A 72089-nucleotide genomic window follows, 5' to 3' on the forward strand; every position below is an offset into this window, starting at 1 on the left:
TGGGCACTAAGTGAATCTGTATGGGACCAACAATCGACCCGGAAAAACAGACGTCTGATTCAAGTGCCTTGTCGCTATAATCACCCATTATTAAAGGTAACATATGTATATCCATCTTTTAAAATCAGAAATCTACTACCTCTTTGACATCACTGCAAAACTGTATTATTTTTATTGGAAGGCTATTTCAGGTATCTACTACCCTTTCTATGTCACTGTTAGCCTTTACTGCTTCCATTGGTAGGCTATTCTATGTATCTACTACCCTTTATATACCACTGTTATAACTCTCTCTGTCTCTTTCTCCATCTCTCTCTCCCTCCCCCTATCTCTTGTTCACTCTCTCCCTGTCACTCTACCCCTCATTTGTCACGGTCTCTCTCCATATTTTTATCTCATCTATGATTCTCTCACTACCATATGGTGGTGGAAAGAAGGAAAGTCAGTATGGTCACTGCTAAATACCATTTTTGCACAACTTTTCTTTGACACATTTTACCACGTCAAGCTCCATGAAATCAAACCCATTGTGTTGCCCTTTTTTGACAAAGTAACTAGCAGTAAATGTGACTTGGGATAATATGTACAGGTGCATCTCTATATCTCTAGTAATGTTTTGATACCAGGATTATTTAATATTAAATTTTTCAAATTTTTATTTAACTTCAATTACCCAACAGGATGGAGCTACGTGTGATGCCGATGTTTTCCATATACCTCTTCCTTCTCACGGCATGGTGCCGTGATGGAGTCTCTGGCTCGAAGCAGAAAGGGTGTAAATTACTCTATGAAGACAGCTTGGGGTATATTTCATCAGGAGACATCACTCTTGGTGGACTCTTTGCTGTGCACCTGGATGTGGAAAATCCAGAACTGTCATTCAGGAGAAAACCCGGGCTACTGAAATGTAGAAAGTAGGTCATTCAGACACATTGCTTATTTCACGAACACAATAAGAAGCAGTTTGAACTTTATTAGTCAGTTGACAATGGTATTTAGATACTGTATATCGAGTCGACTTTTAGGTAAATGGAATCTGTTATATTGCACGCATTATTTTCTGTTCCTCTGTCACTCCTCATTCCATCTATCCCTTGCCACACAGGTGTCTTAGAGGGACCTGGTACTCTATGCATACAGCAGGTTGTGACAATGCCAGCCTGCTGTATGCATAGAGTCCTTCCTCCTCCCATCTCTGGTCGTTAGACCTATTGATTCTCTGTCTAATAATGGATGAAGAGGGGATGATTTACTATATCTTACAGAGAGGAGCTCCCTTCTTCTTCCTGTATATTCTCTAACAGCCTCACCTGCCCTGGTCCTACAGATGGCAGCTCACTTGTTGATTGTTACTCACCTAACAGTGAAAGACTGCTGGCTGAAAGCCAATTCTAGAACAAAGGGTAAGATCGATGTGGAATACTGGGCTACTTCAGGCTTCATAGCACTTCACAATGAAAAAAACACACAAGTATGGTCTTAATATACCTAAGGTTGGTAGAAGAGCAATGATGGTATTTTTTTATTGCAAACAGATTTAGTGGAAATACATCTCATGTAATGGATTATATGCATCTCATGCCATTTTCATAATGTTTCCATATGTTTCTCCTGTTCGATATAGTGACATCATTCCTAAATATTTTCTCATTAAACATCGAAGTAAGCAGACACGAATAATTAATTTCAAAGTTTTGTTTGTATTTTTAGCTTTCATATCAGATATTACCGATTTCTCCTATCGATGATTTATTCCATAATGGAGATTAACAAGTCTCCCGTCCTCCTACCGAATATCACTCTGGGTTTCAAACTCTATGATTCCTGTTACAATGAAGTCAGAGGTTTGATAGGCACAAAATGGATATTGTCAGGATCCAAAGATGTTCCACCGACTTTTAATTATAATTGTTATAAGGATACCATGCCTCCTGCTATAATTGGAGACTTGACATCTAAAGCTTCAATCCCGATGGCTTGGATACTGGGCCTGTTCAGATACCCTCAGGTAATCAGCTATGGCATCAACATATCATATGATGGAGAAAGAGGTTTTATCAAACAAGAAACTGTTGTATAGGTGTTTTATCTTAATGTTGATTGGCAGATTTAGTAACTATTATTATTTCAAATAAACCTAGTAACTATATACCCCAACAGATACAATGTGCCTATTACGGTGAATCCTCCTGGCACTTATATTTTAACTTTTTTAAAAACAAAGAGTACTAAGTGTTCCCAATCTACAATGAAAAAGTAACAGTTTTTATAAAAAAAAAAAACACTCTGCTTCTTGACCTTTCATAACCAAAAAAACCTGTAAAATAAAATAATTTGATACATACATCAACCAGTCTCACATGGACAACTGACACAAGCTCATAAAGAGAGACATCGCTTGAAACAACAAAACAACTGCAAAACAAAAATAAACCGACACAAATAAAGCCATTGTGTACAGTTCCTTCCAACCCCAATATATATTGGGGAGGCCGAGAACTGGCCTCCATCTAACTTTTTTTAGGGGAAGCAAACCAGCAATTCCATGTTGAGAATTCTCTAAGACGCTTAGATGAGGCACACTTTGTCCAGTGTGTCAGGTACTTGCTTTAGATTCTCAGCACTTGGGAATGATTTTAATCATTTATTTTACTCCAGTATAGTATGTAATGATTCATACAAATCAACAGTCGTAATAATTAAGGAAAAACTTGTATTTAATGCTGTATACCTTGAGCAATTCTGTGATTTTCTGAGTCATAGTGGAAAGCCAGGATTTTATTAAAGACGTGGAGGCGATTAGTATTCATTTCTCTTTCTCTACTTCGAACAGCAGCAAATTAATAGAGTGAAATGAATTAAAAAGCAAACAAAGTACTGCTAGTGACACCATACACGTTAAGCCAATCACATCGATCAACTAAAAAGTCCCCGGTCAACTTGCAAGATGAAGTCCATAATCAACTGTGAAGAACTTAAATATGTCAGATAAACATTTTAACTTTCATGTATTTTGCAGTATAAAATCTAGTCCATAAAGCCTCAGTAACCCTAAGTCCATAAAGCCTCAGTAACCCTAAGTCCATAAAGCCTCAGTAACCCCAAGTCCATAAAGCCTCAGTAACCCCAAGTCCATAAAGCCTCAGTAACCCCAAGTCCATAAATCCTCAGTAACCCTCATGTATACTCTTGTTATGATTACCAGCTAGTAGAGGAAAACATATATCTGTTAGAAGCCACTAGTCACTGATATAATGAATGTTACACTGCTGAAAATGTCAGAACTACCTGTTTTCACATAGTACAAAACGTTCCAATCGGTCATACCATTCTTACAGTCAGGACGTTAAAATCCCACTTATCTTATATTAAGAAGGCACTATGGTCCCTAAAACAACTTTAGTTTATTGAAGCAGTTTTGGTGTAAAGATCATGAAAGATACATGAAAGTTGGTGGGACAATCCCTGGATTTCCCACTCACATCACCTGAGTACAAAGCTTAAGGTTAGCAATGTGTCAAGTATTGCATTTCACCAAACCTATAGGGCTTTCTCAAATGTATTACTAATCACTAGGTCAGGGGTAGGCAACCTTTTAGCAGCACTGTGCCGATATAGGATTGTGATGTCCCGTAGCGTGCCGATCCTCAGGCCCGTTGCTACCAGGCAAGCTAACCAAGCAATTGCTTGGGGCCCCGAGCTGGCCTGGGCCCCCAAGCAGGGCCGGCCATTTCTATAAGGCTGCAGCCGCCTGAGCACTCTATAGAGAGCCTCAGGCGGCTGCACCACTGCCTCTTTCGTCATCTCCCCTTCCCTGTAGCGTGGCCGAGCTCCTCTTCCTCCTGTCAGTCCGGCTGGGTACCACGCGGTACAGGAGATTTAGTTTCCTGTTCCCGGCCGGACTGACAGGAAGTGCACCCTGAGCTAGGCCACGCTACAGGGAAGGGGAGGTGAGAAGAACATAGGGAGGGAGGAAGGGGGGGGGAGTAAAAAGAACATAGGCGGGGGAGTAAGAAGGACACCTGGGAGGTGAGTAAAAAGGACACAGGGGGAGGGGAATTAGAAGGACACAGGGCGGGTGGGAGGGGAGTAAGAAGGACATAGGGAGGGGAGTAAGAAGAACATGGGGAAGGGGGGGAGTAGTAAGAAGAACATAGGGGGAGTAGTAAGAAGAACATAGGGAGGGGGAGGAGTAAGAAGAACATGGGGGCAGAAAGAAGAACAAAGGGAGGGGGGCAGAAAGAAGAACATAGGGAGGGGGGAAGGAGTAAGAAGAACACGGAGGGGGGAGGAGTAAGAAGAACACAGGGGGGTGAGGAGATGAGGAGAACACAGGGGGGTGAGGAGATGAGGAGAACACAGGGAGGGGGGAGGTGAGGAGAAAGGGAGATTAGGAGAACACAGGGAGGGGGAAGGTAAGGAGAAGGGGAGATTAGGAGAACACAGGGAGGGAGATGGTGAGGAGAAGGGGAGATTAAGAGAACACAGGGAGGGGGGTGAGGAGAATGGGAGATGAGGAGAACACAGGGAGGGGGGTGAGGAGAAGGGGAGATGAGGAGAATACAGGGAGGGGGGTGAGGAGAAGGGGAGATGAGGAGAATACAGGGAGGGGGTTAGGAGAAGGGGAGATGAGGAGAATACAGGGAGGGGGGTGAGGAGAAGGGGAGATGATGAAAACACAGGGGGGGTGAGGAGAAGGGGAGATGAGGAGAATACAGGGAGGGGGTGAGGAGAAGGGGAGATGATGAAAACACAGGGGGGGTGAGGAGAAGGGGAGATGAGGAGAATACAGGGAGGGGGTGAGGAGAAGGGGAGATGAGGAGAACACACAGGGAGGGAGGTGAGGAGAAGGGGAAATTAGGAGAATACAGGGAGGGGGTGGAGAAGGGGAGATGAGGAGAACATGGGGGTGAGGAGAAGGGGAGATGAGGAGAACACAGGGAATTTTCAATTGTTGAAAATGTTCAAGTTTTATGCACATTATATGCTACAGCAGTATTTGCACTGTAAACCTTTTTTATTTATATAAAGTGTGGGTGAACTTAAACTGTATGGCTAAGCTGTGGTTCTTGTAGGCTTTGTGTGTGTGTGTGGGGGGGGGGCACCATGTCCATTTTGCTTGGGGCCCCCAAATTCCTTCAAACGGCACTGCCAATCCTATTTTTTTAAATTGAGGTGTGTGTGCTGCCGTATTCTGCTTGTGTTATTTATACTGTAATTGCTTTGTATCGGTGTAATTGTGCGTATATGAGCTATTATATTGTATATGTTCATTAGTAGTTTATGGTATCGTGTATGATACATATGAATGTGGGCTGTGTATGAGGGCTGCTTGTGGAATTGTGTGTAGATGGATATGTCACATTGTGTGTTTGGTAGTGTATGTGGGCTGTTTGGGGTTTTGCACGTGAGAGGCTGCATGTGGGATTGTGTGCATGTATGTAGATTGTTAGTGGTGTTGTGTTTGTGGGGATTGTGTGTATGTTTGTGTGTGGGCTGTTCGTATTATTTGTATGAGGGGAGGCTTATTCTGCAGGTCTGTGTATATCTAGCAGTGTGGGTGGCTTCCCTGGGTTCCAGTGGGGACCAGCCTGGGCAGGTACAGGTCAAGGACAGGAGCTGCAACATCAGCTGTGGGTTGCTCTACTACAGTGTGGATTCCCATTCACAAGTGCTGGGAGGAAGTGATCTGAGATCACTTCCTCTAAGTGCTGCAATGCATGAATTGAGGATTGTCCTTCACTACCTCTTTGTATTAGCAGATATCTGAAGTTTCACTGAGACTCCTGATAGGCCAGACCCTGTTTGGCTCTAGCAGCCTTGAGTGCCGTGGAAAGACACCTCGAGTGCCGTGCATGGCACTAGTGCCGTAGGTTGCCTACCCCTGCACTAGGTCCTCCTCCTTGGCTTAAACACATTTACCAAGTAAATTGTCCTATTTGCTGCTATTACTAACATTAAATTTAATAAAAGTTTTATTATTTTTTTTTTTTATTTATTTAATTGTAGACTGGACATTTTTTAACACAACCCCACAATACATGATTTAATACACAAACTAATGAAATATAAAAAAATAGTCTAATTATACATTTAAAGGTTAAATAAATATTTAATGTTTAATATGGAATTTTTAGCTACCAATAGCAAGGAATAACCATATCATTATTTCCTTTTTCATTTATGTCTGTAGGTTAGCTATGGTGCATCTCATCTAAGTTTGAGCGACAAGGTGCAGTTTCCATCCTTCCTTAGGACAATGACTAGTGGTAACAAAGAAATTCTTGTTATTGCTCAGTTAGTAAAATATTTCAACTGGACATGGGTGGGCATGATAAATTCCGATAATGAGTATGGAAGATCGGGTGGCCCATTAATACAGAAAGAAATTGAAAAGAACGGTGGATGCATTGCCTTCACAGAAACGCTACCAATCTACAGCTCACAAAAGTTGGTTTTACAAGTAGTAGAAGTCATTAAAGAATCCAACGCTACAGTCATTATTGTATATTCCAGCATGGAGAATCTCATATCTTTAATGGAGGAAGCTTCTTCCCATGATATTACTGACAAAGTATGGATTGGCTGTTCTAGTTTCTCTATTACATCAGACTTTCCTAGAAAAGACATTTTAACAACCTTAAATGGAAGTCTGAGTGTGTCAGTTCCTCTTGGTAAAATCCCAGGGTTTACAGAATTCCTTTACAGCATTCATCCTTTTAAATTTCTAGGTGACATCTTCATCAAGACATTTTGGGAGAAGGCTTTTGGATGCATCTGGCCAGCAGAGGGCTTTCACAACACCACGGCACAAACACTATTTGGAGAAAGAATTTTGTGGTGCAGAGGAAATGAGAGACTGGATAGTATTGATGCAAATATTTATGATGTCTACAACTTCAGATACACCTATAAAGTGCACAATGCAGTTTACACAGTAGCTCACGCCTTGCATCAGATGAATACATGTGTAGCAGGCAATGGTCCTTTCAAGAATGGATCCTGTGCAAACATTTATAATTACCAACCATTTCAGGTATTATCTGTTCTCTCCATATATCCATCCATCCACTCATCTGCTCATCCAACCAACCATCCACCCAGCCATCCATCCATCCATCCATCCATCAATCAAATATTCCTAATACTTAAAGGGTTGCCATAGTGCCAGGAAAACAAAGCCGTTTTACTATGACTATGGAATCATGCAGTGACCTCCTCCCTCACGCCCCCTCCCTTTGCATTGAAGGGGTTAAAATACCTTCAGTCACTTACCTGAATCCAGCGCTAATGTCCCGTTCAAAACAGGAAGTCCCTCTAGTGGCTGCCTTGTACACAGCCATTAGAGGTGGAGTTAACCCTCAGAAATAATTATTGCAGTTTCTCTGAAACTGCAATAATTACCTTTGCACGGTTGAGAGACATGGGACATTGCACCCAGACCACTTCAATGAGGGGTGTGGGTGCCTACAGTGTCCATTTAAACACAGCCTGGATAGGACACAGGAATTTTTTTTTTTTTTTTTTAGAAAAACAAGAACTATATCAAGGTTTGAATCGATATTAAATGTATGAAACAATACCATTTACACATAAAAAAAGTGAAATCTTTCATTACAGCTACTTTATTATCTCAGAAATGTTAACTTTAGAAACCCAGGAGGAGAAACAATTTATTTTGATAAGAATGGAGATATCCCTCTGTACATGGACATCTTAAACTGGCAGCTTTACCCCAATGGCAGCAATCAATATGTACATGTTGGTAGTTACGACGCTCGTTCTCCAAAAGGCCAGGAACTGACAATTGATCAGAGCAAGATTGTATGGAATATAGGTCATGATAATGTAAGTGGAACATAGGCTTTGATAATGTAAGTGGAACGTAGACCATGATAATGTAAGTGGAACATAGGCTTTGATAATGTAAGTGGAACGTAGACCATGATAATGTAAGTGGAACGTAGGCTATGATAATGTAAGGTGGATGTAGTCCGTTATAATGTAAGTGGAACATAGGTTATCATAACGTAATGTGAATGTAGGCCATTATAATGTAAGTGGAATGCATATGTGGACATATGCCACGTTAATGTAGGTGGGATGTAGGCCATGATATTGTAAGTGCTGCTAAACTTAGCATGTTATAGATATTATGCTATTCTGACCTTTCTGTTATTATAATATATACAGATGTAGAACATGATAAGAGAAGGAAGTAGAGGACTTAAAAAGACACCCCAGGCACCAGTACAACATTAATGTACTTGATATGGGTTTTCCTCATTAACATGCTGTACTTTTTGCATGCACAATTCTTTATACATTTTACTTCAAAAATGAATGTTTTGCAGATTTCTCTTTTTTTAGCCACAGCCCCTCTTCCCAAAATAAAACACTTACTCATGAAATGTACGTACACAGCTCAGCCACCATTAGTTACTGAATAATCTGAACAACCTGCATTATTTATTTATATATAAAATATTTTACAAGGAAGGATACATTGAGATTTCTCTCGTTTTCAAGTATGTCGTGTTTGTCACGAACGTGGGCTATTGGCCCAGCTGAGACAGTGGGGAGAGTGTGGAAGTGAAAGGATTAATGACAACCAGGCCGCTGGTTACCTGTTGCTAGTCCCAGCAACCACTAAATTAACCTCTGTAATTCCTTCTACACTAACACCCTACTGCACACTTTACTGCCACCACCAATACTTTATATCCGGGCGTCTTAGCTTACCCCACGCACAGTAGAATTATAGTATCACAACCTTACTTTACTGATCAGACATATATAATTAACCCTTTTGGTAACGTGTTTACCTGAGCTTTCCTCAGGAGAGTGATCTCATAGAGAACAAAGACACAAGCTGATTAAGTAAACCTTTAATCTGACACAGAGGATTCACAGTGCTGGGTACAAAAATACAGAAATAAATGACAAACAGAAACACAGAAAACAAATTGCAAAAGAGTCCATAAAATAAAATAGGAGAAAACACAAGAAATCCTTACATATATTTACCCCTTATATATAAATTTTGTGGACGATTCAGATGTTACAGGTCTCCAAGTAGTTGTTGAAAATAGAAATTAGAAATTAGAAGGAGAGGACAATCAGGGAAACGTTATCACTACCTGTTTGCCGTTTATCTGACTGTCTGCAGCCAGGTTTTGAATTAAAAGCCACTCACTCAGTGCTGTTGGGACTGAGGCTGCGTAAATACATTGATAAGGAAGTCCATTAAGTATGTTGATTGCTTTATGTTGGTATTACTGTGCATGTTACATAGCTACATAGTTACATAGCTGAAAAGAGACTTGCGTCCATCAAGTTCAGCCTTCCTCACATATGCTTTTGCTGTTGTATGTTCAGTGTAAATAATCATTTTCTCTCATTATTAAAATCTTAGGTCCCCTCGTCTGTCTGTAGTAACCCATGCTCACAAGGACAAAGAAAGACCACACACCAAGGGCAGAAACTCTGCTGTTTTGATTGCCTTCCCTGCTCTAAGGGAGAGATCCTTAACTCCAACGGTGGGTATAATATTTGCTCATTTTGCTTAACATGTTAAGTAAACAATCTTAAACATTCACTTATTCCCAACTGTTGTGAAAGCATCTTCCCTCATTTCCTTCAATCTCACGTGAATGGTTCCCCGTTCGCTTCCTGACCCCTGTGCATTTCACCATCACCTTACGCTTCCCAAATAGCACAATTTATCTTCCATTCTTATTACAACATTGTTTTAGGCTCAGGGATCTTAAATTTAAAATGTTATTTTTAAGTATTATTTTCTATCTTTTTTTTTTTATTTGAGACCTTAATTACACAGATTTCTTATTAAAAATAAACAGCAGAAAATGTCTCACTAACACTTTGTGTAATGCAAAACAGTTAGTGTAATCATGAAAAGTCAAGTGAATTAGAAATGGGAAATATGTGAGAATTAGAGAATCAGTCTAATTATGGCTAAAAGTAAGATAATCAATAATAAAATCAAGTCATGATTAATGCTAAAATAATTCTTTCTTTAGAAATTATTTGTCAAGAATTTCCAGAGTTATCTAGAATGGTATACAAACAGAATATGTGAACACAACCCCAGTGAAAAAAGTATATAAACTTAAAACAAACCGGAACTTCCCTGTAATAGGTGAAGTATCCAGATAGGTCCCAAAGACTTCCTCCTGTCTTCAGCAAATGTATATAGATAAAATAGGGGATAATCTGCTAAATACAGATAAAATGGAAAAACATAGCGTTTAACTGTGTGAAGGTGAGTGACACTCAGTGAATTACAATTGGCCACTCACAAATTTTCAGATGTTTTCCATTCAAGGCTGTTTTCTATCTGAAAATTTGTGAGTGGCCAATTGTAATTCACTGAGTGTCACTCACCTTCACACAGTTAAACGCTATGTTTTTCCATTTTATCTGTATTTAGCAGATTATCCCCTATTTTATCTATTATCTAGAATGGAGCTGTTTGGGTAATCAGCTAATCAAAAGAATAAGATACCCAAGAGTTTACTTCTTGGGTCTATACACCAGTGTAGACACTCCAGTAGTGTCCAAAGGGCCTAACCCCAATAATAATAATAACACAGGAAAGATTCATCTAATCCACAATAAAGTGGACGAGGCAAAAACTGTAAAAATGCAATCAGTATCCTGAGGTAAATGGGATCACTGCCCACTCTGCATGCACCAATACACACTCAAACCACATATATCTCCAGCTGTGTAAGGCTACTCCTCTACCTAGTATAGATAAGGTATAACCATTGGAGGTTAGACATTTAGTCAACCTCTGTTACTTAACACTTAGACCATGTTTTAACCAGTTATCTACCTGGTTACACTGGTTTATTTTCCAGTGCACTACTTACCTACCAAGGGTTATCAAAAGTGCTACAAATAAGCCTAATTAATAAAGCTTGTATATTAATATGTTAAGCACCTGTCTGGATAATCCAATGGTTATCCATTATCTATACTAGGTAGAAGAGTATACATACATACAATAGGCAGAGTTTGTAGGTTCTTGGGTAAATGGTTTGAATAATACAGGTATACGTAGCAGTTTAAACTGAAAAGACAAAAAGGAATAACCAAATCCTACTGCAATATTAAAAAGTATAACAATATGAGTAAAGGAAATCTGTGATCTTGTACTCACAAGAATGGAGCCAGTATCATTTGGGCTCAATATATAGGCATGTGGGAATATTAGTGGGGAACCCACTCCCTTCTTGCGCACCCGTTAGTTTCAGGTCCTCTGGTCCACCTTACAGATCCACTGGAGTAAAGTGCAAAAAATACTTTATTTACAACAATTAAATCAAATGAAATAGAGGTAAAGTCAGTTTCTGCTACTGCAAAATGTGTTTTGCCTTTCTTACATAGTTACGTAGCTGAAAGGAAACTTGCGTCCATCAAGTTCAGCCTTCCTCACATATGTTTTTGCTGTTGATCCAAAAGAAGGCAAAAAAACCTAGTATGAAGCACTTCCAATTTTGCAAAAAACTAGGAATAAAAAACTTCTTGACCCCAAAATGGCAGTCAGATGTCTCATTGGATCAAACAGCTATTACCCCACTAATTAGAAATTATATCCCTGTATGTTGTGTTTTTGGAAGTATTTATAAAATTGCAGATTAAACATCTGTATGGACTCTGATAAAACCACCTTTTCAGGCAGAGAATCCATATCCTTATTGCTATTACTCTAAAAAAAATGTTTCTTTGCCTTAGATGAAATCTCCTTTCTTCCATCCTAAATGTGACCTCGTGTTCTGTGTATAGCCCTGTTTATGAATAGATTTCCAGATAAAGGTTTGTACTGGCCCCAAATATATTTGTATAATGTTATCATATTCCCTCTGAGGCGCTGTTTTTTCCAAACTAAAGAGATTTTTATTTTTTAACCTTTCTTCGTTACTGAAATGCTCCATTTCAATATAAATTTTGTAGCTCGTCTCTGCACTTTTTCTAGTGCCATGATATCCTTCTTTAGAACAGGTGCCCAAAATATTCAAGGTGTGGTCTTAACAGCAATTTATAAAGAGGCAAAAAAATATTTTCATCCGGAGAATTTATGCCCCTATTTATACTTGACAAAACCTTACTGGCCTTAGCAACTGCAGATTGACATTGCATATTGCTGCCTAATATGTTGTCTATAACAATTTCCAAATCCTTCTCAGGTGTGGTTATTTCTAATTCACTACCATTTAGGGTGTAAGTTGCTTGTGCATTCTTGATCCCGAAGTGCATAACTTTGCATTTCTGTACGTTAAATGTCATCTGCCATTTTAATACCCAGTCCCCCAATCTATCCAAATCCTTCTGCAGCAAGGCAATATCCTGCTCACATTTTATTACTTTACAAAGTTTTGTGTCATCTGCAAACACTGATACATGGCTTTCAATGCCTATTTCAAGATCATTTATAAATATGTTAAACTGAAGCGGACCCAAAACAGAACCTTGAAGGACACCACTTACCACTTTTGTCCAGTCTGAAAATGTACCATTAATGACAACTCGTTGTACTCTATCCTTAAGCCAATGTTCAATCCAAGAACAAGAATATTCACCTAGACCAATTTCTTTTAGTTTGAAGACTAACCTATTGTGAGGAACCGTATCAAATACCTTGGCAAAATCCAAGTAGATCACATCCATTGCAACACCATGATCTATACTTCTACTTACTTCTTCGTAGAATCCAATTGGGTTAGTTTGACATGACCTTTTGTTTCACAAAACCATGTTGATCATTAGAAAAAACTAAAGTTTATTGGCGCTCTCTATTTACAGCAAAACCTTGTGTAATAGTGAAACAGAGATAGAATATGTTGTATACTGCGCCCAAAATCATACATACATACAACTGCAGAAGGGGGTGCTGTTAAATACCTCAAAATAATAAAACAGAAAAACAATAATAGTGCAACACAATTTGATAAAGTGCGAGATATTAGCTAGATAACTGTAGGAAAACCACTCACATTAGATAGAGCTATATAAGAGCTCTGCTGTATGATCCACGTGGACGGTATGATCACCGTCTAAGGATATAGGATGATAGAGATGGTACTGATCCTCCAAATGCGAGTGCAGATATTGATGATAAATATAAAAGTAGAAGAGAGAAAACTCTGATAATATAATAAGTACTATAAACTGGGATTTTTTTTTTTTTAAAGTAATGTACTTACAATTTATAGAGCAAGACCTGCTCTAGTTTTCACAGCATGGGTGGTACTATCCCCACCTAAGGATTTGGTGGCACCAGGTAGCAAACAGGGTACAAAGTAGGATCCAAAATAGTTAAAAGTATAAAAATTAACTATTTATTGCAAAAAACATATATAACATAAAAATATATATAGGTACAAATAAATGTCCAAAAAAGTCCCACTTGACGCGTTTCGCCTCTCCAGAGGCTTTATCAAAAGTGTGGGGTGGTCCTCTAAGTGTCCTGTATATATATGGAAAGTTTGATTGCAGATCGCTACCTGATGAGTGTTCCTTCCGGTTTCATGACGCATACCGGAAGTGGTGCGGAAAGCTGATGAATTAATGCAATCGGCAAGTTCCGGCCGAGGCCTGTGTTCCACCGTGAGCAGCACGCGTCATACCCGGAAGTGACGCGGCATTGCCCAAGACTTAGCGGTCATGTGTGCTATGCTTGGAACGCACGCATCGTCAATAATGGCGTGCTTTGCTTTCCAGGCACTGACAGCCATTAGAAATCATAGAGAGAACGGTTGGATCTTCAGATATAATTAATTAAACTCTAAAATAACATTTTGTAAATACTAATATCCAATAAATAACATCACAATAAACATGTCTGAAACACCACTAGTGGGAACATTACAATTATAAATAAAAACATTAATAAAATGCTAACACAAAGCATAATAGCCAATATAGGTTTAAATAAAATATATATAATGTGCAAAAGTACACTGCTAATAAGCATAGAGTTTACTTGTATAAGATTAGCAATACCTGTCAAGACATTCAAATAGTGATGTACCGAACTATTCGCTGGCGTAGCACGGCATAGCATGTTCGCGTTCGCCGCCGCGGGCGAACACATGGGCGGTTCGATCCGCCCCCTATACGTCATCATTGAGCAAACTTTGACCCTGTGCCTCACGGTCAGCAGACACATTCCAGCAAATTAGCAGCAGACCCTCCCTTCCACACCCTCCCACCTCCCTCCCAGCATCCATTTTAGATTCATTCTGAAGCTGCATGCTTAGTGAGAGGAGGGAAAGTGTAGATGCTGCTGATTATATAGGGAAATTGATAGCTAGGCTAGGGTATTCAGTGTCTACTACAGTCCTGAAGGACTCATCTGATCTCTGCTGTAAGCCCTTTTTAGGGCTAGAACATCAGTCTGCTTTTTTTTTTCTGTGTAATGTAATTGCCGTTGCCTGCCTGCCAGCTTCTGTGTCAGGCTCACAGTGCATAACCATTTGCCCAGTGCCACCACTCACTCACTGGTGTCACAATAGCTTAACAAAAGAAAAGGATAAAACCAAACACAAGGAACTACCTTGAACGAAAAGCTGCCTCCCTACAGGCACACTCCAAAAGCCTGTGAAGACAAAATATACACACAAAAAAAGGTGGAAATAAATCACACCTAATGGGGGCGCTAATCGCAAGGAATAAAAAGTACCCTTGTAAAAAATAGTGAAGCAATAAAACTCTATATACAATAGAGTAATCTCTTAGAAAAAATTAGCTTTATTCTGCATCACAGTGCAGTAAAACCATATAAAAAACATAAAAACAAGATATAATAATCTCTAATGCACAAATAATACACAGTGAACAGTCCTATTATGAGACCTGGGAAAAACAAGCCCTGCATAGACCACTATATAACCAGAGTGAAGTGTAAGATAGACTAATCAGCTCCTGGTCGCGACCTCCAGGGCTGAAAATACTTGCAACTCGGTCAGTGGTAATGATGTTAAGGTCTCTGGACGTCGGCTGGATGATAGATGTGGCTCAACGCGTTTCGTCCCGCTGTATTCGGGACTTCCTCAGGAGCTGTGGATGGCCTCTGTTCTTTCCGGGGTCTCTTCTTATCTTCTGAAATTCGCGCGCAAATTAGCCCTATACGCATGCGCAAAACGGACATCAGCTTCCGTCTGAAATGTTGCCGGAACACAACATAGATGTGTCCGCCCCCAGTATCTGTCGGGAATGGCCGATGCGCATGCGTGGCTAAAATTGTGCGTCTGAAAACTTTATTAGCATCCGAAGTAGAGACACATTATAACATTAGGCTCCATTCAAAGCCGTTATATGTGTCAAAACTGTTCGTTACAATTGATGCTCACAATTACTATATGCAGCCTACAGTTTGCCACAAATAAAAGTTATATATGTAGAAAAATATTGGAAATGATTGTATTTAATAGATAGAAAAATGATCAATTAAATGTGGTGTGTACCAGTAAATTTGTGGCAAACCTTACAATCTAAAATCAGAGGTTCTAGGGGCAAAATCTTACAATCTAAGGTCAAAGAAAAAAACCTTCTCACTAGCAGGGTGTATATCATATGTTAAACTTCCATAACCATCTAGATATAATGATCAACATAGATACAAAATATATACATGCTTTCCAATAGACATATAGAGACACCAGATATGAGTGGCAACTGTCAAAGTAAACTGGCAGGGGTCTGCAGGGCACACGCTGAAGGAAGGCCTGACACACCCGCTTTAAGGACACTGACTGCTATTAGCTTACACTGGAAAACTTTTTTTCTTTGCAAAAGAAGCAGGGGGAGGTCGTCGCAAGGAGCTAGTGGCACAGTCAGACAGCATGCATCGGCACCCGGGGTCAGCCCGACAGCCTGCCAATCAACGCATGCTGTGTCCACCACCAGCTCAGCAGTGTGGATTTTTTTTTGTGTGTCTGCCTCTGACAACAGCGATGCCATTTGCAACCTGTGCCAAAAGAAACTGAGTCGTGGGAAGTCCAACACCCACCTAGGTACAACTGCTTTGCGTAGGCACATGATCTCACATCACAAACGCCTATGGGATCAACACAAGAGTACAAGCAGCACGCAATCTCTAAGCCGCCATCCTTCTCCTGTTCCAGCATCTTCAGCCACGTCAACCACTGCTGTCCTCCTTGCCCCCTCTCAACCATCCGCCACTCCGTCTCCCGCCTTGAGCAGTTACCGCTCATCTGCCCACAGTCATGTGTCTGTCAAGGACATGTTTGAGCTTAAGAAGCCAATGTCAGAAAGTCACCCCCTTGCCCAGCGTCTGACAGGTGGCTTGTCCGAACTATTAGCCCGCCAGCTTTTACCATACAAGCTGGTGGATTCTCAGGTGTTCAAAAAATTTGTAGCTATTGGGACACCGCAGTGGAAGGTACCCGGACGAAATTTCTTTTCACAAAAGGCAATCCCCAACCTGTACTCGATTGTGCAAAAGGAAGTAATGGCATGTCTGGCACACAGTGTTGGGGCAAGGGTCCATCTGACCACTGATACCTGGTCTTCAAAGCATGGTCAGGGCAGGTATATCACCTACACTGCGCATTGGGTAAACCTGCTGATGGCTGCCAAGCATGGAATGCGTGGCTCTGCAGAGGGGTTGGTGACACCGCCACGACTTGCAGACAGGCCTGCTGCCACCTCCTCTACTCCTCCTACTCCATCTTCTTCCATAAACTCCTCGGCTGAGTCCTCTTCTGCTGCTGTGTCTTGCTCCACATCAACGGCACACCACCAGCTCCCCAGGTACTATTCCACATCCCGGATACGGCAGTGTCACGCCCTCTTGGGTTTGACTTGCTTGAAAGCAGAGAGTCACACTGGACAAGCACTCCTGTCCGCCCTGAACGCACAGGTGGAAAAGTGGCTGACTCCGCAGCAACTGGATATCGGCAAAGAGGTTTGCGACAACGAAACAAATTTGTTGGCGGCATTGAAGTTGGGCAAGTTGACACAAGTGCCGTGCATGGCACATGTGTGTAATCTGATCGTACAACGCTTTGTGCATAAGTACACAGGCTTACAGGACGTCTTGAAGCAGGCCAGGAAGGTGTGTGGACATTTCAGGTGTTCCTACACGGCCATGGCGCACTTTGCAGATATCCAGCGGCGAAACAACATGCCAGTGAGGCGCTAGATTTGCGACAGCCCGACACGTTGGAATTCAACACTCCTAATGTTCGACCGCCTGCTCCAAAAAGAAAAAGCCGTTAATGAATATTTGTATGACCGGGGTGCTAGGACAGCCGGGGAGCTGGGAATTTTGCCACGTCACTGGACGCTCATGCGCAATGCCTGTGGGCTCATGCGTCCTTTTGAGGAGGTGACAAACCTAGTCAGTCGAACCGAAGGCACCATCAGCGACATCATACCATTTGTTTTCTTCCTGGAGCGTGCCCTGCGAAGAGTGCTGGATCAGGCCGTAGATCAGCGTGAAGAGGAAGAGGAAGAGTTGCGTTCACCATCACCACCAGAAACAGCCTTATCAGCATCGCTTGCTGGACCTGCGGCAACGCTGAAAGAGGATTGTGAGGAAGAGGAGTCAGAGGAGGAATATGGCTTTGAGGAGGAGGAGGAAGACCAACCACAACAGGCATCCCAGGGTGCTCGTTGTCACCTATCTGGTACCCGTGGTGTTGTACATGGCTGGGGGGAAGAACATACCTTCATTGTGATCACTGAGGAGGAGGAAAGGGAAATGAGTAGCTCGGCATCCAACCTTGTGCAAATGGGGTCTTTCATGCTGTTGTGCCTGTTGAGGGACCCTCGTATAAAAGGCTGAAGGAGAATGACCTGTACTGGGTATCCACGCTACTAGATCCCCGGTATAAGCAGAAAGTGGCGGAAATGTTACCAAATTACAACAAGTCGGAAAGTATGCAGCATTTGCAAAATAAATTAAAAAGTATGCTTTACACAGCGTATAAGGGTGATGTCACAGCACAACGGGAATCTAACAGGGGGAGAGGTGGAAGTCATCCTCCTCCTCCCACGACCACGCCGGCAAGGACAGGACGCTTTAAAGACGTGTTGTTGATGGAGGACATGCGGACCTTTTTAAGTCCTATGCATCGCCACAGCCCTTCGGGATCCACCCTCAGAGAACGACTTGACCGACAGGTAGCAGACTACCTCGCCTTAACTGCAGATATCGACACTCTGAGGAGTGATAAACCCCTTGACTACTGGGTGTGCAGGCTTGACCTGTGGCCTGAGCTATCCCAATTTGCGATAGAACTTCTGGCCTGCCCCGCTTCAAGTGTCCTGTCAGAAAGGACCTTCAGTGCAGCAGGAGGTATTGTCACTGAGAAGAGAAGTCGCCTAGGTCAAAAAAGTCTAGATTACCTCACCTTTATTAGGATGAATGAGGGATGGATCCCGAAGGGACTGACAGTGGGCGATACATTCGACTAAAAAAGGCCTGATGAGATGAGCTGCCTTGGGCTAAAAATGGTCCACACGTATCCGCCACCAACTAGGGTTCAAGCCGCAATGTTTTAGGGCACTTTCTGCCTGGGAAACAAACATCATTTTTTATGGCTGCAACAATACCTAATTTTTCAGGCACGTGTACATGCCTAATTTTTCGGCCCTCTGGTGCTGCACTGTGGCTTCAAAAACCAAACCAAAAAAAAGGCACATAACAGGGATTAAACTGATAGGAATAGTACTACTTAACACACCACTCCTATCTGGTGGCACATTAGATTGCATTCGCAGTGCCCCAAATTTGAAGTAGGAGGACCGACCAAGCATCTTTTTCTATCTCCCGGTTCCTAAAATCGATGCCATATACACGTCCCCTGATAGGGCGCCAGCTCGTTATTCTCTTGGACGCCAGCTCGTTATTCTCTTTTTCACTTCACTAGGGACACTTTACTGCACTATGGGCACTTAGACCCACTCTTTGTCTTGCACACTGTTATTCCTAGCCAGCATCTGTGATGGGAAATCAGGCAGTCATCTAAACGTTTAGATTGAGCTTTACCTTAGAACACCCTTGAAGGTGTTTAAGGAGATTAGGGCTAGTTTAGAGGATTCTTCTTAGACCTCTCTGAGTCTTTATAGCCCTTCTACCTATCCAGCATTTCTGGAAACTAGCTAAGAGAAAGGGTGTCTGTGTGTCTGTGATACATTTAACTTTATATCACCTTATTGACACTTTATCACTCCGGTCTCCATACTCTCTGCCTATACCGATCTATTTAGAGGGAATTTCCTTGACCCTGCCAATATTATATAATAGGTAATAGTATTACCATTATTACACAATTAGGTCTCTGAGGACAGGTGTCAATCCATATCTGCCAAGTGACCCTATGTAGGGGGAACAGTCTCTATGCTGCTCTATGTCAGTGTGTATCATGATCTCTGAGGACAGGCGTGTTAGTCTGTGATGATTTCCATGCTTTCTAACAGTTGTTTTATGTTTTGCAGATCACTCCGTTTCAAATTCAAGTAGAGTGTTATACACAATTATATGTACTTTTTTATATGTACTTTTGTATGTGCACTGTTTGTATATTTCTGCTATACAAAAGATTAGCAATTTTATGCTGCATAGCTTGATAGCATCTTGCATACCTCCTTACTAGTTTTTATAGCGAGATTTTAAAGAATGTTTTAATTGTAATAGTCTTCTTTTATGATTTTTTTCCTGCAAGTTCTTATAATAGGTTTTTAATTATTCATGTATGTTAGTATTCTATTATGTCAGATGATTTACATGCATTAGATTTGTAATTTTGTATTTCTATATGTATTCATTTATTCACATTTTTGTCAATCCACCAGCTATTTTGTGTCCACTTAACAGTGAGCTTATGTGATCCAAACACATCATAATTGATTCATGTTCCAAACAAAAGGCTGATGTGTTGGCAGATAAGGGGTTCATTTCTGAATAAGTCTAGCAGACTCAAGAGTATTTAATGGAATGAGGGATCACCGATGCCACCTCTGATGAACTGATCGTCGATCACGAAACGCGTTAGGCGGCATAGTGCAATCGATCCCTGAAGCAGCATACTGGAACGCACCTGGAGCCGCAGTGGAAGTGGAAGTGACCCTATGTAGGAGGAACAGTCTATATTCTGCTCTGTGTCAGTGTGTATCATGGTCTCTGAGGACAGGTGTCAATCCATATCTGCCAAGTGACCCTATGTAGGGGGAACAGTCCCTATTCTGCTCTGTGTCAGTGTGTATCAGGGATCCTTAGGATAGGTGTCAATCCATATCTGCCAAGTGACCCTATGTAGGGGGAACAGTCCCTATTCTGCTCTGTGTCAGTGTGTATCAGGGTCTCTGAGGACAGGTGTCAATCCATATGTCAAGGTGTCAATATGTCATATGTCAGGTGTCAATCCATATCCATTGTGATTTAGGAATGTTAGGTGATTTATGCCCTTTATGGATTAAAACCAGACTCTGCATCAACTGTGTAATTTTCCATGGGAGTTTTGCCATGGATCCCCCTCCGGCATGCCACAGTCCAGGTGTTAGTCCCCTTGAAACAACTTTCCCATCACTTTTGTGGCCAGAAAGAGTCCCTGTGGGTTTTAAAATTTGCCTGCCCATTGAAGTCAATGGCGGTTCGCCCGGTTCGCTGGTTCGCGAACGTTTGCGTAAGTTCGCGTCCGCCGTTTGCGAACCGAAAATTTTGTGTTCGCGACATCACTAATCACAAGCAACTGGGGAAGCCTATGAGAAAGGTGAAACGTGTCTTGCAGTATCAGAAACTGACTTTACCTCTATTTTATTTGTTTACTTGTTGTAAATAAAGTATATCATGCACTTTAATTGGCGTCCAGTGGATCTGTGAGGTGTAACCAACGGGTGCACAAGAAGGGAGTGGGATCCCCACTAATATTCCTACATGCCTCCATATTGAGCCTAACTGATACTGGCTCCATCCTTGTGAGTACAAGATCACAGATTTCCTTTACTCATATTTTAATACTTCACAATATTGCAGTAGGATTTGGTTATTCCTTCTTGTCTTTTCATTTTAAACTGCTACGTATACCTGTATTATTCAAACCATTTGCCTAAGAACCTACAAACTCTGCCTATTGTATGTATGTATAGTTTTTAAATTTGGTGTTAGTAGAGATTATACCACACAGGTGTTTTAGAGTGTGTTGGGATCCGTTCAGCTATACACAAGGACTCTGTGTATATTTAGTCACATTAGTTAGAGGAGTATCTTTACACGGCTAGTATATTTCACTTGCACTGGGGATATATGTGGTTTGTGTATGTACGGGTGCATACAGAGTGGACTGTGATCCCATTTACCTCAGGATACTGATTACATTTTTCCAGTTTTTACGTCGTGCACTTTATTGTGGATTTGGTGAATCTCTCCTGTGTTTGTGTAATCATAGTCGTCTTTTACCATTAATAGTCGTCAGAAATAAATATTAGTAGCTATGGATGTCAGTTGTAGTATCTCAGAGTTACAGATTAGTTTACTCAGCATCTCATCCTTCCAAGATTGATAAAATGAATAAATTAGGTAACAATGACATCAAGACTTCGAATTTTGCAATACACAAAATTACCGAAAATGAATGTTTTCTTAACAAATGAGCAGAACATTTTCAGATCCATGCGTTTTAATAGGGATAGAAATCTAGTTCTTAGCAAACGAAAGAGAAAATTTAAGAAAGAGAGCTTATCTTATCTTTCCTCTTTCAACTGTTTAGTAGACAGCTCCCCTAATTGCTACTTTGATGTGGGCTCTCCTACTCAGGATACCAAACTTGGGCAGTGCTTAGCAACTTCGTTTGGGGGGAAAGGGTTATACTGTTGTGCAGGATGTACATAGTGCTGCCTTCGGTGACTTTAAAAAATCGCTGTATTGGTTTGGCAGAACTTTTCAAATTCAGCACAAATGTTTGCTAAAAGTTTTATTGTTTGTTTGGAAAATAGTTTTTTTGATACTGCTGTGCAGGGTGTGAATAGTGCTGCCCTCGGTGACTTTTAAAAGCACTATAGAGTTGAGCACAACAGTTTTTTTTAAAGATTTTATTTTCTGATTTCTTTAAAAATTGGAAAACTCAGAAACATGGAAACACAAACATACATTTACCTCTATCTGGGCCGGTATGGGAAAAAAATATTTGGCATGGGCATTTTCTAACCAGAGAGGCCCACTGGTAGTCGGTGGAGCAAGAGAGTGGAGGTGTTGTGTCCTCACCAATGACAAGCACATCCTCCAAAGTAAGCATGCTAGTTCATTGCTCTTCCAGGGCAGCCCATGCACAGAGCTCTGCTAAAGAGGCCCTGTGTAAAGTGCAGTTATGTGTTTGCTTGTAACAAAGGGGAAAATCTGTACTGCACCAACAAGTGACAGTACAGATTAAAGGGGTAGCAGAGCAAATATCATAAAGATACGACCTGTGTATAGAATGACACAACAATTTCCAGGATATCTAGAATGTATAAAAAAATCACACAATGGTGAAGTATGTACAATAATGAGTGGTTCAGACCCGGAGGTAGAGAACTTACAAGATTATACTGGAGATCAGCGCCTGTCTCCCTTCCAAAGGGTATATATACAAAACGGCGTTTCCTTCAGGATGGGTATGCGATGTAGTATAGCAGCATATGCAGAGACCTCCAATCCTCAAAGGCAAAAAGATATATAGAGCAGTATTGTAGTAAAAAAGAGAATTTATTAGTACAAAATGCACTTACATCAATAAAAGGTAAAAGCAGCTTGTCTCCACTAAACAAGTGGTACCCAGGAGAAACGAAATCCCTCTGTGGTAAAATGAACAATAAAAAGAAAAGCCAAAAACATTGAAAGTCTCTAGCTGGTATCCAACGCGTTTCGTCTTCTAGACTTCTTCAGGGATATGTAGTAACGTTCACATAGTCCTTTCTTTATATAGGGCTCCAAGGTCTTTCGTTTTGCCGCGAACCGGAGAACATACTTCCGGGTTTCGTTTTTGCCGGTTGTTGATTGGCCGGACGTGATGACGTGTTCCGGCCGTCTGTGTAAGGAAGAGCTATTTCCGCGTTCCACTATGGAACGCTTGCCGTCCTATCACTTAAGACTGAAAACGCTTCCGCGTTTCACCGTGGAACGCACGGCAATTCCGGCAACCAAAAGGTTGCAGCGAAAAGACGAGCGCCCAGGGCGGAACAACGGAAGACTAATGGAACAGATAAAGACTGTATGGGCTCAAGCCCAACAAACAGGGGGGGAACAAAAAATGGGGGGGACAAAAAATAAATAAAATCAAAAGGAATAAAAATAATAATAAAAATAAGAAACAAGAACAAGAAAAAAACCATCAGTAAACCATACATAATAAATAAAAATACAAATACAAATATATAGGTGTCACAAATACACCCAAAACTGACATAATAAAATACAAAGAAAATACAAAATAATAATCATACTAGATGCATAAAACCAATATACCCTAAAAAACTAAAAATGTCTCAAAAGAATCACTGTATTATATAGACTACAAAAGCCCCCCTAAATCAATATCCTGGTTGAGGCCCATATTTAGGGTATTTAAAGTGTAGATCCAAAAGGCTTCTTTCCTAGCTAGGTCATTAGTTTTACTTCCTCCTCTCCAATTTGTTGTGACCTGATCTATTCCAATGGCGACGAAGGTCGACCATTGAAACATACTACAGGAGTTGCAGTGATTAGGGACACTATGCTCCACCTTATGTGTCCTAATATTGTTAAAGTGTTCTCGAAGGCGAGTATGCAAAGTTCTGATGGTCCTACCCACATACTGGGCACCACATCCACATTGTAAAAGATAAATTACATATGTGGATGTGCAGTGTACAAATTTCTTTATGTTATATGTTTGGTTAGTGTAAGATCCTGTAAAGGATATGGTCCTTCTTTTTTGGTGGGTGCATGTGGAACATGCCCCACATTTATGAAAGCCTGGCGTCTTTTGTGACTGGAGAAAATTCAATTTTGGACTTTTTAACAAATTTGGTAAAAGACTAGGTGCTAATTTTTTTTTTAAATTGTCTGCTTTTCTGTATATGACTACAGGTTTTTCTGGTATCTTGTCTCCTAAGATGTCGTCTTTTTTCAAGATGGCCCAATGCTTTTTGAGGACTGTTTTTTTTATCTGTTCCATTAGTCTTCCGTGGTTCCGCCCTGGGCGCTCGTCTTTTCGCTGCAACCTTTTGGTTGCCGGAATTGCCGTGCGTTCCACGGTGAAACGCGGAAGCGTTTTCAGTCTTAAGTGATAGGACGGCAAGCGTTCCATAGTGGAACGCGGAAATAGCTATGTGAACGTTACTACATATCCCTGAAGAAGTCTAGAAGACGAAACGCGTTGGATACCAGCTAGAGACTTTCAATGTTTTTGGCTTTTCTTTTTATTGTTCATTTTACCACAGAGGGATTTCGTTTCTCCTGGGTACCACTTGTTTAGTGGAGACAAGCTGCTTTTACCTTTTATTGATGTAAGTGCATTTTGTACTAATAAATTCTCTTTTTTACTACAATACTGCTCTATATATCTTTTTGCCTTTGAGGATTGGAGGTCTCTGCATATGCTGCTATACTACATCGCATACCCATCCTGAAGGAAACGCTGTTTTGTATATATACCCTTTGGAAGGGAGACAGGCGCTGATCTCCAGTATAATCTTGTAAGTTCTCTACCTCCGGGTCTGAACCACTCACTATTGTACATACTTCACCATTGTGTGATTTTTTTTATACATTCTAGATATCCTGGAAATTGTTGTGTCATTCTATACACAGGTCGTATCTTTATGATATTTGCTCTGCTACCCCTTTAATCTGTACTGTCACTTGTTGGTGCAGTACAGATTTTCTCCTTTGTTACTATAAATTGGGTGTATGTGAGGTACACTTTTGGGTGTTTAGCATTGCTCTTTGGTTCTTTTGGGATAAAATACAGTACATTTCCTTTTTTTTTTTTATATCATGTGTTTGCTTGTGACTTGTCTCTGGTGCCTCCATAAGTTGAATACCAGATGACAAAAAGGTCAGGAGAGAGTACTATGCATGTGTTTGGTGTCTAAATGTGATATTGCGTATTTGTAGAGTGAGCTATTTGTGGGTCAGGAAGATTGTGTGTTTTTGTGTGCATGCAGTGTGTGTCTTTAGGAGTTTTATATATATTTGTTTTAATTAATTATAATTTGATAAATACATTTTATACCCCCCCCCCCCTCCCCTTTTCTTACCTTTGGTGGTCCAGTGGTAAAATGTTACTGTAGATCCCTGTTCTCGCAAGTTCTACCCGATACAGTTCTGTGCGGAGCTTTGTCCTTGGTAACCCACGCTCAGAACTGCAGGGCTCACAAGAGTGATAGTTTACTACCTCCCTGGTCACTGTTCTCCACACCGGCCGCGCATATGCAAAGCATAGCTAGTGCCCGCTTCTCCTGACAGCGGAGATCCCTTGATCTGCTTTGCCGGCTTCAGTCCATTGCCATTGCGGCCCACCAGGCATTTGCCCGGTTTGCCCGATGGCATGACATCTATACAGAGGCGAAGGCAAGCCGAGTCCTTTATAAAGCAGTATGAAAAATGTGTTTTAAAGAAAAGGGTCATTACAAATTATGAGCATGGTGTGAAAGTGCTGCCATCTGGATGACTAAATTTGTCTTAACCAAAATGCCACATGGACAGATCATGAATCAATTCAGCTGAAACTAAATGTTCTCTGTATACAAGTTTGTGTGCACTTCTTGTTTTAGCATATTTTTAAATTTGCACTATTTTTTAATATACATTTTACTCTGTGTATTCCATAAAGTTCTATGGTCCAGTTTTAATTCCCATTTCCTTTCAAATAAAAATAACATATCAAATCAGTTTTTGAAAAATAAAACTCATATTAATTTAATTTTAGTAAATCACTAAAGTAGAACTAATGGATTTCATGCCTCAAGTCTCTCTAAAAGAATATAAAAAAAAATCTATCTCGCTTGGTGATTAATTTTCTCCTGTGTGGTCCATTAGTGTGAAATCAGCATTTCATGTTTACATCATATTTAGTGCTTTCTGTTTCTTTGCAGATCACAGTGAATGTCTCAAATGTCCAGACGATATGTGGCCGAATGCTGGTAAAGAGAAATGTGTCCAAAAACCAGTTCAATTTCTCTCGTATGAGGAGTCACTGGGATATTCATTGACTTGCATTTCTGTGACATGCTGTGTATTGACTTTCTCCGTCCTTTGCCTGCTCATTATAAAACGCAGGACACCCATAGTGAAGGCCAATAACCGAGAACTCAGCTATCTCCTCCTTGTCTCCCTTATGTTCTGCTTCCTCTGCTCCTTGGTATTCATTGGTCGACCTGAGAAAGTTACTTGCATGATACGCCAAGTGGTGTTTGGCATCATCTTCTCCGTTTGCCTTTCTGTAATCCTGGCCAAGACAATCACTGTGATCATGGTCTTCAGTGCTATCAACCCAAACAGCAAATTAAAGAGATTAGCGGGACTCCGAATACCAATTTATATAGTCCCTTCTTGTACAGTGGTTCAGATAGTGTTATGCATTATCTGGCTCACCAGTTCTGGACCCTTTGTTGAATTCAACATGGCAGCTGAGGTTGGGACAATAGTTGTTGAATGTAACGAGGGGTCTATAGTGTTATTTTCATGTGTTTTGGGTTATATGGGTCTTTTAGCTTCTACCAGCTTCCTTGTTGCATTTTTGGCTCGAAAGCTCCCTGATACCTTTAATGAGACTAAATTTATTACTTTTAGTATGTTAGTATTTGGCATCGTTTGGGTAACATTTATCCCAGCTTATCTCAGCACTAAAGGTAAGTACATGGTAGCTGTGGAGATCTTTGCCATATTGTCTTCAAGTGCCGGACTACTTACATGTATGTTTTTTCCAAAATGTTACATAATATTACTGCATCCTGAAATGAACACTAAAGAGTATATAACTGGAAGAAATCATAGAAAAATATTCTAAAGAGTCACTTAAAGCGGCACTGTCATGCCGAACTTACCTTTCCCCAATCGATTCCTCTTCTCTCCCTCTCTCAGAATCTGTTATTTATTTCTTTCTGTCTGCCCGAGTTTAAAAAAAAAATTAAGACAAAGTAGGGACTATTTCTCTTCTGGAGGTTTCCTACGCCATGTCCAGCGGAGGAGCAAAGTGTGCTTCGGTTCCGGTGGTCAGAGCAATTTTCCCATAATCCTTAGCTTTCCTCCCTGTTCCCGCGATGCTTCCTGTCAGTATTGCCGAACGTCCTGACACTTAGACAGAACGCCGGCAAAACTGCCGAATTGTGTCCTAACAGAATGAGAACAGTTTCTCCATTCGTGTTAGAACGCAATTTGGGACTTTGTTCGGATTGCAATTTCATTCGAATGAATGATACTCCGATCCTATTCGTGCTGTGGCTGCATCTTGCTTAGTAGATAACTTCCTAATTCCCACGGTATCACGGAGCTATCTACCAAAAGGCTGAAAGACCTAAATTTGTCTTTCAGTCACATTTACTAATACTAAGTAAAGATTACTTAGTATTAGTAAATTCAGCCCCTACTCGCTATACCGCGAGTAGGGGCATGTCTAGTAAACAGTGAGCAGCCAGTGGGTGGGGGCCCTGAATAACAATATGGGGGGGCCTACTGTCCTCCCCCTGGCCCCCACCCCTGAGCAGCAGATGGGGGCCCTAAATAACAATGAGGGGGGGACCTACTGTCCTTTACTCCGGCCCCCACTTCATTACTGGATGCTCCTAGCACTTCCAGAGGGCTCCAAATGCTCCACCAGACACCACAACCACCGCAAACCCTATGAACCGTCGTAGCTTAGTTGGGGTCTTGCTGTCTCCTACCCACCCTGGACCTGGTACAAGGCTCCAGGCTCCAGTGGGTGAACCTCTCATCCAAGAGAGGGAAACAGGAACAAGCTCTTAAAAGTGATTATCCAAGGGAGCACGCAGAGCATAGTAATCCCTTGTAGTGATATAGCAATGCCCCCAATAAGAGACAAGACTCTAGATTGAGGGTGAAGAAGAACTGAACTTTTATTCAAACACTCTGCTTTTATGCCCATTCTACAACCATAGTACCGCTCACAGGGTTTTGAAGTACAACCAATCAATACGTACAATACACTCAGACACTCCTACACAAAATCCTCCCCTCTGCCTGTGATACAATTACCTTACACAATGGGTTAATGTAATTATCACAGGCAGAGAAATACAGTTTTTACACATACATTGTAACTTTAAAAAATTACATTTAATCTTCATAAAAATGACATATTATTATTTAGCACACTTTAATTATAAACATAGTCAAAATTCAGCCAATTCCATCCAGGGGTTAAAAAGTTAGCTGGAAATCCTTTGACGACCGACCTCAAGCACATTTTCATGCCCAAAACAGTTCCAGAGAATCAGGCTGTGCGGCCGGTCTATTTCCCATGTTAGAGTCAGTTCAAACAGACGAACGACAACCATTCGAATTGTCGAACTGTCGAACGAACTGTCGAACGAACTGTCGAATGCATTAGTTCCAGGGAAGGTAAAACTTCAGCGGTGTTCGTGCTGTTCTGTAGCCGATTTTAGTTCCATGAGCTTGACGGCACACACCGCTGACTGCATTCGAATGAATCAAAATGGCCGCCACCACGTGTTCGGTTTTCTAATGGCGGTCACTTAGACTTTCCCAAAGTACTTAAAGGGCCAGAAACAGCACAATAAATATCCATTATGCCCAAATACAGTTCTTAAAGGGCCACACACACAGTCCAATACAAGTCCATAAGCCCCAAATCAGTTCCCAAGAAGGGCAATACATCCCAAGGCCATAGTCGCAGGGCAGGAGACTGGCAAACAGGCCCCTCCAAAAACCAGTGGCGAGGTCACTTTCGCCACAGGGGGGAATAAAATAACTAACCTGTAAATAAAAATAAAACTTACCATTTGATGTTTTCTTTCTTCTAAAATCTTCATTTTTCAGCCCCAAGAAAGGCCAAATAAAAAACCATCATACCCGTCGAACTTAAAATAAGATATAAAATCAGAGCGCAAAAGAAAACTAGATGAAAAAGAAAAAACCTGACGCTTAAAAAAAACAATCCATCTTCACCCATGGAGGGCGCCGCACAGAATGAGCTCTGAAGGGCGGGGGAAGGCTTATAAAGCCTTGCCCTGCCCTGCAATTAGGCTAAGAACACTCTGATTGGTTGGTTTAAGCCAATCAGAGTGCTCTTTGTCATTTTACACAGCGTGGAAAAGTTCTTTGGAATTTCCCCACACTGTGTAAAATGACACAGAGCACTCTGATTGGATGGATTTCAAGCCCACCAATCAGAGTGTTATGAGTTAAATTACACAGTGTGGGAAAATTCCAAAGGACTTTCCCAAGCTGTGTAAAATGACACAGAGCACTCTGATTGGATGGATTTCAAGCCCACTAATCAGAGTGTTATGAGTCAAATTACACAGCGTGGGAAAATTCCAAAGAACTTTCCCACACTGTGTAAAATTACAAAAAGCACTCTGATTTGCTTAAACCATCCAATCAGAGTGTTCTTAGCCTAATTGCAGAGCGGGGCAAGGCTTTATAAGTCTTCCCCCGCCCTGCAGAGCTCAGTCTGCGCGGAGCCCTCCATGGGTGAAGATGGATTGTTTTTTTTAGCGTCGAGTTTTTTTCTTTTTCGTCTGTTTTTTTTTGCGCTCTGATTTTTTATCTTATTTTAAGTTCGACGGGTATGATGTATTTTTATTTGACCTTTTTGGGGGCTGAAAATTGAAGATTTTGGAAGAGAGAAGACATCAAATGGTAAGTTTTATTTTTATTTACAGGTTAGTTATTTTATTCCCCCCTCACTGTTTTTAGGGTGAGGGGGGTAGGTAGGGGATAGCTTTTATTTGGGTGGGAGTGGTGACTAGGGGCTTGAGGACCCCTAGTCACCTTGGAAGGGGGAGATTTTAATTTAGGGCCCCCACCTGCCGTTCAGGGGTGTAAGCCAGGGGGGAGGACAGTAGGTCCCCCCCTTATTGTTATTTAGGGCCCCCACCCACTGCTCAGGGGTGGGGCCCGGGGGGAGGACAGTAGGCCTCCTCATTGTTATTTAGGGCCCCCACCCACCATGCAGGGGTGGGGGCCGGGGTGAGGACAGTAGGTCCCCCCCTTCATTGGCCCCCACCCACTGCTCAGGGGTGGAGGCCGGGGATAGGACAATAGGTCCCCCCCTTATTGTTATTTAGGGCCCCCATCCACCGTTCAGGGGTGGGGCTGTGCGGGGGGGGATAGTTTTTTTTTTTGTTTGTCTTTTTTACATTTAGCAGCCACTGTCTGCTCACTGTTTAGAATACATGCCCCTACTCGCGGTATAGCGAGTAGGGGCTGAATTTATTAATACTAAGTAATATTTACTTAGTATTATTAAATGTGGCTGGAAGACCAAAATAGGTCTTTCAGCCTTTTGGTAGAAAACTCCCTAATACCGTGGGAATTAGGGAGTTATCTACTAAGCGGCTGCAAGATGCAACCACAGCACGAATAGGATCGGAGTTTCATTCATTCAAATGAAATTGCGATCCGAACAAAGTCTCGAATTGCATTCTAACTCGAATGGAGAAACTGTTCTCATTCTGTTAGGACGCAATTCGGCAGTTTTGCCGGCGTTCTGTCTAAGTGACAGGACGTTCGGCAATACTGACAGGAAGCATTGTGGGAACAGGGAGGAAAGCTAAGGTTTGTGGGAAAATTTCTCTGACCACCAGAAACGAAGCACACTTTGCTCCTCCGCTGGTCATAGCTGGTTATGGCGTAGGAAACCTCCAAAAGATAAATAGTCCCTACTTTGTCTTAATTTTTAAAGAAAACTAGAGCAGACAGGAAGAAATGAAGAACAGATCCTGAGAGAGGGAGAGAAGAGGAATCGATTGGGGAAAGGTAAGTTCGGCATGACAGTGCCGCTTTAAAGCTACAGTAACTCTTCTCATCAAACTATCTCCATATTGTATTCCTTAAAGCTACAGGAACTCTCTCATCAAACTACCTGCATATTGTTTCCTTAAAGCTATAGGAACTATTCTGATCAAACTATCTGCATGTCGTGTTCCTTAAAGCTACAGGAACACTTCTCATCAAACTATCTACATATTGGGGGGCGGGGCTTTACCACCGAGCTGGATGGACGTGGGGCACCTCGGCTCCTCTATGAATCCATAATATCCAGCTCAAAACTACTTTATTCCCCTGAAAAACCACACAGCAGCTACAAGAAGGCGAGGGGGGACCCGAGCACAGCTCTTGGTGTGAGTACCGACCCCCATCCTACCGGCGATGCTGATTGCTGGGCAGCTGGGATTGCGGCCTGTCTTGAGGCTCTGGCAGGAGATGCGGCCGGTCTCCCGTGCTTAGTCCGGCGGGACCTCTCACACGCCTACTGAGGGCCCGGTTCACCCCCCCTGTGGGCCGGGGGGGGGGTTATCCCAGAACCCACCGTGGAAGCAGTCACCACCCATGAAGCCTGAGCGATAAACCGATCAACTAGGGACCGCATGGCAAAACCCAAAATGGCTGCCGCGTCCATCACTAGCTGTAAAATAGAGGCGGCAGCAATGGAGCAACCTCTGGGCACTGTCTGGAAACCGATGCGGACCAGAACACCACGCACTGACAGCGTCCCGCAGACAATGGCACATTCTTGCCGCCCACCAGACAACTCTAAGGAGGGCACGGCTCATACCTGCAATACCTGAGGCAACGTCTCACATGGTTACCGGCAGATCTGTGGGAACTCATTTTGGGACTCTAACCCTGAATAAGCACAGAAGTGCAATGGACATGAGACACAAGCTTCCACTAGCAGACACATGAGACAAAACACATCCCTGGCAAATAAGTACCTGAGCACTTAAGCATCCAGCGGGAAACGCAAGGGACTTGATTGCAGCCAGGACGCAAGTCGAAACAGCACAGCTGCAGGAGTAACTAAGCAATTGCTAACCATGTCTAATTATAATCCTAGCAGAGCGCTTTATCTTCACTATTTTAGTATTTTATTCATACTGTTATGTCTAGATATATTACAACTGATCCTATTCTGCAGACCCGCACGTAAATCATTTAAAAATAACTAAGCCTACGTGTCTGTGTTCTTCGGCAAACCCAGAGACTCGCTGCCCCCTGGTGGTTAAATTTTAATCTAAGCAGTGTAGAGCAACCTATACCTGTCGTTAACTTGCATAGCCTGTATCTTAAGAACCATATCATCACTGCTCCAGTAAGCAGGCATAGATTAGCTCTAAAAGTTTTATTCACCTGTACCAAACCTGTTATATCTTGAAAATATAAATGTGCTGATTACTCTGCCATGACACTGTATGACGTTGAATAGCTTGTACACGCCCTCGTGGCGATGCAAGCATGTTGTAACCACACGCACAAGAAAAATAAAGAATTAAAAAAAAAAAACTTGTAACGGACCGTTTCTGCACACAAGGGGTTCAAATCCGTTTAGGCGATATCCCCCCTTCAGATATAAAGGCAGCTACTGTAGAACACCAAACTCCCGAATTGGATACAAGGGAATGCACCAAACTCCCGAACTGCATACAAGGGAATAAGGTAGCACTCCAAACTCCCGAACTGGAACCTCACGAATAGCTGCTAGCAGACGAACAGGAAGCGCTCCCAAGCAGCTTACACTCCTGGCAATCAGTCTCTAACAGCATACAGTAAATCCCCCCAAAGACGAGACAGAACTCTGTGTTGAGGGTCAAGCACAGACAGACATGCATCACATTTCAGACACACAGAAGTAAAACATCCCCACAATGCATCCTAATTTCCCTCCCTCTATCCTGGAGATAATTGAGAAGTAATTCAATTATCTCCCAGGACAGAGGCAAACTCCATTATACATGTGGGGACCCAAATACAGTAAAATACATTAAAACATATAATATTAAATGTTATACATCAAACACAGACATGTCACATATCCCCAGATAGCTGGGATCTGAGCGCACAAAACTACCGAATAGCGCTCAGATCCTATACACACAGTTCAATTGCCATAGAGCCAAAGTCTTTAATTACACGAATAGGCTCCATTGCTGTGCTATCTGGGTTAAAACATTCACATATACAAACTACCGAATAAACCGGTGTTCGGCTAAATCGTCACGAATAGGAACCAGGGGGCTGGAGGCTCAGCGGTGCCTGCACGTAAAAGTGTCCGCTTTTAGTGCACTGATTCCGGGCTGAGCACCGCTGGCCGTCCGGGGAGCTCCATAACACCACCACCTAGCGGCCGCTAAGTGAAACCGCGGTCACCCAGTAACAGTCAATTAAGCTGCGGTTAACCGCAGCTACTGGGTGGTCAACTTTGCCTCTTCCTTCCATATAGTTTGAATTATATCCCCTTTTTCCATAGTCTATTTTTCTATATTACTCTATTCCTTTTTTCCCCATCTTTCATTTGTCAATAATCACAGAACATATAAAGCGCTGGCTTGATAGGAAATTTACTCCTTCTTTGTTTATCTTATTTCTTAAGCTTCCCACTCCTAAACGCGGCTTTTCACCTCTCCATTTTCAAAAGTTGGCCCGGATCATATCTAGCCATCTACCTGGAGTGTTTAATGGGAGTATTCTAAAGAGAAATGTCCATAGAGGGAGGATATTCACAATGGTAATTTTTCCCATCCAACTAAGAATATTTTTATTCCATTTTTTAAGGGTTAAGTTCCATTATTTTATTATCGTCTTTTTGTTTAATGTTATGCCTAAATAATTCAATTCGCTTTCTACTTCTGTAAAATAAAATTTTATTATTATTGACTCTGGAAAAGAGGGTGACAGTGTTTTCTATATTGATTTTATAGTTTAAAACCAAGATATATTGTTCTATTTCCTTCATGAGGTGGTGAGCAGAGACCATTGGTCATTGTTATGAGAATGTCATCTGCGTATAAACACATTTTTAGTTCTCCATTGCATATTGTAAAACATTTAATCTCCAAATTAGATCTTATTTTAATTACCAACATTTCCAATGTTATTATGCATTAGATGGGGGAGAGTGGACACCCATGTCGGGTCCTGTTACTCAGATTGAACCATTCAGAGCACCTGTCTACTCCCACTACTCAGGCGGATGGATTGTTATGTATTAATTTAATTGTCCTTAGGATCCAATCTCTCAATCCAATAATTTCCAGCGTTTTGAACATATAGCCCCACCCGAATCTGTTAATCGCTTTTTCTGCGTCAATCGACAGGGTCAGAAGGGGTATATTATTTTTCTCACTAGATGCCATCATATTAATCAAATGTCTTGAATTAAAGTAAGCTTGCCTCCCTGGGATGAAGCCTATTTGATCCGTGTGTATTATGTTGGGCAATATCGATTTCAACCTTTCTGCAATTATCCCAGAAAAAAAGTTTTGAATCCACATTAATTAAGGAAATGGGACAATAGCTCCTTATGTCCTGTGGGTTTTTATCCTTTTTGAGCAATGGTAAAATATTATCTTGTCTTTTGGGCCACTTTTTCTGCTCACCACCTCATTGTATGCATTTGGTAAAAATTCTACTTTTTCTTTTTTATATAGCGTGATAAAACTAAAAAATAAAACATTTCCTTTGAATTACTGTATTACTGTGTTTCCCCTAGCATTTTGTCTGTTATGCCTGTTTTTTTCATTCAGGAGCGTTCATACGAACGGACTGTTATGGGCAGATGCAAATATTACAAGTTTTAGAATGAAATGTATTTCTTAAACTGTGAACTTTTTCTTTAAAATATATTGCAAACTGACAAAATGTTAGAAAGGGAACATATTGTTTTTCATAACTGTTTCTTTAAGCAATAACCTCTTACCTACCTTCAGTGCATAATATGTTTACGCCATTTTGTCCCAGAAGAATTACAATAACAATAATACATAAACAAACTTCAAGGCTATGCTACGACTCTTTCAGTACACAATATACTGTGGTAACCCTAAGTAGATAAAGATGTTTAGACTGTAAGATGCCATCTTGAACTAAGTCAGGAAAATTTCCATGACGTATACACCCTTTAGTTAAGGGAGGTCCTAAAGTGAATAAAGTTAAAAAAAAAAGTTACTTTTTCATATATGAACTACGGTGACCCTAAAATGACGACACCTAAGGTATAAATAGGTGTACTTTTAAATGTTAAGAAACAGAGGAGAGACTTGGAGACAGACGCTGCTCCATCTTAAAATGACAGAGAGGCTGACATGATGACATGTTCAGAAGGGTATGTTAACATATTAATGATATTTGCAAGCATTTAGCATTTAATCTTATAAACTCTGCTATAATGGATTTTATGTGTCTATATTTATATTTTTATATAATAAATATCTAAAAGGCAAAACTTTATTGCTTCCAAGACAATCCTTATTTTATATTGTATTCTCAATTATTTATATATGTTAAATAGAGGATCTCTTACACTAACTATATACAATTATGGCTAAGATAGCTGTATGGTTAGCCCTACTAAGTTCTTTGCTTTAAGACGTTATAGTGGTAAATAAGGGAACCAGCCGCGGTTACAGGACCCCATTTGTCTTCTGAACAGGAACCACCCCAGTGCCCCATTAGAACATTCCCACCAATTAATCAGAACCAGGGCCGGCCTTAGGGGTGTGCAAGCTGTGCGGCCGCACAGGGCGCCATGGAGCAGGGGGCGCCCTGCGGCCGCACAGCTCCCACATGGCAGAAAAAAACATTCGCGGCGGGGGCAGAGCTTAGCGGGGGCGGGGCTTAGCGTGCGGCGGGGGCGGAGCTAAAATGCCGTCTTATTGCTGCAGGGGAAGCAGGAATGAGTCCCTGCTTCCCCCCACGACCAGAATCCAGGAGCTGCACTGCCTGTCTGCCTCCACAAGGAACAGAGGTAACTATGTGATTTTCTGCTTGTGTGTGCCTGTGTGTTTGACTGTCTGCCTGTGTTTGACTGTCTGCCTGTGTTTGTGACTGTGTGTGTGTGACTGTCTGCCTGTGTTTGTGACTGTGTGTGTGTGACTGTCTGTGTGTGTTTGTGTGTGTGACTGTGTGTGTGTGTGTGTGTGTGACTGTTTCCTGTGTGTGACTGTGTGTGTGTGACTGTCTGTCTGTGTGTGTGTGACTGTGTGTGTGTGTGACTGTCTGTGTGTGTGACTGTCTGCCTGTGTGTGTGACTGTCTGTGCGTGTGTGTGGCTGTCTGCCTGTGTGTGTGTGTGTGTGTGTGTGTGTGGCTGTCTGTCACTGTGTGTGTCACTGTCTGTGTGTGTGTGGCTGTCTGCCTCTGTGTGTTTGGCTGTCTGCATGTGTGTTTGTGTGTGGCTGTCTGTGTGTGACTGCCTGCCTGTGTGTGTGGCTGCCTACCTGTGTGTGTTTGTGTGTGTGTGTGTGTGTGTGTCTGTCTGCCTGTGTGTGTGTGTGTGTGTGGCTGTCTGCCTGTGTATGTGACTGACTGGGCAGACTAGATGGGCCGAATGGTTCTTATCTGCCGTCACATTCTATGTCTGTGTATTTGTGTGTGGCTGTCTGTGTGTGACTGCCTGCATGTGTTTGTGTGTGCGCGTGTGTCAGGATGTGTGGGAAGGGGGAAGGAAGGGGGGGCGCTGTGAAGATTTTTCGCACAGGGCGCCTAAAGGCCTAAGGCCGGCCCTGATCAGAACGTTCGTACTTGTAGCATAAGTGTGAAACTCCAACGTTCTTGCAGGTTTCAGCACCTGAGCCACGCGAACAAGGACAGGTCGGGGTACATGCTGTTCCGGGGACTTCTGTGGTTGGTTGCGACACTTCTGGAGACACTGGCTAGTTTGACAGGCTTGACAGACTTGACAGGCTTGACAGGCTTTTCTGTGCCTGGGAGACAAAGGGGCAACCTATTTTCCTGAGCTTTGGCTCTCAGGCACAGAGACTCCTGGGATAAAGAAGCCCCCTGTTGTTTTATGGGAGAGACAACTCGCCTGAGGGGTTGGGCTTTCCCTACCTGGGAGACAAAGGGACAGTGACCTCTTTTGCCACCTTTTTTTTTTTCAAACACTTATTTGGTTGTTTATTTGGTAGGTTTACATTTACCAGAGTAAATGTTATTGAATTTATTCTGCAGATCATTATTTGGTACCTTCCCTCTGTGTCTAGTTCTCTCTCTTATATATATATATATATATATATATATATATATATATATATATATATTATTTATTATAATTATTTTTGCAAATTCATTACAGGTAGAATATATATATATATATATATATATATATATATATATATATATATATATATATTCTACCTGTAATGAATTTGCAAAAATAATTGCTACCCCTCTTGTTGTGGAGTAAGGAAGTATGAATTATGTCCTTATAGCCTTTATAGCCCCATTTTCTTTTTTGTCATCTTTTGTCCAGTGTGTTTCTTGGACGAAGACTATATCAATTTTCTTTTTTCTAAGCAGATTATGAAGTGACTTCCTTTTAAATGGTGTGTTCAGACCTTGTACATTGAGTAAGATGAACTTTAACGCCATTGGTTTTCTTTAAATTTCTCTTTCCAACTCTGAAAGTCAACCAAACATAAAGACTTATTGCATACAAGACATACATGTTCAATTCTACTATATGGGATCCTACTACTATTCATACATAAAATCCAGGATCTGGATTCTAACCTGGTCAAAATTTCTTTGGTATTTATTAAAGTACCCATGTCTAAGATCTACTTTAAGATCTCTGGGAGGGGGGAAAACCGGTAAGGCTAAGCGTCCTATTTGCTCAATTTCTTGATTGTTTTCCCCCCTTTTGTTTCCTTCTATTTCTCTCCCTTCCCCCATCTTAATTACATCTGTCCCTCACTATCTCTCCTTCAATAGCCCACTTTAGGAGGCTTTGTCCTGTCCATCTAAGGTCAATTGACACCTGGATTGACATATAAGTGAAGTAGAGAGAGAGTACAATGGGTAACCTTGCACCAGCATATTAAGACAACTTTGACATACAAAAATAGGACACATCTACCTATGTGCTTAAAACCATTAAAGTTAGTCACTTGTTTTAAATTAGTATGTTCAATATTTTATAGATCATCTAGAGGAGGGAAAAAAATAAAAAAAATAAAAAATAAATCAAAATGCATTATTCTAACATTTAAATATATGTATCCACTATTAGTTACTTTCCATACTTCGTCACAGTTCTACTATGGCCTTATGCTACACAAATCTGTGTGACCAAAATCAAAATTCCATTCATTCAACTATTAAGTTTTGAAACTATTAAGACTTGCATCTAGTGCTTGTCCTACACCCTTAAGTGTCTATTGTGCTTCTCTTTTACTTTTTTTTCTTTTATTTTTTTAATTTCAATTTGTAAATATTTTTTTTCTTTTTTTTCTTTTCTTTCCCCTTTTCCCCTTTCCTTCCCTTTCTGTGCCAGTTATTGATTTTTCCTTATTTTCTCCCCTTTCTTTTCTTCCCTGCCCCTCCCTTCCTTTTTCATTAAACTTATAAACACATTTATGAATGATTTTTAAGTGAAGGTGAAATAGGTAGTAGTTGTAACGGCACCCCCAGGTATACGAAGGGTTAAAGTCATTTAGGATATTCCCTCTCCGAATGCCAAGGCAGCTAACAAACACTCCAATCAGCCAAACCGGAATCATACGAACACTCCACACTTCAAACAGCCGAACAGTAAATCCATATGAATAAATCCCTCCAAGTACAAGACAAGACTCCGTATTGGGGGTCAAGCAGTGAACTGGTTTAATGTGGGCTACCTGCCCGGTATTTATGCAGGTGGAAAACTGTGACAATAATAATACAGTAGCCAACCACAGAGTTGCAGACATAAACATTCCCCTTTAGCTGTAAAGGACCCTCCTCTCTATCCTGGAGATAATTGGGAAGTAACTCAATTATCTCCAAGGATAGAAGCAAAACTCAATTTTATACATGGCAGTAAAAACACATACAAATTTAAAACAGGAAAACTACCGAATGCACTAGGTATAATTAACGTATCCCCAGATAGCTTAGATCCGAGCGCATATTATTATCGAATGGTGCTCAGATCGTATGTTGGAGAAATAGAAGAAGGGAGGTCTGCAGCCTCAGTGGTGTTCGTGCAAAATAGTATCCGTTTTTAGTTCCATGAAATCGTCAACGAACACTGATGGGCATTAGTATGTCCAAGATGGCCGCTGCCTCGTGTTAGTTATACAAACGACGACCACCCAGCCTACATTCGATAATTAAGAGGTGTCTGTGGTTAACCACAATGTTCTAATGCGGCCAAAAGATTAAATAGCAGCACACTTCCCTGCTGGGTGGCCGGCCATTCGGCAGTTCATTCGGTAAAACAAAGAATAAACATAAGGGCTGTACGGACAAGGAAATAGCTGAACAAACAGACAAACCAAGAAGAAAGGTCTGTCACAGTAGTTAAGTGGAGTAGAGTAGAAAAAATAAAAAGACAGTCTACTCTCAAAATGAGGTTGAAAGGGTAGAGAAAAATAGGGAACCTATCAGGATATAAAATCTAGAAAATAACAGTATTCTCACCTTGTCATATAATGCATCTGTCTGGTGGATAGGTAAAAATAAAATAAATAAAAAATAAAACTAAAACTAAAAATCGAAAATGAAAAATAAAAAATATATAATATAAATTGAAGGTAGTTCCTTTTTAAAAAGTCTTAATGAGGGAGCCTGACCGGGAACCAAGATTGCCACGTATTGTGCGAGCTCCTGCAAACAGGCTCCAAAATCAGCCACATTTAAAGCCACAAGCGGTGCACAGACTTACCCCCACACGAGCCAGGACTTCCGCAACCGCCCACCAACATAGGAGGTAACCGTAAGGAGGCCGGAACAGTGATGCCCTTGGTAGCATCTCTGTTCCGGCCTCCACGAGGTCCAGCTTCATCTTCCCCACAATGGACAGAAGAATCAGTCTCAGACTCTGAACACAGCAAGGCAGCAGCCCCAGCATCCACGCCACTAACCAAAAGGGACCTGAAACTCCTATTACGCAAAGCTGCAGCAGACATCAGAGAACACATGGCTGCTGAACTTGAAATCCGCTCTACAGCCTGAAAGTGGAAATAGCTGACCTGGGACAAAGAACAGGCCAAATGGAACAACTAGCTGATGAGCTCCTGGAAACCCTGAATACCCACAAATCAGATCTCACCACACTGAGAACAGAGTGGAGACACTGGAAACTGGCATGGAGGACCTAAACAAACGCTCACAGCGCAATAACATAAGGATAAGAGGCCTCCCTGAAACTGTCACTCCAGACACGCTGCCCTCCACGCTGCGTGAAATGTTCCTTACAATCCTACTAGAAGCGACGCCACAAGGTTTGGTCATCGACCGGGCACACAAGGCACCCCCCAGCCAAAACCAAACGGCGCCCAGAGATGTAATAGTGTGTCTACACTATTTCACATTCAAAGAAGCCATCTTGGCAGCCACACGAAAAAAAACACCAAAATTCGACGCAATCACTCTTCAGTTTTATCTGGATGTCTCACCCATCACCTTGGCCAAGCATCGAGAGCTCAAACCACTAACCAACGCTCTGGCACAAGCAAACATAGTGTACCGCCGGGGACACCCATTTAAGCTGCTAGTTCGCAAGAACGACACCACCGACATCCTTCAAGACATCTCTAAGATGGTGACCTTCACAGCAACACTAGGCATCCATTTACCCGAAGCACCAGACATGACTACAAACCCATCGACCAGCACCCGACCAATATGGCCACCACTATGGGAGAAGCCACGGCCACCCCGGAATCGACCACCCAAAAGACACCTACAGGTCACCCCGCATGCACAGGCCCGAGACCCGTGAACGCACTGGCGATGACACCAACTGGGTACAACAGTAAGCCCGCAGGGACTTCCTCCCGAGGCCTGGTGGGACAGACACCACTAATCAGCCACATGAACTTGAACTCATAACTATATCCTTTTATCACTATTATCTCTGCTTTATTAATACCAAAGCATATTAAGGTGAATCTAGTTTAATACAAGGGCTTTATTTTATAAATCACAGGGACAGGCCCTGGCAAGAAGGAGAGATCGAGGGGAACTAAGCAGTTGAGGGGAGGGGAAGGCGCGTGGGGTGGGGACTGGGGAAGGAGGGGGGGACCACCCAAAATACCATCTTTTCTACCTGGGTAATAAGGGAGTATGGGATGACAAAAGTATATCTCTGCAGATATGTGTACATCAAGAAACCAACCCACACAGGCCCCAAGATCCAACTAATATAACACCATGAACATCACTGAAACCCAGAGGTCAAAAGGGGATCCCTACAGGCTACCCTGGCCTACTCAGAGCCCTCGGCACCATCCGGGAAAGCCCTGACCAAGCCCCCCATCTCTGTGCACCAACAATGAACCACACACGCCCGAAGCGGGACGCACCCTAGAGCCACCCCGCATTATGTCTCGTATCATCCTGGACATGAGTTACACGTACCATCCAAGTCAGGATGAACCCGCGCACCCCACACCATTTGGCCTGGCACAAGTCCTAAGACCAGGCAGTTATTATTATTTGTTATATGTTCTATGTTGTTTTAAATTGGTCTAATCTGTGGGCTACACAATGGATCCTCTATAGAAAAAAGGTAGAAGGAGACCGCGCTCCAAACAGTATAAATTAAAGAGTGTATGCATACACAAATCTTTTGGAATTGTACATACAGTTGACCTCAAAAACAAAAAGAGACAAAGAAATACAATATGTTATGTCCACTGGGTGAATACTAGATTAGCTTTATGTAGTATCCCTCACATTTGCTAGAGCTAATTCAGAGCTCTGCTGTAATACACATGGGCGGAATAATCCCCGTCTAAGGAGACATGTAGGTCTAGCCGTCTCTGGTATCTCGTATACAGTGCAGTATGCAGTTCATATGAGAAAACACAAAGGATATTTGTGACAGACCCCTTTTGGAGTAATAGATACCATCTCAGAGAATTGCCGTTGTATTTGGATTATTGGGGATTTCGGGTACTTGTGGATCCGTACGGTACACGCAGCCACGTGGAGAGAACAATGGGTCGCGGCCATTTTGACCGCATGAACTAATGACCGAACACTCACGAACTTTCCACACGACGAATTTCAACCTTACCGGTAACGTACGCCCATGCTGGTCGACAGATCGAAAGTACCGAACTAGAGACACCAGATCCAAGAGAGAGTTTTTGTTTATGTTATATGGTTCCTGAGTAAATGGTGCAAACGTGTATCTAGCGAACGGCCCAACCGATCTAGGGGATTTTCACGTATATTGTTCCCTTAGATCTCCGTTCCCTAATACACGTAGTACAGTGCATTTTCGTTATATCTTGTGTGTGTTATTAAACGTGTAATAATCGTGAAATATTCTGCACGGTACAGTGGGAGTGACTCCCACTGTAAATGTATTATCTCCTCCGGATACGGGGAGGAGTTGTTGTACGGCATAAAAGCCCGAGTTGCAGAATAAAGATTATTCCTACTTTGACCCTCAACACAGAGTCTCGTCTCGTGCTTGGAGGGGATGGCTATTACTTGGATTCGTATTTGCTGGGAACCTGTTATGCTTTAGCTGACTTCATCTTGGGGGGGAAAGGACACCTTCTCAGCGGCGTAAACCCCTACTACACCGGGGTGCCGCTACAATATTCCAATAGTGAAGTAAGTACTTATAAGTGCTTAATAGAGAATAGTGATGTCGCGAACATAACATTTTCGGTTCGCGAACTTCCGCAAATGTCCGCAAACCGCCATAGTCTTCAATGAGCAGGTGAATTTTAAAACCCACGGGGACTCTTTCGGGCCACAATAGTGATGGAAAAGTTGTTTCAAGGGGACTAATACCTGGACTGTGGCATGCCGGAGGGGGATCCATGGCAAAACTCCCATGGAAAATTACACAGTTGATGCGTCTGGTTTTAATCCATAAAGGGCATAAATCACCTAACATTCCTAAATCACAATGGATATGGATTGACACCTGACATATGACATATTGACACCTTGACATATGGATTGACACCTGTCCTCAGAGACCCTGATACACACTGACACAGAGCAGAATAGGGACTGTTCCCCCTAAATAGGGTCACTTGGCAGATATGGATTGACACCTGTCCTCAGAGCCCATGATACACACTGACACAGAGCAGAATAGAGACTGTTCCCCCTACATAGGGTCACTTGGCAGATATGGATTGACACCTGTCCTCAAGGCCCCTGATACACACTGACACAGAGCAGAATAGAGACTGTTACCCCTACATAGGGTCACTTGGCAGATAAGGATTGACACCTGTCCTCAGAGACCATGAAACACACTGACACAGAGCAGAATAGGGACTGTTCCCCCTACATAGGGTCACTTGGCAGATATGGCGTGGTCGTGGGAGGAGGAGGATGACTTCCACCTCTACCCCTGTTAGATTCCCGTTGTGCTGTGACATCACCCTTATACGCTGTGTAAAGCATACTTTTTAATTTATTTTGCAAATGCTGCATCCTTTCCGACTTGTAATTCGGTAACATTTCCGCCACTGTCTGCTTATACCGTGGGTCTAGTAGCGTGGACACCTATCACAGGTCGTTCTCCTTCAGCCTTTTTATATGAGGGTCCCTCAACAGGCACGACAGCATGAAAGACCCCATTTGCAGAAGGTTGGATGCCGAGCTACTCATTTCCCATTCCTCCTCCTCACACAGAGCAGAATAGGAACTGTTCCCCCTACATAGGGTCACTTGGCAGGTATGGATTGACACCTGTCCTCAAAGCCCCTGATACACACTGACAAAGAGCAGAATAGAGACTGTTCCCCCTACATAGGGTCACTTGGCAGGTATGGATTGACACCTGTCCTCAAAGCCCCTGATACACACTGACAAAGAGCAGAATAGAGACTGTTCCCCCTACATAGGGTCACTTGGCAGGTATGGATTAACACCTGTCCACAGAGCCCATGATACACAGTGACACAGAGCAGAATAGAGACTGTTCCCCCTACATAGGGTCACTTGGCAGGTATGGATTGACACGTGTCCTAAGGATCCCTGTATTGGGGAACATTGTCGCCCAAACTAATTTATATGCCCATCAATTCCGAGCTACAAATCCGGACTCTTGAATTTAAAAGATTCTGGGCATTGACTATGCTGATGGGCATCATAAAGAAGCCCTCCATCCGCTCCTACTGGAGCAGTAGCCCCATCTGCTCTACCCCCCATTTACTCAAATGTTTTTTGAGGAAGAGGTATGAAATGATTCTGCATTTCATGCACTTCAGCGACAACAGCCTGTGTCCCCCTAGGGAGCATCCCCAGTTTGACAGGCTGTATAAAATCCGCCCCCTGATTACCCACTTTGCTGCCAGGTTTGCAGAGGCTTATACACCTGGAAGGAATATATGCGTGGATGAATCCCTGATGAAGTATAAGAGAAGACTGGGATTCAAGCAGTATGTTCCTTCCAAGCGCTCTAGGTATGGTGTAAAGATGTATAAGCTCTGTGATAGCGAGACTGGGTATACTCAGGCCTTCCGGGTGTACGAGGGAAAGGATAGCCACCTTGACCCTCCAGGTTGCCCAGAACATATGGGAACCAGTGGCAAGATTGTCTGGGACCTGATATTCCCCTTGATGAACAAAGGGTACCACTTGTATACTGACAATTTTTATACAAGTGTCCCTTTGTTGAAGCTACTGTACTGTTTTGATACAGTAGCTTGCGGCACAATTAAAAAGAACAGCACAGGTTTCCCAGGACAACTTGCACGCACCCGGCTACGAAGGGGGGAGACCTCAGCTCTGCGCCAAGAGGAGCTGTTGGCAGTTAAGTACAGAGACAAGAAGGACGTCCTCTAAGCCTGTGTACTTATGCACAAAGCGTTGTACGATCAGATTACACACATGTGCCATGCACGGCACATGTGTCAACTTGCCCAACTTCAATGCCGCCAACAAATTTGTTCCGTTGTCACAATCCCCTTTGCCGATCTCCAGTTGCTGCGGAGTCAGCCACTTTTCCACCTGTGCGTTCAGGGCGGACAGGAGTGCTTGTCCGGTGTGACTCTCTGCTTTCAAGCAAGTCAAACACAAGACGGCGTGACACTGCCGTATCCGGGATGTGGAATAGTACCTGGGGAGCTGGGGGGCTGCCGTTGATGTGGAGCAAGACGCAGCAGTAGAAGAGGACTCAGCCGAGGAGGTTATGGAAGAGGATGGAGTAGGAGGAGTAGAGGAGGTGGCAGCAGGCCTGCCTGCAAGTCGTGGCGGTGTCACCAACTCCTCTGCATATCCACGCATTCCATGCTTGGCAGCCGTCAGCAGGTTTACCCAATGCGCAGTGTAGGTGATATACCTGCCCTGACCATGCTTTGAAGACCAGGTATCAGTGGTCAGCTGGACCCTTGCCCCAACACTGTGTGCCAGACATGCCATTACTTCCTTTTGCACAATCGAGTACAGGTTAGGGATTGCCTTTTGTGATAAGAAATTTCGTCCGGGTACCTTCCACTGCGGTGTCCCAATAGCTACAAAGTTTTTGAACGCCTCAGACTCCACCAGCTCGTATGGTAAAAGCTGGTGGGTTAATAGTACAGACAAGCCAGCTGTCAGACGCTGGGCAAGGGGGTGACTTTCTGACATTGGCTTCTTACGCTCAAACATGTCCTTGGCAGACACTTGACTGTGGGCAGATGAGCAGGCCTGACACACAGACGCTTGGAGACAACTAACTGCTATTCAATCTATAACAGTGAAAAAAGTTTTTTGGTTTTTAAATGCAAGCTATTGGGACACCAGATATGAGTGGCACTGTGAACTGGCAAAGGTTGGCAGAGTACACGTTGTAGGCCTGACACACAGACTCTTGGAGACAACTAACTGCTATTCAATCTATAACAGTGAAAACGTTTTTTGGTTTTAAATGCACGCTATTGTGACACCAGATATGAGTGGCAACTGGCAAAGTACACTGGCAGAGGTCTGCAGAGTACACACTGTAGGCCTGACACACCCGCTTGAAGACAACTAACTGATATTCAAACTATAACAGTGAAAAAAGTTTTTTGGTTTTAAATGCACGCTATTGTGACACCAGATATGAGTGGCAGAGCACACACTGAAGGCCTGACACCCGCTTTAAGGACACTGACTGCTATTAGCTTACACTGAAAAACTGCTATTCAATCTATAACAGTGAAAAAAGTTTTTTGTTTTTTAAATGCAAGCTATTGGGACACCAGATATGAGTGGCACTGTGAAAAACGTTTTTTCTTTGTAAAAGCACGCTATACAGACACCAGATAGAGTGGCAAATTACACTTGCTGAGGTTGGCAGAGCACACGCTGAAGGCCTGGCACCCAGACGCTTGCAGACAACTAACTGCTATTAGCTTACAGTGAAACACTTTTTTTGTTTGTAAAGGCATTATAGTCACACCAGATATGAGTGGTGGCACTGGGCAAATGGGCACAGTATCCACTGAGCCTGACACAGAAGCTGGCAACCAACTAACTGCTCTTCAATCTATTACAGTGAAAAAAATGTTTTTCTTTTTAAATGTCAAGCTTAAGCTATTGTGACACCAGATATGAGTGGTGGCACTGGGCAAATCGGCACAGTATCCACTGAGCCTGACACAGAAGCTGGCAGACAACTAACTGCTCTTCAATCTATTACAGTGAAAAACATTTTTTGGTTTTAAATGCACGCTATAGAGACACCAGATATGAGTGGCAAAGTACACTTGCTGAGGTTGGCAGAGCACACGCTGAAGGCCTGACACCCACTTTAAGGACACTGACTGGTATTAATTTACACTGAAAAACTTTTTTTCTTTGTAAAAGCACGCTATACAGACACCAGATATGAGTGGCAAATTACACTTGCTGAGGTTGGCAGAGCACACGCTGAAGGCCTGACACACGCTTTAAGGACACTGACTGCTATTAGCTTACACTGAAAAACTTTTTTTCTTTGTAAAAGCACGCTATAAAGACACCAGATATGAGTGGCAAATTACACTTGCTGAGTTTGGCAGAGCACACGCTGAAGGCCTGACACTCCAGACGCTTGCAGACAACTAAATGCTATTAGCTTACAGTGAAACACTTTTTTTGTTTTTAAAGGCACGCTATAGTCACACCAGATATGAGTGGTGGCACTGGGCAAATGGGCACAGTATCCACTGAGCCTGACACAGAAACTGGCAGACAACTAACTGCTCTTCAATCTATTACAGTGAAAAAAAAAATATTTTTAAATGTCAAGCTTAAGCTATTGTGACACCAGATATGAGTGGTGGCACTGGGCAAATCGGCACAGTATCCACTGAGCCTGACACAGAAGCTGGCAGACAACTAACTGCTCTTCAATCTATTACAGTGAAAAACATTTTTTTATTTTTAAATCTCAAGCCTAAGCTATTGTGACACCAGATATGAGTGGTGGCACTGGGCAAATGGGCACAGTATCCACTGAGCCTGACACAGAAGATGGCAGACAACTAACTGCTCTTCAATCTATTACAGTGAAAACATTTTTTTTCTTTTTAAATGTCAAGCTTAAGTTATTGTGACACCAGATATGAGTGGTGGCACTTGGCAAATGGGCACAGTATCCACTGAGCCTGACACAGAAGCTGGCAGACAACTAACTGCTCTTCAATCTATTACAGTGAAATTTTGTTTTTCTTTTTAAATGTCAAGCTTAAGCTATTGTGACACCAGATATGAGTGGTGGCACTGGGAAAATGGGCACAGTATGCACTGTGAGCCTGACACAGAAGCTGGCAGGCAGGCAACTGCAATTACATTACACACAAAAAAAAAAAAGCAGACTGATGTTCTAGCCCTAAAAATGGCTTTTTGGGGTGCTGTTCTTACAGCAGAGATCAGATGAGTCCTTCAGGACTGAATCAGGACGACACTGAATACCCTAGCCTAGCTATCAATTTCCCTATCTAATAAACAGTAGCTACACTTTCCCTCCTCTCACTAAGCATGCAGCTTCAGAATGAATCTAAAATGGATGCTGGGAGGGAGGTGGGAGGGTGTGCAAGGGAGGGTCTGCTGCTAATTTGCTGGAATGTGTCTGCTGACCATGAGACACAGGGTCAAAGTTTGCTCAATAATGACGAATAGGGGGCGGATCGAACCGCCCATGTGTTCGCCCGCGACGGTGAACGCGAACACGCTATGTTCGCCAGGAACTATTCGCCTGCGAACAGTTCGGTACATTACTACTCTTGATGATCGCTCCACGTTTACACTTTTATTACTCTTTATGTATAAGGCCTTGTGTGCTCTTATATCTGTCTTATCTATAAATAATTCACTCTTCAAATGTGCTTTAAAATGTATGATTTTACCTTTTATGAACAAGAAAATGAAGTTGTACCGGTATAATTACGCAATGCTATGGGGCTTGTATGTAATTTTTTCCAGGGCTGGTTTTCATACCCAGTCCGGCCCTGGTGGAGACAGACAGTTTTAAAAACCTGATGGCGGTGGCTGTCCCACAGTACGTGGTTCCCAGCCGCCACTACTTTTCCAGGCGAGCCATCCCTTCCCTGCACAACCAATTTGCAGACAAAATCAGGTGTGCACTGCGCAACTCCATCTGTGGCAAGGTCCACATAACCACAGATATGTGGACCAGTAAGCACGGGCAGGATCGCTACAACTCCCTAACTGCACACTGGGCAAATGTAGTGGTGACTGGGCCTGAGGTGGATAGCAGTTTGGCGCATGTCCTTCCATCACCGAGGATTGCAGGGCATTTCTCTTTGCCTCCTGTTGCCTCCTCCTCCTACTCCACTTCCTCCTGCTCTACCACCACCTCATCCAGGCACCGTAACACCTTCACCACCAACTTCAGCACAGCCAGGGGGAAACAACAGCAGGCTGTTTTAAATCTGATATGTTTGGGGGAAAAACCCCACACCGCGCAGGAGCTGTGGACGGGCATTGAACAACAGACCGATGAGTGGTTGTTGCCACTGAGCCTCAAGCTCGGCTTGGTGGTGTGCGATAATGGGCAAAATCTCGTAGTAGATCTAGGCCTAGCCATCCTCTAGCGCTCGTCGGCATGTATTATCTTTAGAATTCCAACAGTTATCCAAGTAACAGATGGAGCGATAAAAGGAACCATAACAAATTATCAAGCCATTTGCAGTTTCGCAGTCTGGTGACCAGGACCCAGACACTGTCTGGGCGGCATTTGGACGACCGGGACCCAGTATGCCTGATGTTGATGTTAGGAGTCACAGTGGGGAATGGATTAGCAGGGTCTGGTGCAGGGTTGAGCACTAGCGTTTGTGCGGCCACATACCAGGACCCAGATGCAGCTTCAGTAAAAAGAGTACTGGATACCAGAAGCCATCACCAGACTGATCCGCAACTTGGAAGAGGATGTGACATTCACTGTAGCGGCTGTGCGCGCTTTAGGCATTCTCACCATGCTGCTGCTCGCCTGTCTGCACTGCCTGGTGGTGTGCGATAATGGGTGAAATCTCGTAGTAGATCTGGGCCTAGCCGGTTTGCCGCACATCCCTTGCCTGGCGCATGTGCTGATTTTGGTGGTGCAGAAATTGGTCCTTAAAAACTACCCATATATATCAGAGCTGCTGCAGAAAGTCTGTGCGCGCTTTCAGCGTTCTCACCCTGCTGCTGCTCGCCTGTCTGTGCTGCAGCGTAACTTTGGCCTTCCCGCTCACCGCCTCATATGTGACGTGCCCACAATGTGGAACTCCACCTTGCACATGCTCGAGAGACTGTGCCAGCAGCAGCAGGCGATAGTGGAGTTTTAGATGCAGCACGCACGGGTCAGTTGCTTTGCGGAACAGCACCACTTCACCACCAGTGAGAGGGCCTCCATGTGAGACCTGTGTGCCATTTTGCACTGTTTTGAGTACTCCACCAACATGGCCAGAGCTGATGACGCCATTCTCAGCCTTACTATCCCGCTTCTATGTCTCCTTGAAAAAATGCTTCGGGCGATGATGGAAGAGGATGTGGCAGAGGAGGAGGAAGAGTAGTCGTTTCCACGGTTATCAGGCCAGTCATTCACAATTGGCTTGGAGGGTGGGTTCCTGCACCAGCATAGGCCAGGTACACAATTGTCCAGCCAGGGCACAGTTCTGGAGGATGAGGAGGAGGATGATGAGGATGAGGATGAGGAGGATGAACTGTGTTCACAGCAGGGTGGTACCCAATGCAGCTCATGGGCATCACTGGAGAGTGGCTGGGGGGATACGGAGGACACAGACGATACACCTCCCACAGAGGACAGCTTGTCCTTGCCTCTGGGCAGCCTGGCACACATGAGCAACTACATGCTGCAGTGCCTGCACAACGACTGCCGAGTTGCCCACATTCTAACTTGTGCTGATTACTGGGTGGCCACCCTGCTGGATCCCCGTTACAAGGACAACGTGCCATCCTTAATTCCCTCACTGGAGCGTGATCGGAAGATGCGCGACTACAAGCGCACACTGGTAGACGCGTTGCTGAGGGCATTCACAACTGACACCGGGGGCTCGGTGGAAGCACAAGGCAAAGGCAGAGGAGGAGGAAGAGGTCACCAACGCAACTGGGGCACCGCCAGCACCTCAGAAGGCAGGGTTAGCATGGCCCAAATGTGGAAAAGCTTTTTCAGCACGCCACAACAACCAGCACCACCATCTGATATGGAACGTCTTAGCAGGAGGCAGCATTTCAGCAACATGGTGGAACAGAATGTATGCACACCCTTACACGTACTGACTGATGGGTCTGCCCCATTCAACTTCTGGGTCTCCAAATTGGGCACATGGCCTGAGCTTCCCCTTTATGCCATGGAGGTGCTGGCCTGCCCTGCAGCCAGTGTGTTGTCTAAACGTGTGTTTAGCATGGCAGGGGGCGTTATCACAGACAAGCGCAGCCGCCTGTCCACAGCCAATGATCACGTTATTAAAATGAACCAGGCATGGATCCCACCAGACTTGTCTGTACCTTGGGCATAATTGACATTTATAACAGTCTCACCCAGCCATTGTTATACTCAAGTGCACTTATTCTTTGTTTTCTTTTTCTGTATGTCCAAATATTTTGGGGGCTACCAGAATAATAAAAAAAAAAAAAAGTGTTAGCTACCTCCTCCTCCTCCACCGCCACTTCCACCTACACCACCACGGTCACCGCCTCCTCAACCTATGGGTCACTAAGTATAAACTATGTAGACAATAGCAGAGGCTTGTGAAGGCCTTTTCTCCATGCATAAGGAGTTGAGCATTTCTCCATGCATCAGGACTGCAAGAAATGTACCGCAGGCCGCAAATGTTTATTTTGCTTATATGTCCCAAGTCCCAATATTTTGGGGGCTACCCCAATTAAAAAAAAAAAAATAGTGTTGGCTACCTCCTCCTCCTCCACCGCCGCTTCCACCTACACCGCCACGGTCACCGCCTCCTCAACCTATGGGTCACATAGTATAAACTATGTACACAATAGCAGAGGCTTGTGAAGGCATTTTCTCCAAGCATCAGGAGTTGAGCATTTCTCCATGCATCAGGACTGCAAGAAATGCACCGCAGGCCACAAATGTTTATTTTTTTTATATGTCCCAATATTTTGGGGGCTACCCCAATTAAAAAAAATAAAAAAAATAAACAGTGTTGGCTACCTACTCCTTCTCCACCACCGCTTCCACCTACACCGCCACGGTCACTGCCTCCTCAATCTATGCGTCACGTAGTATAAACTATGTACACAATAGCAGAGGCTTGTGAAGGCCTTTTCTCCATGCATCAGGAGTTGAGCTCAGTTTGAACAATAAAAGAAAATAACCTGCACTCCAACTCTCTCTCAAATGGATAATTCTGGTGATCCTCCTGACAGCCATACTTTAGATTTTGATTTATGTTCTTCCAAAGCTAAAATCAAAGATTCCATCTAGTGCTATTTTATGGCACAGCTGTATTTTACATTTGTATGCTATTTTAAGTGATTTCCCTATCCACATTTGTTTGCAGGGCACTTGTCCTACTCTTATCCCCATTTTACTTCCTTTTGCAGCCCTCTAGCCCTCTCCAGGACTTTTTTAGAGGCATTTTAGTGCCCAAAAGTTCAGGTCCACATTGATTTCAATGGGGTTCGGTTTCAGGGTCAAGTTCAAGCCCGAACCCAGACTTTTTTCAAAGTACAGCCGAACCCGCCATACCCGAACATCCAGGTGTCCGCTCAACTCTAGCTATTACATATCATAATAATCAATCAGTGTAACAACATTTTACATATCAAAAACAGTATAGCAAGATAGTACATATCAAGATAAGTCAGTTTAACATTGTATTACGTATCAAAACATTTTTACATTGTATTACATATCAAAACATTTTACAACCTTACATTCTGACAGTGTAGTAGTAGTAATAAAAATATAGTGTAGTTAATTTGTCTTCAATGATAGCATACAAGACATTACAAAGAGATGTTTCCATGTAGACTCCAATACATGAAACATTAACATAGTGTATCATGTGTCTACTATTTATCCTGTGCTCTAACTTGAGTTATCCAGATAATCTGTGGGTCTTTACCTTGTTTAGAGATTAAAGCGATGGTTGCCCCTATTCCAGATTTAGGGATATGGGTTGCTAACTTTTTTTTTTTTTGCAGTGCATATTAAGTTAACATACGTGCGTGAGGTACCCCAACGGCAATCCTCAAGCATTGTTGAGACACATGTAACAGTGGGGTAGTCGAGAATACGTGCACAATTTTTATATTTAAGCAGATATTAGTATTCTTAAACAAGATTCAAAAGCTGTATCTTTAGAAAAGGGTCAGAATTGTTAGAACCATTTTATTGATATGTCAAAGGTCTTTAGAACAGGTTTAGAATAGAGCAATTGATGAATTGCCTGAGCTGGTTTATCAAGTCTGATATAAAATATTGGCAACACTTTTCATGTTGGGTGAGATTCTCTGTATTACTACCTCACTCATATTACAGCTCTAATAAACAAAAATTAATTTGATTGTATTACTTGAAATGGTTAAAATGAATCATTTTCTATGCCATTTCTTACAAAGCTTTCTAAATGCAAGTTTAACCTCTTTGTTTCTTAGACTGTATATCAGAGGGTTCAACATTGGGGTAATCACATTGTAAAGCACAGAGAGCATCTTATCGTGCTCTAGAGAGTAGCTAGATTCAGGCCTGAGATACATAAATACAATAGTACCGTAAAAAATTAAAACCACCAGAAGATGTGATGCACATGTTGAAAAAGCCTTTTGTTGTCCTTTTGTTGACCGAATGCGAAGGATTGTGGATATTATAAAAACATATGAGATGACTGTTAGTAAGAAAGAAGCACCGGCTGCAAGACCACCCAAGCCCAAAATGACAATCAGATTTGTTTTAGTGTCTGAACAGGACAATTTCAAAAGTGGTGGCATGTCACAAAAAAAATGGTTGACTTCCTTCGAACCACAGTATGATAAACCAGCTGTCATTAGAGTGTGGACCAAGGAATAAAAGAGACCTGTAAGCCAACAGCCAGAGACAAGTTTGATACACAATGTCTTGCTCATAATTTGTGTGTAACGCAAGGGATTACATATGGCTACAAATCGATCGTAACCCATAATACTCAAGAGAAAACATTCTGAACTGCCCAGAAAGTGGAAGAAGTAAAGCTGCGTGATACAGTCACTGAAGGAAATGTAGCTAATTTCTACAAGGAGACTGGTCAGCATCTTTGGCACAGTGACTGACGTGAAGCAGACATCCAAGAGAGACAAACTGAACAGGAACGTGTACATGGGGGTACTGAGTTCATGAATAACTCGTGTGAGTAGAATCAGAATTGAATTTCCAGTTAAGGTGGTCATGTACACACAGGAAAACAGCACAAAAAGGACAATCTTTAGTTGTGGGTCTTTGGAAAGTCCAATCAAAATGAAATCATTATTCAGTGTGTTATTGCTTACAGCCATTTTCTACAATACGACACAAAGGGTTGTTTAGATAGTAACCAATCACTTGTTTAAAATTCTAATCAACAAATTTCAAATGGAAAAAAAAATACAGTTAGAATAGCTCTTTTAATTAAATTCAGTGTAACCAATCAATTTAATATTTATGGAAACAATTTTAAATTATTTAAGATTTTTGAATACACTTAAAACATTTTTTAAATATTTAAATAACTATATATCGATATATAACAAAAATTAAAAAAGTACAAAATCTATTTTTTTTTCATAAAATTAAATCATTTTGGAAGTCTCTCCAAGTATATGACAGTATTTAAAAACCTATTTAACAATATCACATGGAGAACCCATCCTATCTGCCATATTGTTTTCACAGGGTAACATTATATGACAGCTTGATCCAGGCTGGTATTGCTCAGATGATGATACACTAATATAACTACTGTTTAAATAGAGTGCAAGCTATGGTGAAGATTGTCCGGGTGATCTCCTAGACTGAATGTATTCAAGAAACGTGAATAAGAAGGTTTTCTTTAATTGTGTGGACACTTGGTGATGTAATTGAGATTACAGCTAGATCACCCTCTAGTACGGAATAAGGATAATTAAACCCACATCATTCACTGTGTGCAATCACATGGTGGGAGGTCTATTTAAATATGAAAATGTACATGGTACACTAATTGATGTTATTTGTATCTATAGAAATGTATTCCTTTCTTTGTCTGTACAAATGGTCATTTTACCCATAAACTTTGAAAATAAAAACTAGTGATTTTGTATGTATTTTGCTTCTTGAAATTCCATATCTAATTATATTAACCAATTCACTATCAAGTACGTTTTTAATGGAAAAATGATTAGCATTCCATTCATTTGAAGGAAGAGATCCATAGCTAAATATAAACATATTATTAAACAGCACTTTTGTGTATAGATTGTTTTGCAGACAAACTTAAAAATTAAAATGATGTAAATGTACACAATTTTTATTTTTCATTCAGCCTTTATAGACATTTTTAGAAAAAGACAAGCTTTAGACAGTATACAGTGTATTTTTTTAATCTTGCAATATTTCACTCAGGGTCTAAGATGTTACTATAGATCCAAAAATGCAATTTTTCTCAGACACAGCAGATAGGACAAATTGAGATAAATAAAGATGGTCAAAACCTTGCTTATAGGTGTTGGTAAGGACCAATAATGTATTTCTAGCAGTACAATGTACTAAAAATTGCCACATAATGGAAAAATGAATGTCTGCATTAAGCATAATGCCCATGTATAGAAAATACAGTTAAATCATATATTTGGAAACTAAAGGTATTTAAAACTGCTATAGCAATATTTATCAATCTCTGGACTGCTAAACTAATGCTGATAGTAAAATGGTCCACTCACTACTCTGCTTCCGGAATGTAGGAATGGTATGACCCATTGAAACTTCCTGTACTGTTTGTCAGCAGTGGGTGTGCTGACATTTTCAGAAACTTAACAGGCATTATATAATTAAATAGTGGTTTATGGCATAGAAATGTGTTTCTCTACTAGCTGACATTCATAGCTAGAATATACATGAAGGGGAGTAAGGCTTTAGCGACTATATTTTATACTGCAAAATACATGAAAATAAAAATGTTTATACTGGATTTTGGTATTGTTACAATCTGAATATTTAAAATACATAAATTGTTCTAAAATAAAAGGACATTACATTATCATATGTTTATATGGCATCAATACCTTAATTCCCACTGAATACATTGATTAAAATTATATCAGATTTTATGGAGAGACCAGCTGACCGAATATAATCTGGATTCATTGTCTATAAGCTTCTGATATTTATAAGGTACTGCCCTATTTAGATACGACTTAGAAAGAAACAGCTTCATTAGATGTACAGAATACAATTTCATGTTTATTTATTTTAAATTTTTCACTGAAAAATATTTTTCATAAAATAATTATTGTGGATATTTTGATTTTCATTATAAATTATGTTCAGTTACAGGAACAAACTAAATGAGTGTTATATAAATCTCTTGACATCTAACTACTGTGAACTATGCAAATCCATGTCTACTAAATGTCGGGGCTATGTGCTAAATTATGGCATACTGTGTGTTCACATAAAACCTTTTAAAATAAAATATATATATATATATATATATACTATATTTTTAAGACTGTTTTCATTTTCTGACTAAATAAACTCGCACACAATTTTAAAACGTACAATAGAGCTACAGAAATGTATCACACATATGGAATAAGAGATTATTCACTATTAATTAGAAGAAAAAGATTTGCTTACCTTACAATACATCTTTGTTGCAGTACCCACGTACAGTAAACAACAAAATGTGATGGATTTATATAGGGACTTTGTTTCTGTGATACAGTGCAAGCAATTAAGTATTTAGTCCTTGGAGTTTAACCATAAATAGTTACTGTGGTCCATGTCTTATGCAATAATTAATTCTAATTTTACTTTAACTCCTTTTAATGGAAAATGTGATTCTAAAATGGAAACTTTTATCTAAATGTTTATATGTAAAATATTGAATTAGTATTTAACAGCAGTGCATTGGGTGGCCGAATTATATTCCCACTGTCTCATGGCAGAATTAAAAAAGGCGATGGGGATCACAAGGTAGGCTTATTTGCTGATGATGTGATTTTATCTCTTGGAGACCCAGAATAATCTTTGGGCCCATTGATAGACATATTACTCGAATTTGGAAAATCTCATATAATAAAATAAATTCTCATAAAACTCAAGCATCACCATTTCATATTCCAAAGCCTGTGTTGGAAACATTGATGAAAGGATACCAGATTGACTGGAGAAAGTCATTTATTTCTTATTTAGGAATTAATTTGACCAAGAACCTGTCAAACATGCATTCACTTAACCTCGCCAAGTTGTGGCCAGTATTTAAAAAAAAAAAAAGTTGGTAAAATGGTCTAAACCTGAGTTATCTGGGCTCGGGGGGAAAGCTTTGTTCCAAATGAATATGCTCCCTAAAGTCGTATATTTTATAAGATCTATCTCCATAACTAGTCCCTTGTCTTTTTTTATGAATATACATTTGGATTTTCTTTTATTTATCTGGAGGAACAGAATGTGCAGAGTTAAGCTAGCGGTTCTACAGAACTTGAATGTTTGGGGAGGCCAGGGGGAGCCTGATTTAAAAAAAAACTATTATGCAGCCAATGCGGCAGCTGCTATTAAATTTAATTTAGATTCACCAAGATAGTTAGAGATGGAAACAGATAAATTACACCCTTACTCTTTTAAATAATTAATCTGGCTCCCTATTTCTAAAATACCTAACTTATATACTATGTTTTCATCAAAGAAAATCTAATTAAAAGCATTCTATTGCTTAAAACTTTAAAACTCAACTTGTCTTGGTCAAGAGCTATGCTGCTTTTCATCCTAAATCATTATTACCCACAAATAGATTTGACTGACTGGGGCTCCAAATGCATAAACAATATTGATAGTTTTTTCAACAATGATTCACTAATGTCATTTGAAAAAGTTAAAAATAAGTATAATTTGGATAATAGCTGGGCACCCCAGCACTCCGCAATCACTGAGATCCTACACCAGCAATTTGACATCCCCAATCCCGACTACAAATTTGAAAATGTAAAAATATAGAACCTTGAAAACATTTATTTATTTTACCCAAATATATATATAATCTCCTTATGTTATTCTTATTTTTTTTCAGCTCAAAATCCAAAACCAGATTATATTCTAGCCTTGGAAAAGGTTTGGGTCTGCAATGGAACCTGGAGGAATGGCTTGCATTCACATCATCTCTCAAAGGGATCACAGTGTTCCAACCATATAGAAAATCACTACAAAATTAGTCCTGGCCCCTTCAAGAATTCATAAAAGGAACACACAATGTACAGATAGGTGTTGGAGGGGTTGTGGAGGCTTCAGTTTCCTTTCACATATATGGTAGCACTGTGCAAAAGTGCAACCGTTCTGGCAGGGAATACATTCACTGATTAAAAAGATAGATCTGTCGGGGGGCGGGGCCTGACCTGCAAGCCGATCGGTCGCATGGCGGAGGAGCTCCCGACAAACATGCTGCCTACAAGGAGAATGCTCACCGCTACTAAGATTAATCATGCCGGGAGTTGCTACCCAGGATGGGGGCACCCTGGCGAACCCGAGGATACCAGACCCGAGTTCCTCCTGCAATCCTGAACCGACGAAGGCGGGCCCTGGCCCACGGCAGATGGAGCTGAGGGGAGACGGCCGCTCTCCTCGCCCAAAAGCTGGGGGTACCGAGCTATTGCATACCTGCTCCCCCCCCTCAGGACCGGCGGGGGTGATCCCGGTCCAACCACCCCTGGCACCAAGGCTTATATGGGTGAAAAAAATCGACTCTCAGCGGGTTGCCCGCAAAAGCAGGGGAACGCACAATGGCGGACGCCACGTGTGAACACGGAGACACAATATGGCAACTTACTTGGGCACGGCTTGAAGCCATAATAGACACCTTCTGGGCAAGCCTGGAGAGCGGACAGCAACAGACCGCAAAACCGGCGAACTCGCCTAATAGAAAACCCAAGGACCCCCGCTACAGCCACTTTAGCAACCGCCTGGTACAATCACAAAGAACGAGCCACAGACGGAGACCCCACCCGCGTGCACGCAAACCAACTCATCAGAGGCACATGGTGAGGCTGACCCGAAAAGGCCCAAGGGCCATCACCAGACCCAAGGCATGGCAGAGAACCGCAACGCTACCACCAGCAAGTGAGCCTATCACACCACATCATGCACAGCCACAGCCAAAGAGCGTCCCACTCACCCGGCCGAAAACACTGTACACCGACAACATCAGTGCAGATCAGCGTAAAGGCAGGTGGCCGAGGAAAACGACGGCACCCACACCACCCCACTCGACCCGACCACTGCAGGACACTCAAGCATACCCAAAGCCCTCTTATAAACGAGGCATAGGCTGACTGGGCACAAACACCCCAGGTCAGCGGTTCCCAAAGTGTGGGTCGCAACCCACTGGTGGGTCGCAGGGCGATCCCCAGTGGGTCGCGCTGACCCACACATCCAGGGCCGCCGGCTAGTCAGGCAGACTGACACCAAGAGAGAGCCCGGCGGCTTGCCCTGTATGCCGCCGGGCTCCCTCCAATCAGTCTGCCCAGCAGCTCCTGTCTGCAGCTCCGCCGGGTGCAGAGCTGCAGACTGTGTGATAGAAGTCTCGCGAGCTCCCAGAGCGTTACCATGGCAACACTCAGGGAGCTCGTGAGATTTTAATTACACTGTCTGCAGCTCAGCACCCGGCGGAGCTGAAGGCCGGAGAGGTAACCCACCGGACCACCAGGGAGACACTGGACCACCAGGGAATTTATTACAGGTAGGACACAGCCCCAGACCATGTCCTCCCTCCCCCCATGTAACCCCTTCACTCCCTGCCCCCCCATGTAACCCCTTCACCCCCTGCCCCCCCATGTAACCATTTCACCCCCTGCCCTCCCCATGTAACCCCTTCACCCCCCTGCCCCCCCATGTAACCACTTCACCCCCTGCCCCCCCATGTAACCACTTCACCCCCTGCCCTCCCCATGTAACCCCTTCACCCCCTGCCCTCCCCATGTAACCCCTTCACCCCCTGCCCCCCCATGTAACCCCTTCACCCCCTGCCCCCCATGTAACCCCTTCACCCCCTGCCCTCCCCCATGTAACCCCTTCACCCCCTGCCCTCCCCATGTAACCCCTTCACACCCTGCCCTCCCCATGTAACCCCTTCACCCCCTGCCCCCCCATGTAACCCCTTCACCCCCTGCCCTCCCCATGTAACCCCTTCACCCCCTGCCCTCCCCATGTAACCCCTTCACCCCCTGCCCCCCCCTGCCCCCCCATGTAACCCCTTCACCCCTGCCCTCCCCATGTAACCCCTTCACCCCCTGCCCTCCCCATGTAACCCCTTCACTCCCTGCCCTCCCCATGTAACCCCTTCACCCCCTGCCCTCCCCATGTAACCCCTTCACCCCCTGCCCTCCCCATGTAACCCCTTCACCCCCTGCCCTCCCCATGTAACCCCTTCACCCCCTGCCCCCCCATGTAACCCCTTCACCCCCTGCCCCCCCATGTAACCACTTCACCCCCTGCCCCCCATGTAACCATTTCACCCCCTGCCCTCCCCATGTAACCCCTTCTCCCCCTGCCCCCCCATGTAACCCCTTCACCCCCTGCCCCCCCATGTAACCCCTTCTCCCCCTGCCCCCCATGTAACCCCTTCACCCCCTGCCCTCCCCATGTAACCCCTTCACCCCCTGCCCCCCCATGTAACCACTTCACCCCCTGCCCCCCATGTAACCACTTCACTCCCTGCCCTCCCCATGTAACCCCTTCACCCCCTGCCCCCCATGTAACCACTTCACTCCCTGCCCTCCCCATGTAACCCCTTCACTCCCTGCCCTCCCCATGTAACCCCTTCACTCCCTGCCCTCCCCATGTAACCCCTTCACCCCCTGCCCTCCCCATGTAACCCCTTCACCCCCTGCCCTCCCCATGTAACCCCTTCACCCCCTGCCCTCCCCATGTAACCCCTTCACCCCCTGCCCTCCCCATGTAACCCTTTCACTCCCTGCCCTCCCCATGTAACCCCTACACTCCCTGCCCTCCCCATGTAACCCCTTCACTCCCTGCCCTCCCCATGTAACCCCTTCACTCCCTGCCCTCCCCATGTAACCCCTTCACTCCCTGCCCTCCCCATGTAACCCCGTCACTCCCTGCCTTCCCCAATTTGTCACCCCTTCACTCCCTGCCATCCCCTATGTGTCACCCCTTCACTCCCTGCCCTCCCCATGTCACCCCCTTCACCCCCACCCCCCGTAACCTTTTCTCCCCCTGCCCCCGCCACTGTAACCATTTCACCCCCTGCCCTCCCCATGTAACCCCTTCACCCCCCTGCCCCCCCATGTAACCACTTCACCCCCTGCCCCCCCATGTAACCACTTCACCCCCTGCCCTCCCCATGTAACCCCTTCACCCCCTGCCCTCCCCATGTAACCCCTTCACCCCCTGCCCCCCCATGTAACCCCTTCACCCCCTGCCCCCCCATGTAACCCCTTCACCCCCTGCCCTCCCCCATGTAACCCCTTCACCCCCTGCCCTCCCCATGTAACCCCTTCACCCCCTGCCCTCCCCATGTAACCCCTTCACCCCCTGCCCCCCCATGTAACCCCTTCACCCCCTGCCCTCCCCATGTAATTCCTTCACCCCCTGCCCTCCCCATGTAACCCCTTCACCCCCTGCCCCCCATGTAACCACTTCACTCCCTGCCCTCCCCATGTAACCCCTTCACTCCCTGCCCTCCCCATGTAACCCCTTCACTCCCTGCCCTCCCCATGTAACCCCTTCACCCCCTGCCCTCCCCATGTAACCCCTTCACCCCCTGCCCTCCCCATGTAACCCCTTCACCCCCTGCCCTCCCCATGTAACCCCTTCACCCCCTGCCCTCCCCATGTAACCCCTTCACTCCCTGCCCTCCCCATGTAACCCTTTCACTCCCTGCCCTCCCCATGTAACCCCTACACTCCCTGCCCTCCCCATGTAACCCCTTCACTCCCTGCCCTCCCCATGTAACCCCTTCACTCCCTGCCCTCCCCATGTAACCCCTTCACTCCCTGCCCTCCCCATGTAACCCCGTCACTCCCTGCCTTCCCCAATTTGTCACCCCTTCACTCCCTGCCATCCCCTTTGTGTCACCCCTTCACTCCCTGCCCTCCCCCATGTCACCCCCTTCACCCCCACCCCCCGTAACCTTTTCTCCCCCTGCCCCCGCCACTGTAGCCTTTTCTCCCCCTGCCCCCACACTGTAACCCTTTCCCCCCCGCCTGTGCCATCCCTTCTCCCCCTGCCTGCCCACGCCTTCTCCCCCTGCCCGCCCACTGTAATCCTTTCTCACTTTGCCCTCACACTGCCCCCCACACTGTTACCAGCACACTCCCTCCCACACTGTCACCCTCACCTCTCCCACACACGGTCACACTCACCTCCTGTCTCTGCGTGTATATGTATCTGGGTGTCCTTTTGTGTCATTGTCTGTGTATTGTGTGTCAGTGTGTATCTGTGTACATGAGTGTCTGTTTATCTATGTGTGGGAAACTAGGTGTCATTGTGTGTATTGCTGTCAGGGTGTGTATTTGTGTGTCTGTGTGTGTCTCTGTATGTGTGTGTATATGTGTATACACTTCACACATACTCCATACAAAAAACATGCTTACATTCAAACACACATTGTGTATATGTATATTTTATAAACACAATACACACACTGCATCCACTACACACACACACACACACACACACTGCATCTACTACACACGTACTGCAAACGCAAACATTACATACAAACACACCCCGGCAAATTATCTACAAACACCCCTTCATTCAAACACCAACACTCAAAAAGCACACCTGCATTTCAAGTCCGACACTACATACAAACACCCTTGCATTCAGACGCAAATATTACAAACAAGTACACCACTACATTCCAATGGCAACAGTACATACAAATGCACCCATACATGCACACAAAGTTTCTGCCTCTAAAACTGCCATAATATCCCAGAAATATGCCTCTAAAACTGCCATGGTGTGCCAATTTTATGCATCTAAAACTGATTGCCATGGTGTGCCAATTTTATGCTTTTAAAACTTATTGCCATGTTGTGCCAATTTTATGCATCTGACTGTTTGCCATGGTATGCCAATCATATGCCTCTGAAGCTGATTGCCATGATATGCCAAGTTTTGTATTTAAAGCTTATTGCCATGCTGTGCCAAGTTTATGCATCTAAAAGTGATTACCACGATATGCCAAGTTTATGCATCTAAAGCTTATTGCCATGCTGTGCCAAGTTTATGTATTTAAAGCTGCCATGATGTTCCAATTTTATGCATCTAAAACTGATTGCCACGATGTTCTGAATTTATGCCTCTAAAGCTGGTTGCCAAGGTGTGCCAATTGTAAGCCTCTAAAACTGATTGGCATGGTGCGCCAATTGTCTGCACTTAAAGTTGCCATGATGTGATAAGTTTATACATCTACAACTGATGTACCAATTTTATGCATCTAAAGCTGATTGCCATGGTATGCCAGTTGTATGCATCTAAAGCGGATTGCTATAGTGTGCCAATTTTATGCATCTAAAGCTGACATAATGTTCCAATTGTATGCCTGTAAAGCTGATTGCCACGATGTGCCAATTGTATGCATCTAAAGCGGATAGTGTGCCAATTGTATGCATCTAAAGCGGATAGTGTGCCAATTGTATGCATCTAAAGCGGATAGTGTGCCAATTGTATGCATCTAAAGCAGATTGCAATGGTATGCCAATTGTACGCCTCTAAAGCGGATTGCTATGGTGTGCCAATTGTATGCCTCTAAAGCGGATTGCTATGGTGTGCCAATTGTATGCCTCTAAAGCTGATTGCTATGGTGTGCCAATTGTATGCCTCTAAAGCGGATTGCTATGGTGTGCCAATTGTATGCCTCTAAAGCGGATTGCTATGGTGTGCCAATTGTATGCCTCTAAAGCGGATTGCTATGGTGTGCCAATTGTATGCCTCTAAAGCTGATTGCTATGGTGTGCCAATTGTATGCCTCTAAAGCGGATTGCTATGGTGTGCCAATTGTATGCCTCTAAAGCGGATTGCTATGGTGTGCCAATTGTATGCCTCTGAAGCTGATTGCTATGGTGTGCCAATTGTATGCCTCTAAAGCGGATTGCTATGGTGTGCCAATTGTATGCCTCTAAAGTGGATTGCTATGGTGTGCCAATTGTATGCCTCTAAAGCGGATTGCTATGGTGTGCCAATTGTATGCCTCTAAAGCGGATTGCTATGGTGTGCCAATTGTATGCCTCTAAAGCTGATTGCTATGGTGTTCACTTTTTAAAATATGCATTAAAAGCAAGTGGGTCTCGAAAAATTACCATTTTGAAAAGTGGGTCTCGGCCCATAAAAGTTTGGGAAGCCCTGCCCCAGGAGATGGTAGAGGCCCTTACACACTGCCTCTGCAGTTCAGGACGCTGCCCAGACCTTACCACAACCTCCACAACTGAGACTGACTTAACACTTAAGTAAACCTCACAGCCCCAATGTGCAACATCTCTCTTGTCTTGTTCACACAAGTTTAACAATTGTATGTCACTTTTAGCCTAAATGTACTATGCTGTATTGTCCACACGGGGCTATGTCACCTGTTACTCACGTCTTGAGCTATTATTTGCAGATTTATAAGCTTGATATGTCTAGAGAATGTAACAAGGCTACTTGACAGTCTAAGCGGGTTTTTGTGTTCTGCTTTTACCAGTTAAATGCCTCCTAGAGGTTTTCTCTTGCATAATGCATGCGGGTGCTATTTTCCTTATTTTTCTTTATTTCTCACCTTAATTTTAAGCAAGTACCCTTAAACTATTCATGTATAGCTTGATGCCGGGGCTAATAGGACGTTTTTAAATAGTTCACTAAAGCAACTTACTATGAGGGCTTTGGTCATAGCGTGTACCTAGCATGTAAGGATTGTTTAACTTCCTGAGGGGCCTACTGTGTGATACTTAGCGTGTTCCCAATCAGATTTGACCAGGATATTCACAGTTGAACCCTGTCCAGCATGTAACCTAACCTTAACATTAACTTAAGCAACCATATCGTTAGCGCTGTTTAGCCTACTTAGCGTGATACACATAACAGTTGTTTTAGATTGCATTTTAACATAACATGTTCAATATACGCTTTTGTTTAACGACTTATAAAAATAAAAACGAGGCACATTTATTCCGGAAATGTAAACAGCACTGTTACAGCTGTACTAACCCGTATCTCCTGTGGTATATCCTTGCATTTCCCTTTCTCTATTCTGTACCCTTCATATACGCCTCAATAAAATAAAGATTGACAAAAAAAAAAAGATAGATCCGTCAATTATAACATTCTCTCTAGAGGTGGGTTTATTCAGAAATCTCGCTTCGACATCAAGTAAATTAGATAGAATCATGGTCGATCATACCTTGTTATTGGAAGTCTACTACTTTACCATCAATTAAGGAAGCACTGATTATAGTGCTCAATAACAATAGGTTTGAACTGGTATTGCGGCAACCCTCACCTCAAAAGGTCAATTTGCAGTTTCATTTGACTCCTGGGAAAATTATATAAGTAAAGAGTTTTTTTCTGTAGACCACTCCATGTGCCCTGTTACATATTGATATACAATATATTTACACATATAATTGGTTATATTACGCTGTGTATTATATGTTGTCAGGAACAAATCCACTATTTTATTATTATAGATTTTGATAATACCCGTCAGCTACCTTTTTTTTTTTTATTTAATTGTTATCTTTATTTTTGCACCTTCTCTTCTTATTTCTTCTTGTTTCTATTGTTAAATGTTGATTTCTTTATATACCAATTTAATGTGAAATACTGTTCAATAAAAATAGTTTGAAAAGAAGTTTGAATCTATCCAAGGACAGAAATGATGGACTAACGTAGACAAGCTCGGAGGGATTTATGGCTCCCACAAAACCTCAAGCAGAATACAGACTGAAATTATTTTCTTTGGACACTAAGCATTGTGGACCAAATAGCAGTTTATTTATTAGAAAATCAGTGGGGGCAGCAGGAGTAAAATACACAGGGTAATTCATGATAGTAAGAAATCACATTTAATGTCAATGTATCAGAAATTACAGATTACCTAAACCAGCCATGCTTCCAGAGTGGCTACCTGGTTCTTAGATGTGAAATTCACTATAATTCCATGCTAAACTCTCATATTAGTTTATAATCCTGACATTGTCACTAATGTGAGAATTGTCAGGAGTTTAAAAGGAATTCAAAGTGAATTTCAAATTTACAGTTAAACTAACTGAATTGGCAGTATATGTTATATAATGAATGGTTCCTGTACATTGAAATTCACGTTGATTTCACTTTAACTATTGGACTATTCTTACTTTAGAGACCTTGTCAGGATTAACATCTAAAATGAGAATTCAACGTGAATTCAACAGTTATGTGACAAAGGTGCATTCTTGTGTAACAGGAGCTTAAACATGTGCAACAGACATAAATTATGTTAAAAAGCTGCTACCACCTATGTGTAAATATACCTCTCCTTTACACAACTTGATACACATGAAAACCTTAACTGTGTGCTATATACACACACCCTGTCTATACACGAAGAGCAGGTATAATAGGCTCAATAAGATGTGAGCAGTCTGCAATTCTCTATATTCTGCACTTCAGTGGATTTACCTATTGCACTAGGAATTTCTCCGCATTTTTTTCATAACACGTTCACCACATGCTGAAATGTCTCTTAAATAAACCTTTCATTGTATTACACCATAGCTGGATTATGTGTCATTTCGGAGCAAGAAAACTCTTAGATTTTGTTCATTAATGAACCTTTGTGCATGATGTTACAGCTCTTTAAGCAATAACTGAACTACTAGTCCCCGAAAACTGATAAGTCAAAGGAAAACTGATAAGAAGAGTAGTGAGAGTCTGAGTGCAGGGCTTAATTGTGTATGTTTGTATTTGCTTTTGTATCACACAGCCATGTTATAATGCTTCCGTCCACCCCATGTGTTCCCTAATAAGGGTTAATAAGTATGTAGGGTTTATAAAACAATACCCCTTTCTGTCTCATTAGAGATTTTACATGAAGCTGAAGACAGCAAGGTGAATTGTTAGTGTATGACTCACCTAAGAGATTTACGGCTTAATGGCTATTGGAGTGATACTAAAAACCTCCAGTTGTCTAAATCAGTGGTCCCCAACCCAGTCCTCATGGCCCACCAACAGGCCAGGGTTTATGTATTTCCCTTATTTATTCAAATAGGGATACTGGCAAAATCTAGACTGTTGGTGTCCATGAGGACTGGGTGGGGGACCACTGCTCTAAATGTGCATAGGGATTTGGGATAATGCGCAAGTACCGTATTTTTCGCTCCATAAGACGCACTTTTTTTCCCCTCAAAAGTGAGGGGAAATGTCTGTGCGTCTTATGGAGCGAATATGAAGCTTTACTTACCTGTCTTGCAGCGTTGGCCGGCAGCACAGGACGCACCGCGGTAGTGGAACTTGAATTTCATGTTCCGGTTTCCGGCGGGACTGAAAGGAAGTGTGCACAAGCTGAGTGCGCACTTCCTTTCAGTCCCGCCGGAAACCGGAACATGAAATTCAAGTTCCACTACCGCGGTGCGCCCTGTGCTGCCGGCCAACGCTGCAAGACAGGTAAGTAATTATGGGACAAGGGGAGGGGGACAGTATGGGAGAGAAGAATATGGGGAGGGGGATGAAGTCTATGGGGAGGGGGGGGATGAAGTCTATGGGGAGGGGGGGGGATGAAGTATATGGGGAGGGGGGGGATGAAGTCTATGGGGAGGGGGGGATGAAGTCTATGGGGAGGAGGAGGGGATGAAGTCTATGGGGAGGGGGTGGATGAAGTCTATGGGGAGGGGGTGGATGAAGACTATGGGGAGGGGGTGGATGAAGACTATGGGGAGGGGGTGGATGAAGACTATGGGAAGGGGGTGAGTGAAGACTATGGGAGAGAGGAGAAGACTATGGGAGGGGGGGACACTATGGGACAGGGGAGAAAAAAAATATTCTGTACAAACTGTCCCATAGTAAGAAACACTATGGGACAGTTTGTTCAGAATATTTTTTTTCTGGGTTTCTTCCTCTAAAAACTAGGTGCGTCTTATGGTGAGGTGCGTCTTATGGAGCGAAAAATACGGTAACTATTTTTTGTTTTTTGTTCTATGCATTTGGGCTGATGAATTCTATAGTCATTGCTGTGCCCAGTTGTAGTGGGGCTTTAAGGGTTTGTTTTTTTGTGTGATAACGAGAGATTTTGCACATAGAGTTTTGAAATATGCTATTCCAATGTTTTCTATGTAGTTTGAAAATAACATATGTATAGGTGACAGAAAGTAATCTTGGAGTGGTGACTAGTTTCTGTCACGTGTTTCTACCTTTGAAGTATCTGAAAAAAGAGTTAAAGAACTAGTACAAAATCTGCACTTTGAACCTCGCAGTGAAGGTTAATCATGTCCAAAATTCTGACTACATAGACTATATTGAGCTCCCCCATTCTAAGATAAAAATACACATTACCCTAACTAGACTGTTCATTATCGATATCTACTATATCTATATAGAGTGGTCTGGGTGCAGCGTACCTGTCCCCCTTATCTCTCCAATACAAAACATTGCAGTTTTAAAGACGTCCAGCTGTCAGGATCGGGACAGGGATCCAACACGCAGAGTACAAACAGTAGCCAGATACGTATACCGGACCTTAGAATGGCCGGACTAACGTAAGTAGTACAGTATAGAATGGTCAATGACAAGCCGAGGTCGAGGGTAACAGAAGACAGGTAAGCGAGAGACAAACCGAATCAAGGGTAACAGAGATAAGCCGAGTAAGGTAAACAAGCCGTGTCAAAACCAAAAGGGATAATAGAATACACAAGCACTGAGTGACTAGAACAAGCTAGAACCACGACAGGGCAATGAGCTAATGAAAGAAGCTCTGTTAAATACCCTGTTCAGAGCAGTAACCACGCCTCCGAGGCGTCCTGATTGGTCCTGCAGCAATTGAGTGACAGGTCGTTCCGGAGGAGTGTCCTGATGACAACTTCCTGCCTAGATGCTGTAAAAGGCAGTCACTCCCTCGCGGCCGGCCTTGCATGACCGGATAGACCGTGGGGAAGGGAGCCATCAGGCCGTCTGGATGGAGGAACAGCTAAGTCTCTACCTCTTTCGGAGGTAGAGACCACAGGTACCCTGACACCAGCATCTTCTAAGACACCATAGGAAAGCATTGTGACTAGAGTTGAGCGAACCCGGACTGTAAGTTTTATGTGAATGTGATGCATACTTTTAAAGTTATGAATAATGTGAAAAAACTGTATTTCTCTGTCTGTGATAATTACATTACCAATTGTGTAAGGTAATTGTATCACAGGCAGAGGGGAGGATTTTGTGTGGGAGTGTCTGAGTGTATTGTACGTGTTTATTGGTTGTTTTCCAAAACCCTGTGGGTGGTACTAATGTGTATATAAGAACAATAAACCCACAGCTCTGGCTGTTCCTGCTTGACCATCAAAACGGAGCCTTGTCTCGTTCTTGGGGGGATTTATTGTATGCTGTTCCAGTTCGACTGCTAGGAGTGTAAACCTATTCATATGGTTTTTCCTATTCGGCTGTTTACAGCATTCGTATCTTTGAGAGCATTCATATGCTTCTCTGGTTCAGTGGATTGGTGTCTACAGTAGCTGTGCCTGCGTCTCTGGAAGGGAAGATCTACTAAACGTCTGTTAACCCATTTTATGCCTGGGGGTGCCATTACATTCTTATTTTCTGGGTGTTAATCTGCTAAATAGTAAATTTGGGGTGTGCTCTTCATATCTGAGAGTCAAATAGAAGCGTCAAATACTGCCGTCACATTGCAGTTTTAAAACGTAAACATTTTTGGGTGCTAAAAAGTACATTAGTGGGGTGCACTTCATATCTGAGAGTCAAATAGAAGCGTCAAATACTGCGGTTACATCGCATTTGTAAAAATTCTAATTGTTTTGGTGCAAAACTGCTAAATAGTAAATTTGGGGCGTGCTCTTCATAGCTGAGAGTCAAATAGATCGGTACAATAGTGCTGTGACATAGCAGTTTTAAACATTCACATTTTGGGCTGCTAAATAGTACATTTGCGGCCTACGGTGCACTTCATATCTGAGTGTCAAATAGAACTGTCAAATATTGTTCTTACATTGTAGTTGTAAAAATTCTAATCTTTAGGTGCTAAAAAGTCAATTTGGTGCCTGCACTTTATATCTGAGAGTCAAATAGAAGCGTCAAATACTGTGGTTACATTGCAGTTTGACCAATTCTAATTTTTGTGTGTGCTAAATAGTACATTTGCGGCCTGCACTTCATATCTGACAGTCAAATAGAACCGTCAAATACCAATATAACAATATCGGGGGCAATACTGTTGCCTGGATACATTTCTAAAACCATTTCCATATGTCCTTTGCAGAGTTTACGTGCTGGAAAAACACAGGTGCCAACTGCTGTGGCTTTCTGCAGTGTGCAGACCGGCAAGGAGGGCAGGGTTGAGGAGTGGGTGGAAGATGATGTGGAGGCCGATGAGGTCCTAGACCCCACATGGAATGAAGGTCATGTGAGTAACATGTGCAGTTTGGAGGAAGAGGTGGTGGTCGCACAGAGGCACCAGCACAGCATAAGAGGGAGCAAGGTGCAAAAGCGGAGCAACCGCCCCCTAGCGCTCGTCGACATGTATTATCTTTAGAATTCCCACAGTTATCCAAGTAACAGATGGAGCAATAAAAGGAACCATAACAAATTTAACAAGCCATTTGCAGTTTCGCAGTCTGGTGACCGGGACCCAGACACTGTCTGGGCGGCGGTCGAACGACCGGGACCCAGTATGCCTGATGTTGGAGTTAGTAGTCACAGTGTGGAATGGATTAGCAGGGTATGGTGCAGGGTAACCGCACGCCCCATGGTGTTGAGCACCAGCGTTTGTGTGGCCACATACCAGGACCCAGATGCACCTTCAGTAAAAAGAGTACTGGATACCAAAAGCCATCACCAGACTGATCCGCAACTTGGAACAGGATACAACATTCACTGTAGCGGCTGTGCGCGCTTTAGGCATTCTCACCCTGCTGCTGCTCACCTGTCTGCACTGCAGCGTAACTTCTGCCTTCCCGCTTACCGCCTCATGAGACTGTGCGAGCAGCAGCAGGCGATAGTGGAGTTTCAGCTGCAGCACGCACGGGTCAGTCACTCTGCACCAGAGTTGCCCTGCAATTGATCAGAGTTAAAGGATTTCAAGTGGACTCATTACAATTACAGGGCCTCTAAAGAGTCCTGTATTGTTATTTGTCCTCACTACCTTCCCACGACAGGAGTGGGTCATTTGCGCGCCTGCTGCCTTCCTTGCATGTGGTAGCCGTTTCTCAGGCTCCCTCTCCGGAATCGAACCCTGATTCCCTGTTACTTGTGGTCACCATGGTAGGCGCAGAAAGTGGCATCGAAAGTTGATATGGATGACATACAAATGCGTTGTCGCCTTGTCGTTGGGGAGCCCATTGAAAAAGTGCTCTAGCATGACGAGCTGGGTGATCTCCTCTGGGAACTTGGCTTGATTGGAGTTGAGCCAGTTCTTGGTGGGAAATGCTCAACTCCTGATGCATGTAGAAAAGGCCACCCTATCAGCTGATGTCGGTTTTCCAACTTACAAGGCTTCAAATTAATAGTAAACACATAAAAACACAAATTATTAGAACACAGCACATACTTTGAAACTAATGTCAGCTAAATGTTAACTTTTTTTATTAAATATTTTAAGATTATTATTAATTGATAAATAAATGCCAACATTACACTCCTAGAATAAACCTTGGAAGAAATAAGATGTCCAGGCACAAACAGGATACTTTTATTGCAGCGAAATGGCAATATTTTGGCTCCAACATGAGCCTTTTGCAAGACTTTTTAAAGCTACTTAAAAAAGACTCATGTGTGGGATGAAATATTGTCATTCCATTCCAATAAAAGTATGCATGTTTTACAATTCCTGTGTGGACCCAGACACCTTTTTACTTCAATGGATTGGTAGACTCCCCGGTTTGTGTGGCACCATTGTGTTGGTCCTTAAATAATGTCTGCTCTGTTCCTGTTTTGGATTTTACAATCAAAATTAGCATCAAGAATTTCAACAAGTACACTGGCAAATGCATTAACCAAATAAGGTATTTAACCAATTTGGGAGGAAAGCAGACATTATAGCACTACATTAATCCCAAAAGAAGCAGAGAGCAGGCAAACTTGCAATTGTATGATACAATAAGTACAGTTTGTATTCAGAAAGCATCAAGAAAGTTATTGC

General features: G+C 42.9%; 2 protein-coding genes across 2 annotated transcripts; one reads left to right on the forward strand and one right to left on the reverse strand.

Annotated features, from left to right (window-relative positions):
* The first annotated feature begins 766 nt into the window (after positions 1-766).
* On the forward strand, positions 767-27020 carry LOC134582738 (extracellular calcium-sensing receptor-like). The gene is made up of 6 exons (XM_063439379.1): positions 767-914; positions 1711-2008; positions 6194-7036; positions 7621-7848; positions 9416-9539; positions 26107-27020. The coding sequence occupies exons 2-6, from the start codon at positions 1745-1747 to the stop codon at positions 27018-27020; spliced, it is 2373 nt and encodes a 790-aa protein (XP_063295449.1). The 5' UTR covers positions 767-914; positions 1711-1744.
* A 26128-nt stretch (positions 27021-53148) lies between these two features.
* Positions 53149-54084, reverse strand: LOC134582740 (olfactory receptor 5V1-like). The gene has a single exon (XM_063439380.1). The coding sequence runs from the start codon at positions 54082-54084 to the stop codon at positions 53149-53151; it is 936 nt and encodes a 311-aa protein (XP_063295450.1).
* Between the last annotated feature and the right edge of the window lie 18005 nt (positions 54085-72089).

The sequence above is a fragment of the Pelobates fuscus genome, chromosome 13, assembly GCF_036172605.1.
Source record: "Pelobates fuscus isolate aPelFus1 chromosome 13, aPelFus1.pri, whole genome shotgun sequence".
NCBI lineage: Eukaryota > Metazoa > Chordata > Amphibia > Anura > Pelobatidae > Pelobates > Pelobates fuscus.

Bases quoted from the DNA above. Each gene is read 5' to 3' on its own strand.
- LOC134582738 (XM_063439379.1), top strand. From the start codon at position 1,745: ATGATTTATTCCATAATGGAGATTAACAAGTCTCCCGTCCTCCTACCG. The intron at 2,009-6,193 runs GTAATCAGCTAT...TTATGTCTGTAG, and splicing joins GCCTGTTCAGATACCCTCAG to GTTAGCTATGGTGCATCTCA. The intron at 9,540-26,106 runs GTGGGTATAATA...GTTTCTTTGCAG, and splicing joins AGAGATCCTTAACTCCAACG to ATCACAGTGAATGTCTCAAA.
- LOC134582740 (XM_063439380.1), bottom strand. From the start codon at position 54,084: ATGGCTGTAAGCAATAACACACTGAATAATGATTTCATTTTGATTGGA.